Source organism: Triticum aestivum, chromosome 5D, assembly GCF_018294505.1.
Source record: "Triticum aestivum cultivar Chinese Spring chromosome 5D, IWGSC CS RefSeq v2.1, whole genome shotgun sequence".
Taxonomy (NCBI): Eukaryota; Viridiplantae; Streptophyta; class Magnoliopsida; order Poales; family Poaceae; genus Triticum; species Triticum aestivum.
Window position 1 is genome coordinate 289,038,449 of NC_057808.1, and position 55,164 is coordinate 289,093,612.

The following is a 55,164-nucleotide window of genomic DNA, read 5'->3' on the forward strand; positions in this document are numbered from 1 at the left end:
GCCGGCCGCCTCGCCCCCTCTTCCTCCATCGCCGGCGGCAGCCCGAGCCGGCGAGCTCCTGTAGCTGTCGCCCGATCCAGATCTGGTAGCCGTTGACTTCTCCTCGCCCCTCTTTTTCTCAAAGTCTGGAATTTTTATCAGCAAGTGCCTCTGTTCGCGATGCGATAACTCTGTTCATGTAGCTCCGATTCGCGCGTGTAATATGTCAAATTGTTCGCCTCGTCATGCTCTTCATTTTGTTCAATTGCACCATGTTCATTAGGGGTCATCTTGATGCCCAAATCTCTGTTGGAAGAGGGCTAGTTGCTGTTATCTCTGGTTCTTAGCAGAACTTGGAGATTTGTCATTTTTGTATCATTTATTCTGTGCATTTTTTGAGCATGGACTCTACATGTGTTTTGAAGTATGCCATGCCATATTTCCAGTGGTGTAGTCCATGTATTTTTGTGATCTCTGTGGTGACTAGCACAAGCATGCAAAGTAGGCCCCGTAATATTTCTGATTTCAGGGACTTAGTGATTTCTCTAAGTCCTTGTCTGCTGTAATTTTGTTGCCATGTAAACTTGATGCTACAGAGAGATCCATGCATATTTTGGAGCTGTTCAGTAAGGATGTTTTATAACTATAGTTGTAGTTGATCCATTACTGCAATTGTTTGCAATTATAGAGTGCCATAGCATGACTCAATCTTGCTCTACTTTTGCTATAAAATATTTATGGCAGATTCTTGACATGATTTGCAATCTTGCCAAGCTTATTGTAGTTGATCCATACATGCTATGCAATTGTTCTTGCCATGGTTACCTTCATAAACATGCCATCTTGCTGTAGGTATACTTGTTTTGTCATGCATTGCTCTGTACTGAGTGCATCAAGCTCACAAATAGGCCTACATATTATTATTTCTGCCATGCTCAGTTTTCTGCTAAGTCTGAAACCTGATAACGAAACTTGCTATGTTTACATGCTTGCCATCATATCTTATGGTCCTTTTTGGCTTATGGTCAGTAAGGGACTTTTGTCATATGCATTTAGTAGAACACTTCCATGCCTTGCTTTGCTATTTTAAGTTCGTGTAGCATGTTGATTTCATGCTCCGAACCTTGCTACCTGATGCTGTTCTCTGCCATGTCCAGTTTTTCACTAAGTCTGTGACCCTGTAATCTTTTGCACTTTTGCCATGCTTGTTTGAGCTTGATATGTTGTGAACTAGCAGTAGCTCAGTGTTGATATTTTGTCAAGCATCTCCTGTAGATTACTGCCATGTGCTTTGTTGCTATGTTGGGATGCTGTAGCTTTGTTGTTTGTTGCATTTTGAGTGCTATCATGCTGTTAATCGCAGATTAGTGTCATTCTTGTTTTGCTTGACATTTGCAAACCGTGCATCCGATTCCGGTGATCTTTATATCGATTTCGACCGAAATCATCTCATCTTTCCAGTGGCATGCTTGGGTTGCCAAGTTACTGCCACGTTCATCATTTTTCTTCCGGAGCACGCATATGCATCGCATATCATATCTTGCATATCATACATGTTTTGCATCATGTTGCTTGTGCATTTCTCGTTGTTGATTGTGGTTCCGTTTGCTTGTGTTCTTGTCTTGGGTAGAGCCGGGAGACGAGTTCGTGAACGAGGAACCTGTCGAGTACGCTTACGAGGATCAAGCTTTCGACAACTCTGAGAATCTTGCAGGCAAGATGACCACCCCTCGAAATCACTTCTATCTTTGCTATGCTAGTTGTTCGCTCTATTGCCATGCTCCGCTACCTATCACTTGCTATATCATGTCTCCCATTTTAGCCATGTCAGCCTCTAACCACCCCTTCCTAGCAAACCGTTGTTTGGCTAAGTTACCGCTTTTGCTCAGCCCTTCTTATAGCGTTGCTAGTTGCAGGTGAAGTTGAAGTTTGTTCCATGTCGGAACATGGATATGTTGGGATATCACAATATCTCTTATTTAATTAATGCATCTATATATTTTGGTAAAGGGTGGAAGGCTCGGCTTTATGCCAGGTGTTTTGTTCCACTCTTGCCGCCCTAGTTACTGTTATACCGGGATTATGTTCCTTGAGTTTGCGTTCCTTACGCGGTCGGGTGATTTATGGGACCCCCTTGACAGTTCGCCTTGAATAAAACTCCTCCAGCAAGGCCCAACTTTGGTTTTACCATTTGCCGCCTAAACCTTTTCCCCCGGGTTTTCGCGAGCCCGACGGTCATCTTTATTTAAACCCCCCCGGGCCAGTGCTCCTCTGAGTATTGGTCCAAACTATCAGTCGCCGGTGGCCACCAGGGGCAACTCTGGCCTGGCCTATCGGAAGCTTGGACAATCCGGTGTGCCCTGAGAACGAGATATGTGCAGCTCCTATCGGGATTTGCCGGCACATTCGGGCGGCTTTGCTGGTCTTGTTTTACCATTGTCGAGATGTCTTGTAAACCGGGATTCCGAGACTGATCGGGTCTTTCCGGGAGAAGGTTTATCCTTCGTTGACCGTGAGAGCTTATGATGGGCTAAGTTGGGACACCCCTGCAGGGTATTATCTTTCGAAAGCCGTGCCCGCGGTTATGAGGCAGATGGGAATTTTTTAATGTCCGGTTGTAGATAACTTGTCACTTGACCCAATTAAAATACATCAACCGCGTGTGTAGCCGTGATGGTCTCTTCTCGGCGGAGTCCGGGAAGTGAACACGGTCTGTGTTATGCATGACGTAAGTAGGTGTTCAAGACCTCTTCTTGGTCATTTCTAGATGACGTCCGTTCCGTTGCTTCTCTTCTCGCTCTCATTTGCGCAAGTTAGCCACCATATATGCTTTTGCCGCTGCAGCTCCACCTCTTTGCACCATCCTTTCCTATAAGCTTAAATAGTCTTGATCTCGCGGGTGTGAGATTGCTGAGTCCCCGTGACTCACAGATTCTACCAAAACAGTTGCAGGTGCCGACGATGCCAGTGCAGACGATGGCGTCGATCTCAAGTGGGAGTTCGACGAGGAACGTGGTCGTTACTATGTGTCTTTTCCTGATGATCAGTAGTGGAGCCCAGTTTGGACGATCGGGGATCTAGCATTTGGGGTTATCTTATTTTCATCTGGATTTTGACCGTAGTCGGTCTAGATGCTTGTATTTTGGATGATGTATGATGATATTTATGTATTGTGTGAAGTGGCGATTGTAAGCCAACTCTTTATCCCATTCTTGTTCATTACATGGGATTGTGTGAAGATGACCCTTCTTGCGACAAAACTACTATGCGGTTATGCCTCTAAGTCGTGCCTCGACACGTGGGAGATATAGCCGCATCGTGGGCGTTACACATACTAATCATCGCACACGAGTACTCGCAGACGCATCGTGTGCGATACTCCTAGCCACCGCAAGCAACTAGTTTGCATTTTTCAAAGTTTTTTGTACACACACAATCACACACGAAGTAACTGTATTGACCGTCTGTGTTGTAATTTCTCATCGCAAACAGTTCATCCGAGTCGGCTGTTTGCCACGTATCACACACATCTTGTTTACACGACTCGTTTGTGTTCTTTTGGCTCATCACAAACAGTTCATCCATGTGAACTGTATGCTGCATATCACACACATCTTGTTAAGTTGAACCGTTTCTGTTGTGTTCCCTAATTAAAAATAGTTCGTCCGAGTTAACCGTAGGCCGTATATCGCACACACATTGATATGGCTGCCCGTTTCTGTTGTTCTACCTCATCGCAAACAGTTCGAATGGATTAACCGTGTGTCCTGCATCGCACACACATTGTTATGGCTGCCCATTTCTGTTGTTCTGCCTCATCGCAGATAGTTTGAATGGATTAACCGTATGCCCTTCATCGCACACGCAACTAAAACCTGAACCGTGTTTGATTCATACATCATCGCAAACGTTTTGCACCTTTTTTGACGGTTTTTACACCACCGTTTGGGATTATTGCATCGCACACAGTTTCGGCAAAGGGTCTCTAATCGTAGTGTCGCGTTAGCAGTCTCGTGCAGTAGTGTTCCACCGCTTCCGTTTGATGATTTGAGCATTTAGTGTCATATTGCTTTGCATGATCATATAGCTGGCATAGTAGTTGTGGCTCAGCCACCGTTCATCACTTTTCATACATGTTACGCTAGATCATTGCACATCCTGGTACATGCCAGAGGCATTCATATAGAGTCATACTTTGTCATAGGTATCGAGTTGTAATTTTTATTTCTTTTGAGTTATAAGTAAATAGAAGTGTGATGATCATCATTATTCATTTTTAGAGCAGTGCCCCAGTGAGGAAAGGATGATGGAGACTATGATTCCCCCACAAGTCGGGATGAGACTCCGGACAATGAGAGAAAAAGAAAAAAATAAAAAAATAAAAAAAGAAGAAAAAACGAAAAAAGAAAAAGAAAAAGATAAAAGATAAACAAAGAGAGAAGGGGCATTGTTAGTATCCTTTACCACACTTGTGCTTCAAAGTAGCACCATGTTTTTCATATGGAGAGTCTCCTATGTTGTCACTTTCATATACTAGTGGGAATTTTTCATTATAGGATTAGATGCACACCCACTTAGTTTTCATATTGAGCTTTCATACACTTATAGCTCTTAGTGCATCCGTTGCATGGCAATCCCTACTCCTCGCGTTGATATCAATTGATGGGCATCTCCATAGCCCATTGGTTAGCCGCGTCGATGTGATACTTTCTTACTTTTTGTCTTCTCTATATTTACCCGTATCATCATACTCTATTCCACCCGTAGTGCTATATCCATGGCTTGCGCTCATGTATTGCGTGAGAGTTGAAAAGGCTGAAGCGCGTTAAAAAGTATCAACCAATTGCTCGACATGTCATCGGGGTTGTGCATGATAAATACTTTGTATTAAGAAGATAGAGCATGACAAGACTATATGATTTTGTAGGGATAGCTTTCTTTAGCGTTGATATTTCGAAAGACATGATTGTTTATTCGGATGCCTGAGTATTGATATCTTTATGTCAAATTATAGACTATTGCTTTGAATCACTTATGTCTTAATATTCATGCCATGACTAGACATATGATCAAGTTTATGCTAGGTAGCATTCCACATCAAAAGTTATCTTTTTTATCATTTACCTGCTCGAGGACGAGCAGGAATTAAGCTTGGGGATGCTGATACGTCTCCGTCGTATCTATAATTTTTGATTGTTTCATGCCAGTATTATACAACTTTCACATATTTTTGGCAACTTTTATATATGATTTATTGGACTAACCTATTGATCCAGTGCCCAGTGCCAGTTCCTGTTTTTTTCATGCTTTTTGTCTTGCAGAAAATCCATATCAAACGAAGTCCAAATGCAATAAATTTTTACGGGGGATTATTTAGGCATATATGTGATTTTTTGGAGTTGGAATCACCGCAAACGGAGGCCCACACAACCCACAAGACACAGGGCGCACCCCAGGCCCCTGGTGCGTGGTGGTGGGTTGTGCCCTCCTTGAACGTCGGTCGGAGCTCTACTTCGGGCGCAAGGAAGCTTATATCCAGAAAAAATCGTGTTAAAATCTCAGCGCAATCGGAGTTACGGATCTCCCGGAATATAAGAAACGGTTTTCGGCCAGATCAGGGAAACGCGAAATAGAAGAGAACAGAGAGGGAGATCCAACCTCGGAGGGGCTCCCGCCCCTCCACCGCCATGGAGACCATGGACCAGAGGGGGAACTCTCCTCCCATCTGGGGGGAGGCTAAGGAAGAAGAAGAAGAAGAAGGAGGAGGGGGGCTCTCTCCCCCTCTCTCCCGGTGGCGCCAGAGTGCCGCCGAGGCAACGATTGAGACGGTGATCTACATCAACAATCTTGCTACCGTCAACACCAACTTTCTCCCCCTCTATGCAGCGGTGTAACACCTCTTCCCCCTGCTGTAATCTCTACTTAAACATGGTGCTCAACTCCATATATTATTTCCCAATGATCTATGGTTATCCTATGATGTTTGAGTAGATCCGTTTTGTCATGTGGGTTAATCGTGATCTTAGTTGGTATGATTGTATATTTTATTTATGGTGCTGTCCTATGGTGCCCTCCGTTCTCGCGCAAACGCGAGGGGCCCCCGCTGAAGGGTGTTGCAATATGTTCATGGTTCGCTTATGGTGGGTTGCGAGAGTGACAAAAGCTTAAACCCGAGTAAGTGGGGTATGACGTATGGGAGTAAAGAGGACTTGATACTTAATGCTATGGTTGGGTTTCACGACCTTAATGATCTTTAGTAGTTGCGGATGCTTGCTAGGGGTCCAATCATAAGTGCATATGATCCAAGTAGAGAAAGTATGTTAGCTCATGCCTCTCACTCATATAAAATTACAAGTATGATTACCGGTACTTGTTATCAATTGCCTAGGGACAAATAACTTTCTTGTTGACACAAACCCTTTTACTAAACACCTAACTCTTATTATCTTGCAAAGTACTTCTAGTTTTATTCTTGCAAAATAGTTCTAGCATCACTCCTACAAAATAGTTTCATACTTGTTCTAGGTAAAGCAAAGGTTAAAGTGTGCATAGAGTTGTATCGATGGTCGATAGAACTTGAGGGAATATTTGTTCTACCTTTAGCTCCTCGTTGGGTTCGACACTCTTATTTATCGAAGAAGGCTACAAACGATCCCCTATACTTGTGGGTTATCTGGACATATTATGTGACCCAAGATTTGATGAGACGGATCAGGCAAAAATTGTAACTATTATGTGGGCGATCTGGAACTCAAGGAACAACATTACACATGATAAGAATGGATATAACCCGACCCATTCTATCAAGATGATCAAGGATGATTTGGCAATTCTTGAAGTGCCACTGGAGCACACCAGGTTTGTGCCAGGTTTTGGATGGAAATCACCAGAGTATGATTGGGTGAAAATCAATACTGATGCTGGTATAGCTGGAGAAGTACGTAAGGGTGGAGCAGGAGGGATCGCCCGCTCTCCTATAGAGTTCATTGCAGCCTGGAGCAAGCAGTATCCGGGAGTAACTGATCGGTTGGTGGCAGAAGCTTTGGCTATCCGTGATGGTGTCATTTTTGCTCAGCTTCGAGGCTTCTCGCGAGTTCTGCTGGAAGTTGATTGCTTAGAACTGGTGGATGCGTGGAACTCGCGCTCTTTTGTGCGCTCTGTTATAGCGCCTTTTTTCCTTGAGATTGAAGGGCTAGCCTCATCTTTTATTTCTTTTGTTATTCAACATGTAACAAGAAATGACAACAACTCGGTCCACTTGTGTGCGAAACTTGCTTGCATACTCGAGGTGACTAGCTATTGGATGGACTCACCGCCTGGGTTTTTCATGACCAGCGTCATGGCTGATCGTGTAGGAGCTCTTGACAACTGAATAAAGCTCTCTTTCACTCGCAAAAAGAAAATGCCGGCTTAGTTTCTCGAATGTACTCATAGGGGCAGGATATGCGTGTGTGCGTTCATAGGGGGGTGAGTGTATGCCCGCATGTATGAGCGCTTATGTCTGTATTGTGTTAAAAAAACATAGTAAATACACTAGCTGGGCTAATCTAATTGAAAGAGTTTAGAATGAGGGGCCCACCCGGAAAATAGAGGGATGTTGGCGAGTTTAGAAGGATTATCATGTAAAAGGCCTGTAATGAGCCCGTGAGTGTAGTATTGTCGATAAATACATAACACTGGTCCATAGAAACGTGCACTCACACTTATTTCTATGAACACACCCGCACATCTTATGCCTATGAGTATTTTCGAGAGACTGAGACGGCACGTTATTTTGGAATTGACGAAGTCGCTGCATACGCTTTTGTGGTCAACGGGAACGTCATTTCTCTATTGAAAGCACATCATCGAAACATCTAAAACAGATTTAGAAAAATGTGAGCACTTGTATCAAATTCAGGACTTAAACTCCTAGTTTGGTTCTCACGTGTTCTTTCAATTAAAACCTGTGCAGGTCACAAACCTTGAGCGTATGTTGTGTGCAGGTGCAAACTCTCGAGGGGCTACGCTTTGGGTCGCAAACATAATACATGTGACGAAAAGTCACAGACTAATGACTAATCATAGCCTGTCGTTTTGTAGCCACGTCGGTCATGTTTGCCGAGCTAGCGAGGCTCTAAACATGATTGAATGTCGCTGATAGGCCTCGCGGTTTATGTGTTTGAATCCACAGTCCTTAAACTAAAAAAGTAAAAATAAAACCCCTTACAGATTATGTAGTGATGTATCAAAAAATAAAAAGTAAAAATGTTACGTATGTATATGGGCTAGAACCCGTGACATGCTTTTTTTTGCAAGTCGTGACCCAAAACTAAAACTAAATATGAAATAACACATAATCTATTTCTATTACCACCCCTCCACACTGGGTTTTTCATCCTCCACTAAAAATGAATCAACTCGCTCGACCATCACATACATCGCTTACCTCCCTGTCGGGGATATACCCCGCGGCGTAAACCGGCCGGAAGTATAACCCGGCCGGATTTGGCGGTTTATTGAGACCCCGCTGACACTTGGCGATTTACTGGCGACCCGCCCTGACCTGGCAGTTTACAAGTAACCCGCCTGGTCATTATGATTCACTGGTGACCCGACGGGCGGGTCAGACGGATGATAAGGCCCAAGGCCCAGAAGGCCGGTTCATGTTAATGATGGGCCGATTTATGAGGAAAGCACAAGGAATATTCTCCTACAAAAGAAGCAAGACTAGGACTCCACTTGTAATAGAGTAATCCTAATCCAACTAGGACTAGTCATGTAAACCGCCCCTTCAACATATATAAGGAGAGGCAGGGCTCCCCAAAGAGGGACATGCAAGAAGAAACAATCTTTAGGGCTAGACACAAAGAGCCCGTTGACCGGATGAGACCTAGCCTCAAACAGCATGTAGGGTTGTTACCGGATGATGTTTCCCGGGGCCCGAAGCTGTCGAAATCCTTCTCTTGTGTTACGTCTCTCGATTCCACTCAACCCCTCTCAAGCTACTACATAAATGTGTTGGCCTCACAACTAAGTCCTTTCACTAGGACATCTGCCGTGACAATTCCATGACAGTTGGCGTCCACCGTGGGGCCTGCGTACGGTGATGTTGAGTTCTTGAAGGGATCTATCCTAAGGATCAAGAAGCTCGCAATATGATCAGATAAAAAGAGCCGGCATGGAACAATCGTGCAGGAAGCCTGCTGTCAGCCGGGTTAATTAATCCTGCTCATTAAACTTTGGAAGGATGGATACAAGATTGAGATCAGGAGTTAGGGTTGCGTCTGTACACGGCCACAAGTCGCCGAGATCAATGCGGAGTTTTTCCGCAGCAAACGTATTGCGGTATACGTCAACTAGTCCGATTTAGCAACCGGGTCTGATTGCTGCCCTCTAGCGTGAAGACTAAAGCCTGCAGGCAAGTTGATTGACAGATATCTCTGTTTACTACACGGAAAAGCAAACTCCTCAAGGGCACAGATTCCTAGGCCAATCATTACCTTACAATGGATTTCACATAAGGCTTTTCAAGTGGCTGCTCACGTCAGTTTCCGGTTTTCAAATAATGTACCTGGTTTTTAAAGAGTCCAGAGATGATTTCCGACGGGGGCTTGATGCGTCAACCCGCTACCCGAAAAATTTCTGCTACTGTTCCCTGTGTTCGCTGCTATGGTTACCCTTTAAAACAAAGGCAACGACCCGGATACGGCTGCGACCCAGTTTTTCGCTCCAGTGATTTTCCTCCAAGCCGGCCTGCCTCCTGCTGTGGTTCTGTTGAGGCTCGCCTCGCCGGCGCCAGTCCGCCGCCCTTCCGAGTCATGAAAAAAAAGAAAAAAAAAGAGGTTAGGCCACGATCTGGAAGGCACGAGGTGGAAGTCAAACAAAGAATGGCTCGGACGAACTCGCATCGAGCCGCTGCCTCTGCGCCACGCCTAGCTACCAGACCGCGACCGCCTCCACCTCGCTTTGAGCCGCCGGCGCTGCAGGCGTATCTCGAGAGAGCTTCCCGCTGCTATTCCTTAACATGACGATGGGAGACTGTAAATTAATTGGCAAGTGCTTCTGTATGAGCAGGCACGCATCAATCAAACAAGTACTACTAGTCATATCAAGCAAAAGACTAGGATGGTCTACTATTTCTCAATGGCAAGAGTCACGTTCGATGGGCTTGCAAGATTTAGATGGAAGAAAAGCCAAAGAAGAGAAAAGGAGAGAGCCACGACCCGGAGGTTGAGACGGACATGGATTTAGCAAAACGCGCGACTCGAAAACGGAATTGGCTGTAGACTGTGGCCTCCGCCGCCGACCGGCGCGAGCCACCTCCGCCGTTTCCGTGGCCTCGCCAAACCGCCCTGTTGCAATTGTGGCCTTGGCCCGCTTCAGATCACCGCCTCGCCTCGCTGGGCCCTAAGCCGTGGCTCTGCCTCTGCCGCGACTGACCTCGAGTCGCCCGGTGTCGCTGCCTTCGCCGCTGTGGCCGTCCCCGAAGCCACCCAGCTTTATTCTGCCCGCCGTTGGAGCATCCCTGAGTCACCACCTGTTTCAGCCGCTGCTACGGCCTTGTGGTGAGTCACTGGCTCCCGCCGTGACACGCTTTGGCTCCGCCTCCACATAACTCTGCTGCCGGTTCACCTCTGCCTCGCGACAGCCGTCGAGCCGCCCGCGACTGTGCCGCGCGTCGAGACGCCCCGTCGCCATGGTTCTGCTCGCTGTCGCCTTCAAGTCTCCTGCGACGTGCCTGTGCCTCGTGCTGTTCAAACCGCAGTCTTTGAGCCGGGCCCTGCCTGCGAGAAGCCTCAAGCCGCGGCGTCTCCTTGAGTATAAGAGTGAAGATAGCTGTTATATTCTCTGGCCCCAGCCAGTAAAAACATCTATACCAAGCAAAGCCTTGTGCAGAGCCAGATTATTAAAGGATCAGCTCCCGAGATGTGCCTCCCCGCTCCCATCAATGCCAAAGAATTACTGGTAGTGTCCATGTCCGTGGAAGATTAGAGATTAGTAGTAGTACCGCTTGGTGTGTTGGTGTCACTTAGAGATCAATCGGCGTGGGCACATTCTGACGGGCAATGCACTACATGGAAATCATCTATCGTCCAAATATATCAGATGGTATCTGTCTAAATTATTTTTATTTGTACTTAATTCTTGTGAGAACAACTACTCTGCCCTACAGTGTTATCCGCAGGACAATATCCACTATAAAAGTGACGCCAAGATCCTGAGTACGGAGTGCGAGCCGGTGATAACTGCATTGGAGTCTGCACGTATTACGTTGCCCAACGGATATGTGTGCAAGTCGCCACCCCCGCAGTACGGTTTATGTCAATACGAGGTCAACTTACCCGTCTGCGCCTGCGGCCGGCTTTTGTGCCCGCGCCGGCTCACAAACGCTACGGCTGCGCTCGACTCTCTTGTCCACGCCGGCTTACAACGCCACGGACGACTCGCCCGTCCGCTTTCGCTGTCGGTTCACGCGTCCACACCGGCTTACAATAAGGAGGATAACTACTAGCCTGACGTATCAGGTGGAATCCATCCATTATATTTTTATATTATATATTGTTTTCTTTAAAAAAAGAGCAATTACTTTGGGTTGCGCTATTTTTTGATGCAGGACAATTGTTCATCGCAAATGCTATGACCGTGTCATGGATGTATAGCTCACACCACCATTATAATGTGCTAGCATCTGACCACACCATCAAGCTCGATGAATATATCTGCAAGCCGCCATTCTGCAGACCAGTTTACATCAACATGATGTGGTTAACTCGCCCGTCCGCGCCGGCTTACAATCCCGCGGCCGACTCATCTGTCCGAGCCGCCTCTGATGCTGCGGTTGTCTTTGTCGTCCGTCTCTCGCGGCCTGGTCTACATCAACACACCGGGCCGCACCTGTCTGTATGAGCTGTTTAATTGAGTATGAGCAAGTCACTGCTTGGGTAGCCCGGTTTTTCTTTCAACAAATTGGAGGCAAATTATCATATACTATCAACCGCCGTCGGCACTGGATGGCTCAATGGACAGGCACACAAGTCGCCGCCACTACAGTTTGGTTAAACTTCAAGGAGCCAGTTGGAAGGAACCATTGGCCGAGTTGCTGACACAGCTCATATGGGAACATTTATAACCCGCCGCAGTCACCTCAACATTCTGTGGATTCACATCGTGCTATCAACACCAATGATATACAACTTATGCCGGTTTATATCACGGTCAAATATGCAGAATCTCAAGCCAACTCCTCGAGTCACCTTGAGACTCGGGGGCTACGATGACATGACTCAGCAAATATTGCCGGTTTTTAGTGAATTCAAGAACCCTAGGACGATGGAGGGAAAGATAACCCGGTTCCGGAGGCTACTGTTATATTGATGAAAATTTAAAGGTCGTCAGAAAATTTCCGGCTTAGAAAGTGTATGACAGTTACAAAATCCCGGCTCAATGAAGAAGTTCCGGGTCATCAGAAAGGATTCTGATTTACGATCCGGTTCAAGGGAAATCTGTTCTCCCACGAAGCTCTGAAGCTCTCAAATCCGGTTTAAGAATTTCCGGTTCAAAAAAGAATTAACTTCTCGCAAGTTCGAGTTTAAAGGCCGTCAGAAAATTTCTGGCTGAAAATGAAGATTCCGGTTTAAAATCCGGTTCAAGAGAAAGATGTCTCCCACAAAGCTTTGAAGCTCTCAATATCCGGTCTAACATCCAGTTCAAGAAGAATTTATCTCTTGCAAAAAGTTAAAGGTTGCCGAAGAGGACCTGCTGCCATGATGCGCGGTTCAAACATGGGTATCCTCCCTTATTTGCTTATCATATTATTGATCACGTGGGGGTATCTATTTATAAAGCGGAGTTATGATTACCCTTTAATCCGGCTTATAAAGCCATATCTAAAAATCACTTGGGGGCTTGGTCGTGTCGGAACCATAGCTCGCCAGAAAACTACTTCGGGGCCAAAGAGAGTGTTGCAACAGAACAACTCAAACATAGGCACCCACTAAGCACAGCTCAAATTGTTACTTGGGGATTCTTTGCTGTCGCAATGAACAAAGAATCTACACTTGTAATAGGCTATCAAGCCACGGCTTGGAAGCCTGGTGTATACACCTAAAACCCTGGGTTATCCTGCCTTTTTAAGTAAGTCACTCCGCCCAGGTAAACCTGGTATGACCTGTCGAACTTTGACAAGTTACTCTGATAAGACCCTGAACTTGTCAAGTTAAAACAACGATTGGTTAAGGATTGAGGACCATCTTAAAAGGTTTTGTAAAATGGTTTAACTCAGTGGGCTGACAGCCCAAGAAAAGCCTCGAATTTGGGGCCTGGCAGCCCGTGAAAAGCCTCGACTACAAGTTTTCATCTGCTTTTATTTGCTAAGTTTTTTCTCCTTTGATGAGATTTATAATGTTTTTGATAAACCGGCATTCATTAACCCGGCTCGGCTTTCAACTACAAGTTGTCAGTACATGATTAGTTATAATCCGGCGATTATTAACCCGGTCTGGTTTCGACTATAAGTCGCCAGTATTATATATGGTTAATCCGGTGTTTATCACAATCTGGTACGGTTTTATCATAGACCGACACAATATGGAAGGAGTTATCAGTACTCATGATTAGGGTTATCACCCTTACTACAAAAAGTTGGTAAACCAACGATGTGATTCAATGTCACAGGTATGATATATTTCATATTTGATTATTATTATTAAGTGCAGCCTTGTAACCCGGGTTATATGTTGGGCATTATGACCCATCCGGCGGTAAACCGCCAGAACACTTTAAACTTGTTGTATGCAGAAAGAGGTTGAATAAAGCATGATTATAAATCACCGGCGTTTATTAACCCGACCTGGTTTTCGACTATAAGTCGCCAGTATGATGATAAATTATTCAGTGTTTATTAACCCGGACTAGCTTGGGATTATAAGTCGCCAGTATATATTTGGATTGCGCCATTGGAATCATGCGCTCATAAATCATTGGATTATATTATTCAAATCTTCAAATAGCCAACATGGCTGGATTTTATTATGGTTATCAGCAACCAGTATTATGATTAAGGTTTTCAAAGTCGCTTTAGCGCAATCGCTATTATATTATCAATGGATATAATTTATTCTACAATTGAAGGAATAGTCCCGAGTCGCTGCAGGCTTATGACCGGCACTTGGGGGCTACATTATTCAAGTTGAGATTATATCAAATATACAAGTCTCATGTCGCTGCAAGCATGCACCATGACACTTGGGGGCTAATGCAGAGTCATTTTTATTGGCCTTATTGAAGACCCGACTCATCGTATCTTAATGAGCCGGCCCTTGGGGGCTACCAATTGCTCCTATGAATGATTCAAGGTACATAAGTCTTAATTCATTATATTCAAGGGCCCACTGCTCAGTTGGTAAAGCACAAAGCTCTTAACCTTGTGGACGTGGGTTCAAGCCCCATGGTGGAGTTACATCATATGATGTTATTTTCAATGAAGCATGATGATATTTATAAATTCCCTGCTCATTATTGCATAATGACCCGGCCCTTGGGGGCTACACTCGTTGAAGTTTTTTGAGCATCAGGCAATTACAAGTCCCAGGTTGCTGCAAGCATAACAACTCGGCACTTGGGGGCTACATAATATGGAATATTCAGTTGTGACTAGTGACTGAGATGAACAATCCGGATTTCTTCAAGGTTGCAACATTTATATTGAAACAAGTCTTAAGCTATCACTATGTTCTCCTCTTAAGACTTGGGGGCTACAGGTAATATGCATATAAAGGAGGAACATCTTCAAATTCTCAGTTCTGAGCAAACCAGATTGACCCGGTGTCTGCAACAATTATGACCCGGCGTCGGTAACAGTTATGACTCGGTGCCATCCATATTTACAAACCGGCAATTTTGGTAATATTAAACTGGCAAGTTTTACATCTTCAAACCGGCTGAATATCAGATGAGTATTTCAAGACCCATATTTCTTAAGCCGGCGCTTTGGAAGCCGACTCAAGTGGATTATTCTTCACAATATTTCTCTGTGAGAAACCAATATCAGCAAATTGAGTATGAAGCTGGCTTATTGACCTGGATTTTCTAGAAGAAGGAAATGACAAGGAATTAAGGATGATCAGGTGCCGGTTTACAAGAATTCTTAACCCGGAGCATAATCTGTCAAATTTGTTCTTGTGTTTGTTTTACAGGATCAGTTTAACATGGATAAACCCAAATTAAACTAGGGGCTATTGTCGGGGATATACCCCGCGGCGTAAACCGGCCGGAAGTATAACCCGGCCGGATTTGGCGGTTTATTGAGACCCCGCTGACACTTGGCGATTCACTGGCGACCCGCCCTGACCTGGCGGTTTACAAGTAACCCGCCTGGTCATTATGATTCACTGGTGCCCCGGCGGGCGGGTCAGACGGATGACAAGGCCCAAGGCCCAGAAGGCCGGTTCATGTTAATGGTGGGCCGATTTATGAGGAAAGCACAAGGAATATTCTCCTACAAAAGGAAGCAAGACTAGGACTCCACTTGTAATAGAATAATCCTAATCCAACTAGGACTAGTCATGTAAACCGCCCCTTCAACATATATAAGGAGGGGCAGGGCTCCCCAAAGAGGGACAGGAAAGAAGAAACAATCTCTAGGGCTAGACACAAAGAGCCGGTTGACCGGCGACTCCCTCATGATCATAATGAGACCTAGCCTCAAACAGCATGTAGGGTTGTTACCGGATGATGTTTCCCGGGGCCCGAAGCTGTCGAAATCCTTGTCTTGTGTTGCGTCTCTCGATTCCACTCAACCCCTCTCAAGCTACTACATAGATGTGTTGGCCTCACGACTAAGTCCTTTCACTAGGACATCTGCCGTGATGATTCCACGACACTCCCCATCACATACATGCCCCCTCTTGTCCCATCTCTCCTCATCCATCATTTATTTTATCCCTGCATGAACCACAATAGGAAACCAGTGAAAAAGGAAATGCAAAGAAAAAATTCGCCCATTGAAATCTAAGCACATCCTCTCCCGCAATCCCATTGAACAAAGAAAATGCAAAGAGATCATATCGGATGTTGTTTTGTTCACGCCACCTCAAGTTCTTAGTTTGAGTTGATCAATATCATTCCATAAATTTTTGTGTATGTAAGAACCTGTCCTTACGTGCATTTCAGGGCCTCAATCAAGTATGTACACTAAACAGTGCATGCTAACCAAACTATCTGTTCACTCCCACAACTCCTTTGTGTTCTACTCGTACATATCATCTGCGCATAGACCTAGCTCGGATGCCACTGTCGGGGAACGTTGCATGAAAATAAAAAAATTCTACGCACACGCAATATCTATCCATGAAGATGCATAGCAACGTAGGGGAGTGTGTGTCTACGTACCCTCGTAGACCGTAAGCGGAAACGTTTGTTAACGCGGTTGATGTAGTCGAACTTCTTCGCGATCCAACCGATCAAGTACCGAACGTACGACACCTCCGCGTTCAGCACACGTTCAGCTCGGTGTCGTCCTCGCCTTCTTGATCCAGCAAGAAGGGCGAAGTAGTAGATGAGTTCCGGCAGCACGATGGCATGGTGACGGTGGTGGTGATGCTATCTTCGCAGGGCTTCGCCTAAGCACTCCGAAAATATGACCAAGGGACGAAACTGTGGAGAGGGACGCCGCACACGGCTAAGAGATTGTTGTGGGTTTGTGTGGCGCCCCCTCCCTCATATATATAGATGGTGGGAGAGGGGAGGCAGCCAAGAGGCACCCCAAGGGTGGCCGAATCCCCCTTGGGCTCCTACCCTGGCCGCCCCCCTTCCTTGTTGGAGCACGGGAGGAAGGCAGGGGGAGGTGGCATCCCCCTTTCCTTTCTCCCATGAGGTGGGAAAGGCAGGAGGGGCCAACCCTCCCCCTTTCCTTCCCCTAGGGCCGGCAGCCAGGTAGAGGGCGCGCCAGCCCCCTTGTGCGCTGGTGTGTGCCTCCCCTTGGCCCATTAGGCCCACAAGCCTCCCGGAGCCTCCCGGAACACCTTCCGGTGATCCGATGGTTACCCAGTACAACCCGAAACCTTTCCGGTGTCCAAATAGCATCGCCCTATATGCCAATCTTTACCTTCAGACCATTTCGGAGCTCCTCGTCATGTTTGTGATCTCATCCGGGACTCCGAACAACATTCGGTCACCAAATCACATAACTCATATAACACTATATCGTCAACGAACGTTTAAGCGTGCGGACCCTACGGGTTTGAAAACTATGTAGACATGACCAAGACACCTCTCCGGTCAATAACCAATAGCAGAACCTGGATGCCCATATTGGTTCCTACATATTGTACGAAAATCTTTATCGGTCGAACCTTATGACAAGATACGTAATTTCCTTTGTCTATCGGTATGTTACTTGCCCGAGATTCGATCGTCGGTATCTTCATACCTGTTCAATCTCGTTACCAGCAATTCTCTTTACTCGTTCCGTAATACATCATCTCGTAACTAACTCCTTAGTTACTTTGCTTGCAAGCTTCTTGTGATGTGCATTACCGAGTGGGCCCAGAGATACCTCTCCGATACACGGAGTGACAAATCCTAATCTTGATCCATGCCAACTCAACAAACACCTTCGGAGATACTTGTAGAGCATCTTTATAATCACTCAGTTGCGTTGTGACGTTTGATAGCACACAAGATATTCCTCCGGTATCCGGGAATTGCATGATCTCATAGTCGAAGAAATATGTATTTGACATTAAGAAAGCAATAGCAATAAACTGAACGATCATATTCTAAGCTAACAAATGGGTCTTCTCCATCACACCATTCTCCTAATGATGTGATCCCGTTATCAAGTGACAACACATGTCTATGCTTAAGAAACCTTAACCATCTTTGAACAACGAGCTAGTCTAGTAGAGGCTTACTAGGGACACGGTATTTTGTTTATGTATCCACACATGTATTTAAGTTTTCGATCAATACAATTCTAGCATGAATAATAAACCTTTATCATGAATAAGGAAATATAATAATAATAACTTTATTATTACCTCTAGGGCATATTTCCATCAGTCTCTCACTTGCATTAGAGTCAATAATCTAGATTACATTGTAATGAATCTAACATCCATGGAGTCTTGGTGCTGATCATGTTTTGCTCGCGGAAGAGGCTTAGTCAACGGGTTTGCTACATTCAGATCCGTATGTATTTTGCAAATTTCAATGTCCCCATCCTTGACCTTTTCACGAATAGAGTTGAAGCGTATCTTGATGTGTTTGGTTCTCTTGTGAAACCTAGATTCCTTCGCTAAGGCAATTGCTCCAGTGTTGTCACAAAAGATTTTTATTGGACCCGATGCACTGGGTATTACACCCAGATCGGATATGAACTCCTTCATCCAGATTCCTCATTCGCTGCTTCCGAAGGTACTCCGCTTCACACGTAGATGCCGTCATGACGTTCTGGTTGGAATTGCACCAACTAACAGCTCTACCATTCAATACAAACATGTATCCGGTTTGTGACTTGGAGTCATCCGGATCAGTGTCGAAGGTAGCATCGATGCAACTATTTACGACGAGCTCTTCGTCACCTCCATAAACGAGAAACATTCGTTGGTCCTTTTCAGGTACTTCAGGATGTTTTTGACCGTGCTGTCTAGTGATCCACTCCTGGATTACTTTGGTACCTCCCTGCCAAACTTATTGTAATTTTTATTATTTCTATTTTCTAGTGTTCATTGTACTATCATGATTGAAGATAAATAGATTGGAAACTTTTTCAAAAGAAAATTACTTCTCAATTTCCATCTAAAAATAGAGTAGTTCTCATTTGTTTCCAAACGTCTCACACCCCATCTCCCAAAACAGAATCTGACACACCGGCCGTCTCCTCTCCTTCTTTGGGCGAGAATGGAGTCTCCTCTGATCGTCAAGTCGGAGTCGGAGTTGGAGTGGAGCACCCCGAAGACGCCGCGGTCGAGTAGGCCCAGTGCAGAGAAGACCACTACCCCCATGCCAGACCCAGTTATTCAGTAACTTCACCTGTAGCGTTTCAGACAAATACCGCTTCAGATAACGAACGGCTAGGATGAGTCCTGAGCTCTAGTGGAATGTCCACCGTTAGATGTTAGTTACTGTTACACTGTTCCATTTCATGCGTTGCCGTTAACGGTAAGCTATCGCTTATAACCAGCCGGGCTGTGGCTGGGAAGGCACTATGTTGAATCTCCAATTGCTTTCATTGGGCTAGAACCCTAAACATAATACAGTTCCTCTTACAGCTCATACCCCCTTGATCTGAAATTCTCGCCCAAATTACTATGGTCGATCTTTAGATCCTTCCCGGGTCTGACAAATTGGTATTCAGAGCAAGGTTGTTCCTCGGCCACAAAAATTTCGTCCAGAGAAAGCGTAATCCCACCCAATTCCCTCCCCTTAAGTAGATCGGGACCAATTTGCACCGCGGCAGCGCAGGTGGTCGCGATCTGTACCAGGGTGGCGTTGGCGGCGGCGATCTGTACCAGGGCGGTGCAGGCGGCGGCGATTTGTTCGGCTGCAAACCAGTAGCGCGGAAAGGTTGCTGGAGAACAATTCTCCTATGGTAAAATTCCTTGTCTATCGCTGGTTCGTGCAGCTCAGGAGGAGAGGATCGAGAAGGTGGCAGGATCTGAGCTAAGAGTCGGGTTACCGAATTATTTTGGCTGTAAAATTCCTCCTCTCTACCTCAGATCAAGGCGATGGGGCGCACCAAGACGATCGATGACGCAGATCTGCAAGAGGTTCTCTCTCTGCGTGATGATTTCGGTGTTCTGCAGAAAGACAGTTCTCTGATGCACTCAGAAGTGGTGAAACTCCAGACCGATGTTCAGTCCATGAGCAAGAAACAAGGGGATATAGCTCTGCAAGTTGGCAACGTGGAGCAAGCTGTCATTGATCTGAGCAAACAACTATCGGCTATCAGCACAGTTTTGAAGAACATGGTGCTACCAAATGCTCCCCAACAAGCAGAGGCACAACTTCCCAGTTCCAGTCAAGTGGTTAAATCACCTACTTTAGATCAAAAACAACCTGCAGACACAAATGACAGACTTGAGCAACTGAGGAAACAATTAGCTGCTGAAAAAGAGAAATCAAGGCAAATGGAAGAGTTGCACCTTCAGAACTTACCACCAATTAGAACATCCAGACCTACAGTCCCACCAGGGTTTGCAAATCAAGGAAGACAAGAAACTGCTAGTGCTTTGGGAACACCTGTAACTGCAAGGCAAGAAGGCCATACCCCAGCTTTCAACAAATTTCACCAGCAAAACAGAGAGAGGCAGCTCTGGCAAGGCTATTACAAGACATATGAGCAGGACATGCAGGCACAGTTTATGAAATCCATCACTAAAGGACCAAAGCTGGATTTTCCTAAGTTCAGTGGTGAGGACCCAGTGGGTTGGATACGACAGTGTAACAAATACTTTCAGATGTCTGGAGCACCAGAAGAATATAAAGTATCCTTAGCACAGATGTATATACAAGATGAAGCAGACACATGGCTAAGAAGATCTGGGCTACTCAAAAAGAAATTGTCCTGGAAGGAGTTTGGGGCAGAAGTAGTAAAAAGGTTCTCACAGCAAGGATCATATGATCTAACTGATAAGTTCAACACACTAAAACAAGGCAGTAGCACAGTTTCTGTGTACACTAAAACATTTGAGGATTTGATGGCAGAAGTGCAAGAGGAAAATCCAGAATTGAGTGAACTATGGTTTGTGAGGTGCTATGTAAATGGACTCAGAGAAGGGATTAAATTCCAAATTAGACCACACAAACCACAGACACTGACTGATGCTTACTGCTTAGCAAGAGATGTAGAACCTTGTCATCCTCCAGTGCTGCCTGTAGCCAAGAAATAGAACATTTCTTATTCCAACTACTATCAGAAACAACAGTATAGTGTGCCTAGTAAACCAAGTTCAACTTCTTCACAACAACCAGTTACTGTAGCCAAACAACCTGAAACAGCAACTGTCAGTAATCAGAAATTCAAGAAACCTGGAGAGTGTTGGAGATGTGGGGACAAATGGGTCCCTGGACACAAATGCAAATTAATTCCAAATGTGCACATGATGCAACAGGAAACAATGGAACAACATGACAATAATGAGGAACAGACAACACCTAAACAAGAGGAAATGATGGAGGAAGAAGAGCAAGTTATGTTCATTTCTGCTCATGCATTGGGACAACAGCTAGCTGTTCCAACTCCCACAGTTATAGTTCATGTTAATGGTAAAAGAGCTGTAGCCCTCTTAGACTCAGGAAGTACAACTTCTTTCATGAGCCAAGATTTTGCTGTCAAATGTGGCTGCCAAGTGCTACCTGTTAAACCAAGAACTATTGATGTAGCTGGAGGAGGCAAGCTTATATCTTCAACTGTAGCACCTGCTTGTGAGTTTCAACTTGCAAAACTCAAGTTAACTCACAACTTCAGAGTTTTACCATTACCCAGTCATGATATTATCTTGGGATATGATTGGTTTTCTCTGGTTAGTCCTGTAGCATTTGATGTGCCAAAGAACAAATTCAGTTTCACTATCCAGGGCAAGCAAACTGTCACTACAGCTATATTCAATCACACTGAAACTGCAGAAGAAGTTCTAGCTAAAACAACAACAAAGCTATTGGAAAAAGGGGTAGAAGGATTTCTCCTCCAAATGCACAACATTGTGCTGGCAGCTCCTGAGGGATTTAAAACACCACCACAAGTGCAGAAGCTTCTGCTGGAGTATGCTGATTTGTTTGAAGAACCTTCCAACTTACCTCCTCATAGAGAGAGTGACCATACCATTCCTTTAAAGCCTGGAACAGACCCACGTCATACTAGACCATACAGAGTCCCTCAACATCAGAAACAGGAAATGGAAGAACAAATCAAGAAATTATTAGTAGCACACTTTATAAGGCACAGCCAGAGTCCATATGCAGCTCCTGTAATTCTGGTAAAGAAAAAGGATGGATCTATGAGATTGTGCACTGACTTCAGGAAGTTAAATGCTGCTACTATCAAGAACAAATTTCCAATACCAGTGATTGAAGATCTATTGGATGAGTTACATGGAGCAAAGTACTTTTCCAAAATTGATTTGAGAGCTGGTTACCATCAAATTAGGATGCACCCTGATGATGTGCATAAAACAGCTTTCAGAACTTTTCTAGGGCATTTTGAGTACCTGGTCATGCCTTTTGGACTGTCAAATGCTCTAGGAACATTTCAAGCAGTAATGAATAAGATCTTTGGACCATATCTCAGAAGATTTGTCCTAGTTTTCTTTGATGATATATTAATCTACATCAAAACACTTGAAGAGCATAGGGAGCACATACAGACAGTGTTGCAAGTGTTGAGAGAGAACAAGCTGTGTGCTAAACAATCTAAATGTGTGTTTGCTGTCCAAGAGGTGGAATAGCTGGGTCATGTGATTTCAGCAGAGGGAGTAGCAACTGACCATAAGAAAATTAAGGCTATTGCTGAGTGGCCCACACCAGATAATGTGACAAAACTAAGAAGCTTTCTGGGTTTGGCAGGTTACTATAGAAGATTCATAAAAGGGTATGGAGTTATTTGCAGACCACTACATGATCTTCTTAAAAAAAGGGCAGTTCTCATGGACAACTGTTCATGACACAACATTTGCACAGCTTCAACAGGCCTTAATTACTGCCCAGTTTTAGCACTCCCAAATTTCTCTCAGCCTTTTGTTTTAGAAACTGATGCTTCTGGCAAGGGCATTGGAGCAGTTTTAATGCAACAGGGCAGGCCAATAGCATATTATAGCTCCGCACTTTGCCCCAGAAATGCTGCATTGTCAACTTATGAAAAAGAAGCTTTGGCTATACTAGAAGCATTGAAAAGATGGAGACACTATCTCTTAGGCAGAGAACTGATAATCAAGACTGACCAACAATCACTCAAGTTCATCACTGATCAGAAAATAATTGAAGGTGTGCAACACAAACTAATGATGAAGTTGTTGGAATTCAATTTCCAAATTCAATACAAGAAAGGAGTTTTCAACAAGGTAGCTGATGCTCTTTCAAGAGTTCTACCTAGTTGCATGGCAATATCCACTGTCACACCTGTTTGGGCAGAGGAGTTAGTTCAGAGTTATCAACAGGATCCTGAAACCAAAGCATTACTGGAGAAACTATTACTCACTCCTGATCATACTTTGGAAGATCATCAACTGATTGCAGGAGTCATCAGGTACAAAGGAAGAATTGTTGTGGGCAATATTCCTGCATTCAGAACAAGGTTGCTAGAAGCTTTGCATAGTTCCCCTATAGGAGGACATTCAGGAACAAGGGCAACTTACCACAGAGTGAAATCAATTTTCTACTGGCAAGGACTTAAATCATCAGTAGAGAAATTCATTGCTGCATGTCCCATTTGCCAGAGAGCAAAACATGAAAACTGCCTGCAACCTGGACTACTTGATCCAATACCTATAGCTGACATGGCATGGCAACACATTTCTATGGATTTTATAGAAGGCCTTCCCAATTCACAGGGCAAGGAGGTAATCCTGGTAGTGGTTTAAGTATGCTCATTTTATGCCCCTGTCACATCCATACTCAGTTCTCACTGTAGCACAAGCATTTGTAGACAATGTCTTAAAGTTGCATGGCCCACCCAAGTTAATCATATCTGACAGAGACAGGATCTTTACCAGCAAGCTATGGAGAGACATATTTTCATCTTGGAAGAGTGAACTGAGATATAGCACTGCATACCATCCCCAGACTGATGGCCAAACGAAAAGAGTAAATCAGTGTTTGGAAACTTATCTCAGATGCATGACAAGCACAGAACCCAAGAGATGGTGCTCATGGCTACCATTAGCTGAGTTTTGGTATAATACTACATACCACACTGCTATCAAGATGTCCCCCTTCCAAGCTTTGTATGGTTTCCCACCACCCATGATTTCTGAACTTGCTATACCTGTCCCTGAGGAGGAGGAGGCACAGAATTTCCTAGCTGCTAAACAACAGATACTGGAGCACTTAAAATCCAATTTGCTCCAGGCCCAGAACAGAATCAAAAGATATGCTGATCTCAAACGAGTGGAAAGGGTATTTGAAGTGGTTGATATGGTCTACCTTAAGATGGCACCTTATAGACTAGCAGCATTTGGATTCAGAGGTGCTTTGAAACTACAAAACAAGTACTATGGTCCATTTCTAATTGTGCAGAAGATAGGCAATTCGGCTTACAAACTGCAATTTCCAGCGCATGTGCAAATACACCCAGTTTTCCATGTGAGTCAGCTCAAGAAGCATATTGGTCCCAATTCCATACCCAGCCCAAACCTATCGATGGTCAATCAAGATGGCACAATCAAGACTGGTCCAGCTGAGGTACTGCAAGTTCGGCAAGTGCCTAGACACAACTTGCCAGTCGTCCAATGGCTGATACAGTGGGAAAATTTGTTAGAGACAGAAGCTACTTGGGAGGATGCCGACTTCATCAAGTACTCATTCCCAGAATTCTTCAAGAAGACGACTCAAGCATGGCGCGAAGCAGCTCAAGCGCCATGAGGACACGTCGAACCTTACGAGGGGGCAATGTCAGACCCAGTCATTCAGTAACTTCACCTGTAGCGTTTCAGACAAATACCGCTTCAGAGAACGAACGGCTAGGATGAGTCCTGAGCTCTAGTGGACTGTCCACCGTTAGATGTTAGTTACTGTTACACTGTTCCGTTTCATGCGTTGCCGTTAACGGTAGGTCGGAGTCGGAGTCGGAGCGGAGCGCCCCGAAGACGCCGCGGTCGAGCAGGCCCAGCGCGGAGAAGACCACTACCCCCACCTCGTCCTCCGCCGCCTCCAGTGCCGGCGACGCAGATGCCCTCGCCGCCGCCGCCGACCACCACACAAAAGAAGAGGTGGCGGAGGCGGAGCCGCGTCTCGCCAGCAGGTTCGCCCACCTTGCCCCCCGCTGGTTGAGGCTCATGAATATCCCGCGGCCAGCAACGATTCCGACGCCGGCATTGGCCGCGGCGCGCACACCGTCGCGGACGCTGAACCCGCTCAACGCCCACACCTTCGCCGCGGCCGCTGCCCAATTCGCGGGCGAAGTGGCAGGCACCGAGGTGGACGCCGAGGCAAAGGATCTCGCAGCAGCAGCTGTCCCGTTCGCCGCGGGCACGCGCGGCAGCGCCGACGATCTTGTGCGAGCCGCGGATGCCTTGTCGAAAGCCGCGACGGGCACACCGTTCGCGGTTCAGTCGATGGATCTTCTGGTGTGCACAAGCTGTTTGGTTGTGATTCCAGAAGAGACCGAAACTGAGTGCCTCGTCCGCACCACCCATGAGTTCGTGACCGCAGCGCAAGGATCGTCAATGGAGGATGGTGCAAGGCTGTTCGCCCGAGCCGTTGATGCGTTTGCCGCAGGCAAGTTTCGTTCGGTGAAAGTAGCAGATACAGAATTGTGCAGGATGGGCCGAATGTTGGAACACATGGCAAGGATGGCACCAGATACTGAGAAGAAGCTGGCGGAGTCGCGGAGATAGCCATTGCGATCGTGGGAGAGTCCAGTATCCTGCTGCTGGAAGTGGATGACGCACCACCAAGCCGACCATCCTCCACGGCCAAGAGGGTCGATCTCGTCTCTTGCCTCCGTTGCCTTCAAGCTTGCTTCTCAAAAACTCCCACTACACCAGGCGTCAAGCCTCGTAAGCTATCTCAAAAAGCAACAACAGCTCCCACTGCAGTGCCAGTTCTCCCTCTGCATCGACATCAGGTTAAACGTCAGGTATGATTGTGGAAGATGCATCCCCATTCTATATTGAACCATGTTGAATCTTGGAGTACTCTGAATCTTGCAATGCAATGTGAATAACTTTCATGCTCCATAGGGCTACAGGGATGTGGCCTCTTCCAGATCAGTTCGGCGTTGTTTTTTTGTGTGTGTGTTTGGCTGATCTTTCATGCCTGTGTCTGTTTGGTGCAGCATATTTGTATTGCCTGAACTTATTTATGTTCTTGCTCCTTGCGCTGTTGAACCCTTGCTGTATGACCTGTTGGCATGTGTTGCCTTTTGTCTGAAGAAGTAACTTTCACCATTTTCTTTCAGGCGAAGATAGTTGATCAGAGGACATTTATCTTTGGTTTAACGTTGAGCACCACTATTGCACTGTTCACCACCATGAAGGTGGAGAGTGTCATGTCCGCCGAAGTCGCAGCTTGGGTAGGAGGAGGCAGCACAATTGCTTGGTTGTGTGTTAATGGGGGATCCATGATGAATTTGTATGGCCAAAGCATCTTTGAGCAGCGAGCAGCTCAACACTTGAGTCGTCTTGGAATGATGGGTTTAGCGCTCCTCTTCTGTTTATCCATGTACGCATGGTTCTTCCCTCACCTCCTGGGCCTATTCTGGACACTTGTGGGACTGGCTACTGCACTTCATGCTGCCCTGCGGCTTCTAGTACGTTGCCTTATTTTTCAACCAGTCCAATTTATATTTGTATATACAGATATACTTCGTTAAGCTTGCATTCATAGTTTTTTTTTTTTGAGGAATGCATTCATATGTATGCTTAGCTACAACCTGACAAGCTAACGTGTGCTGCTATTAATAACTGCAGAGCTGCTTCCGGCATGATGATGATAGCACCGTCAGATTGAGCGACGAGGACCTGTGCATGTGCCCGCGGTGCAAACCCTCATGCACCTGCTGCAGCAACCGTGGATCCAGGGCTCATGCTGTTGAGTCCTTGTGAGTGCCAAGACAGTCGACAATATAGCTACAGGTGCTCGTTCAAAAATACGGACCGACTCGATTGCTTCTGTCCATCCCAATTACACTGACATGATGTAAGGCTTCTTAGTTGGCAATGTTTGGTTTTCCTGCATGGGTTGGCAAGAAATATTCAAATAACTAACTCAGTTGCTTCTGTTCAGTCCAAATTCGACCGACATGATGGTTATGCGGTGGTGTTTTGAACAACATGGGTGAGGAATGTCTTTCTGTTTCGTAAGAATCGGCAAGAACCTAAGAAGAAGTGTGCAAGGACTAACTTGGTTGCTCTTGTTCAGTCCAAAATGACTGATTGACATGATGTAGGCTTCTTCTCTAGTTGGAGAATGTCAGTTTTCTTATCAGAATAGGGGAAAACTATTCAAGGACTAGCTTGGTTGCATTGGTTGACATGATGTAAGTAATATACAAGATGGTGTTTCGAGTAACCTAGTTGGAGAATGCCTGATTGCCTTGTAAAGGTCAGAGGAGATCCAATGACTGACTCGGTTGGTTTGTTCAGTACCGGTTGAATACTGCACGAGATGATTGAAGCGAAAGGAAGGTTCTGGTTTGTTCTATGTTTGCTATTTTAATTAATTTGAGGTCCAGTTATATGCACATTTCTAGCTGCCTATACATTATACACAGACTGCAGTCATATGTCATTTGTGATACTGAACAGCTGTAGATGGTTGTGCATTCTAAACAAAATAACTTTCTTTCTTTCTTTTGAAAAAACAACTTATATATAACCAAAGCATGATACAAAAAAGGAGTGTTGTAAGTATCAATAGTACTGTAACATATAAAGCTGAACAGATCACCTGTGTTTGTATTTATTACAGAAGTAACACCACATGCTAGCTAGCTAATGTTCCTGTTTATTTTTCATGCCCTTTCAAAATGATGGCAAAAACACTAAAAGATAACCTGTATCATCATCTCTTGTCTTATTTCAGGACAGCTATTTGGCATATGACTATTCATTGTGGTCAGACTACACATTTGTATCTGTGTCTATCCTGTAACTGTCCTCACCATTTTGAATGTGCTAGTAAAGTATGAAAAGATCTCACTCTTTCGCGTGTCACCTTTTTTTTGTTCGTTCTTTCGAAACTGTGTCCTGTGTCTCCTTTGCACTCTGTCCGCCTCTATCTACAGAAAAACAAACGGTTGCTTTGCTGATTCCTGTGTGTACTACAATGCTGTCTGTCTGTCATCCATCGCCGGGACCTGAACATAGATACCAACCCAAAGTCCAGAGTGGTAGTTCGTGTTTCTTTTCTTTGCCTGCCTCTTCATATGGCGTTTCCAGTAGGCGCCGACGATGCGAAAGGGCTCTCCGGGAGGAGTTCGATCTGGTTACTGCGATAATAAAACGGAGTCATAGGATGAACAAGGACGAACTGGCTCGATAAACACCAGGGTAATGGCAATGCAAATAAGTATACTCACATGTACACACACTTGAGAAACTAGTGAGTAGTAGTACGTACCTCTCTTGGTCATCGTAGTTGTTGTTTGCCTGTATGGGAGGGGCCTGGCTCTGGCTGGTTGAGACGATATCATCAAGTTGATCAGCCGTGGAGAGGGGATCCATGGTCCGTCCCACTTCCTTGGAACCTGAAGACGAAACATGATCAGAAAGATAAGAAACAGAGAGAGAAGACTTGGGAGTTGGCAGCAGCCACCGACCTGCGGATTGGGATTGGGACTGGGAGTGGGAGTTGAAGGGCGCGACGTCCCCGATGCTGCAATCGAAGTAGGCGGCGCACTGCGGCTCAACTACTCGGAGCCCGGCCAGGTGCCTCCTCTCGAGTTCGAGCAGCTGCTGCCTGTCGCGCGCCAGTTGCCTCCTCTCCAGCCTTGGAGAATCATACTGGTCTGCTCCCACAGATTAGTTCATCTGGTACTGTTAGCTAACAAATTTTGATCCGGCCGGTGTTAAAACTGCATTGTTGTTTGTAGTACTATTAGTAGTACCTGGATAGAACTCTGGATCGGTCTCGATCCAGCGTGGAGGATAGCAATGCGTCGTCGACTTGTTGTTGGTCCTGTCCACACCGCACAGAGATGAGTTACTAAGTTGTAGTACTACTTATATATGCATGAATGTTTCATTTGATGTGTAAAAAAAAAGATAGACAGGATGAAGAGTATGTAGGATTGTAGGTATGTTACCTCTCATTGATGCATTTAGTTTTCTCTCTGTAGGCTTTGGCGAGGACTCGTGATCCGCAGATGAAATGCGGGTTGCGCCGCATGAGAAGGGCCGTCACAGTCTCCGGGTTCTGGAAGCTCACGAACCCGAACATTCGCTGGTCTTGGCATGGGATCCGAACGTCACGCACCGGCCCGTACTGCCTGCCCGCCGCACATATCAACAAACAAACTTAACGCATAAGCATTTTTCCTAGCATATCGATCGATAGGAGAACGAAGGAACGATTACCCGAAATAATTGGCAACGTCGTCCTCGGTGAAGTTACTGTCGGAAGGAAACGTGAGGTATATCTGATGCGAGCTCGCCGGGATCTCCCCTCCTCTGTCGCTCCGGCAATCCGAGTACTTGGCGGCGTCCTCGGCGAGAACCACCGAGTGCTGCCCGTGCGGCCTACGTGCAACATTTCCAAGTTCCAACAACATAATGAATAATGATCATGCGCGTACGTACGTACGTCTACGTCCAGAGTCCACTCACCTTTCGATGACCCTGATCTTGTTGAGGCGGGAGAGCAGCTTGGTGAGGCTGAAGCCGGCCTTGCCGTGCCGCTGGCTCTCGGTCAGGTACCCGTCGGCCTGGAGCCCCTTGCCGTACTTCTCGCCGTAGAGCGTGGGCAGCGACGCGATGGACACCGGCTGCCCGCGCCGCGAGTGGAGCAGCTCCGTGATCTCTATCTCCAGGCTCTCCAACGACCCCGGCGTGGCGCCCCCGTGGATGTGGTGGTCGACGGCGAACCCGTCCGTGTACACCTGGTGGTGCGAGTAGTGGCAGTTCTGGCCGTTCTTGCAGATGCCCTTGAAGAAGTAGTGGCAGGGCCGTCTCGAGGACACCCCGTTCGACCGCCGGCCGTTCGCTGGAGGAAAGCCCACGGCGGCGTAGTACCCGCCGCCGCCGCCCAGGGCGCCGTCGCCGAGCGCGCCGTGCCGGCCGCCACGCAGCCCGTAGTGGGGCTCGGCCGCAGCGGCGTCGACGAACGAGTACTCCTTCTCCGCCGGCGGCGGGGAGTCCGGCGGCCAGTACTGGACGGCGGGGGAGAAATGGCGGAGGCCAGCGGGGTGGGAGCAGACCTGCTGGTAGCCGACGCCGTTGGGCTGGTGGTAGTGGTGGACGGGGGAGGCGGAGAAGCGGGCGTAGATGGCGGCGAGCGTGCCCTTGGCCTCGTAGATGGTGTTGCGCAGCGCGGCGTCGGTGGCGTAGGCGAGGTGCACCAGCTCATCCTCGTCGGGCTCCCGCAGCAGGATGCAGCCGACGATCTTGCTCACGTTGTCCGGCTCCACCTCCTGCACCCGGGAGAAGATGATCTTGGCTAGCTCCGCGGGCTCCATTGCCGCCGCCTGGACATGGATCGGATCGGAGCGCCCTACGTAACCAACCATGAGCCCCTAGAAAAAACCAACAAGTAATCACCACGGATCACTCGACAATGGCTGAACCCTCGTACCTCCGATACCGACCGATCAAAACGTGCAAGAGATTGATTGCGCACCGATCGACTCCAGGGAAGGAAGGCCGGGGTGGTTAAGGGCGTGAGGAGGAGAAGGAGGAGGCCGGCGTCGGCGGGAGGACTGGTGCTGCTGGAGCAGCTCTAGGGTACAAGGAAGGGTGGCGTGCGATTGGATCGGAGAGAGTTTATAGCCGCGGCGCGCGCGTTCGCTGAGGAGAGGATGGCGGAGAGGGAAAATCGGTGTGAAATGGTTGGGTTTTGACTGGGGATGGAGCTAGAGTGCGGCAGATCTGATTCCTGCTATATCAACCATGCATGGGTGCCGGGTCCAACCGGAATAAACGGCCCGATAAATCCACGCAGAAATATTCATTCCGGCCGTGTGAAATATGCTGGATGAGGGCAACGCAACCACCCCGTGGCCTGCCACCCGCGAAACGTTTTTTTCCCCCACCCAACCCAAACACAACGCTCCTTCTCGCTCCTGGACTCTGGCGGCGGCGGGGTTTAGAGATCGACGACGATGATCTTGGAGACTTCGTTTCCCCTTCTGCTCTCTCATCTGGTGGCGATAGGGCGATAGGGCGCGACCGGCGGCGGCGAGGCACGGACGGAAGCTCTGCCGTGTGGCGTGTACGTACGCGTTGATGTAGGACATGGAACTTCTTCTCGCGGTTGAGGACGGCACAAGGACGAGCAGGTGGCCGCAAACTTGGCCGTGACGTGAGCGACCATGATCGACCTTCCCTAGCTTGCACAACCAGCGCACCCACGCGTGCGTATGGTCACTCCAACCGGTGCCCGCGGCCGGGGAGGATCTTTGGGGAAGGGGAAATTGTTGAAATATGAGATGGGCCTAGAGCCCATATGACAATTTCAGATTTAATCTCTAAGGACCCATATAGGTGGGATGACAAGGTGGTGAAAAGTTTAGTCCCACCCCAGAAGTGGAAGGAGAGTTGGAGTGGTTTATAAGGGATTCTCTCCCTCGTGCTATTGGAACTTCAGAAGAAAAGAAGCCCTCGCGCACTCCTCCTCCTCGGCACGCCGCGCCGCGCCGCGCCGCGATTGAGCCGAGCCGAGCTCACTCCTATGCGCTTCTTTTTACCGGTCAGGAACGGAGAGTCTTTGACAGGTAGGGCCACGACCTGAGATGTCACGCGCGGCCGCACATATATATGTGGGGCGCTGCCAACCCTAGCCGCCGCGAAAACAGAACGCATCTCCATCTCCGCCTCCACGCCCACGTTGTTCCTCTGCTGCTGCTGCCGCCGGCGACTCCGTCCCGTTCACCGCGTACACGGTTGACGGGAGAGCAGGCCTCCGAAACCCCGCCTCTCCGGATCCTGTACGGCAGAGGGGCGATTAGGTTTTAGGGTAGCGACCGCTGAGAAGGCCGAAGCCGACAAGAAGGCCACTGAGGATGCCGCGGCTGCTGCCACCGCCACCGCTGCCGCGTGGCCGATTGGAGGGTATACATCGTTTATCCCTCTCGTGTTTCTTTCTGTTGTAGCAGTACTAGCAATATGCGTAGATGTTTCTACTATGTGCGTAGTACATGCTCTGTTAGATCATAATCAGTGTGTTATCAATGCTGTCCATGTCATGCTCATGATTTATTCATGAATTAATTTAATAAAAAAACTGCCTATTTACTCATCAATCCAAAAACCTAATATGTGTAGGAGTTTTTCGAATTCTGGTTTTGCTGCTGCACTGAAACCGTCCCCGTTTACGGGGACGTACTTTAAGCGTTGGCAGACTAAAACCACCTTATGGCTCACGGCCATGAACGTGTTCTGGGTCGCCGGTATGACTCCCACAGGAACGATCGCTCCTGAACAGGAGAAGGCGTTCAAGGAGGCCACTGTCGTGTTCCTCGGGGCAGTTCTGAGCGTGATTGGAGATAAGCTGGTTGACGCATATTTGCATGTGCAGTCTGCCAAAGACTTGTGGGAGGCGCTCGAATCTATGTTCGGGGCGGCCGATGCAGGGAGCGAGATGTATATTATAGAGCAGTTCCACGATTACAAGATGGTTGAAAACCGTCCTGTGTTTGAGCAGGCTCATGAGATAATATGCATTGTTAAGGAGCTTGAGCTTCTTAAGTGCGAGTTACCGGGCAAGTTTGTCGCGGGCTGCATAATCGCTAAGCTCCCCAATTCCTGGAGGAACTTTGCCACCACTCTGAAACATCAGGGCGTGAATTCTCTGTGGAGGATGTCACTGGCCATCTGAGTGTTGAGCAGAATTCAAGGGCAAAGGACTCGCATCGAAAAGGGGTCGAAGGAACTTCTGTGGCCAATATGGTGCATCAGAAGAACTCCAATTCCCACAAGCCCAAGGGAAAGAACGGTGTCCAACAGAGTGCCGACTTTAAGAAGAAGGGTAAGAAGACCTTCAAGAAGAACAAGAAGGATGAGGGCTGCTTTACTTGTGGTTCGGTTGAACATTGGGCCAACAAGTGCCCAAACAAGTACAAGAAGTCAGGGCAGGTTCTAAGTGCCATTCGTGTGTGCAATCTAAGCAACCTCGCAAGCCTCAGAAGGCAGCAGAGGAGAGACACTTGGCGCCACTGGAACTCATACATTCTGATCTTTGTGAGATGAATGGTGTGTTGACTAAAGGTGGAAAGAAATATTTCATGACTTTGATAGATGATTCCACTAGATATTGCTATGTGTATCTGTTAAATACTAAAGATGAGGCTCTACACTACTTCAAAATCTATAAGGCAGAAGTTGAGAATCAACTTGAAAAGAAAATTAAACGAGTCCGATCAGATCCTGGTGGAGAGTTCTTCTCGAAAGAGTTTGATGCCTTTTTGTGCGGAACACGACATTATTCATGAGAGGACGCTTCCCTACTCACCCCGGTCAAACGGGGTTGCCGAGCGGAAAAACGTACTCTAACTGATTTGGTTAACGCCATGTTAGATACATCGGGTTTATCCAAGGCATGGTGGGGCGAGGCTATAATGACATCATGTCATGTCCTGAATAAAGTTCCGACAAAGGATAACGAGATCACTCCTTATGAGAAGTGGACCAAGAGAAGGACAACACTCTCGTACTTACGTACTTGGGGCTGCTTGGCGAAAGTTAATGTGCCGATCCCCAAAAAGTGTAAGCTTGGACCAAAGACCGTGGACTGTGTTAATTTGGGCTACGCTATGAATAGTGTTGGCTATAGATTTCTAGTAGTGAAATCTGAGGTACTTGACATGAAGGTCGGTACAATTATGGAGTCTAAGGATGCTATATTCTTTGAGGACATTTGCCCCATGAGAGATGTACAAAGCACTTCTAGACAGGAATCTGAGGAGACTCCTGAACCTGCCATTCCGATGGAATATTATAAACAAACACATGATGAAAATCCTGAGGAGGATAATGAGGAAACCCTTGGTAGGGGCAAGAGACAAAGGACTGTAAAGACCTTTGGTGATGATTTCTTCATATACCTCATGGAGGATAATCCCACTTCTATTTTAGAAGCGTATGCATCTCCAGAAGTTGACTACTGGAAGGATGCGGTCCGTAGAGAGATGGATTCCATCATGGCTAACGGGACTTGGGAGCTTACTGAACATCCTTATGGTTGCAAACCATTGGGATGCAAGTGGGTGTTCAAGAAGAAGCTTAGGCCCGACGGTACGATAGAAAAGTACAAGGCTAGGCCTGTGGCCAAGGGCTACACCCAGAAAGAAGAAGAAGATTTCTTCGACACTTATTCACCTGTGGCTAAACTGACCACCATTCGTGTATTACTCTCGTTGGCGGCCTCGCATGGTCTTCTCATTCATAAGATGGATGTTAAGACGGCTTTCCTGAACGGAGAGCTAAAGGAGGTAATCTATATGCAACAGCCTGATGGCTTTGTGATAGATGGTCAGGAATGAAAGGTGTGTAAGTTGGTGAAATCTTTGTATGGCCTGAGACAAGCGCCTAACCAATGGCATGACAAGTTTAATGAAACGTTGACATCTATTGGCTTTGTTGATAATGAGGCCGACAAATGTGTATACTATCGCTATGGTGGGGGCGAAGGAGTTATACTGTGTTTGTATGTTGATGACATACTGATATTTGGGACTAATCTCAAGTTGATCGAGGAGGTTAAGACTTTCCTATCTCAGAACTTTGAGATGAAGGACCTTGGAGTGGCTGATGTTATCTTGAACATCAAGCTATTGAGAGATGATGAGGGTGGGATTACACTTCTGCAATCCCATTATGTCGAGAAGGTGTTAAGTCGCTTTGGATATTCGGACTGCAAACCATCTCAAACACCATATGATTCTAGTGTGCTGATTCGAAAGTCTAAAGGCACAGCTATAGATCAATTGAGATGCTCTCAGATTGTTGGTTCACTCCAGCATCTAGCGAGCGCAACGAGGCCTGACATCGCATTTGCTATTAGCAAACTGAGCCGATTTGTTTCCAAACCGGGTGATGTACATTGGCGTGCTCTTGAGAGAGTTATGCGCTATCTGAAAGGTACTATGAACTATGGACTTCACTATACCAGATACCCGTTGGTACTTGAAGGGTATAGTGATGCGAATTGGATCTCTGATGCTGATGAGATAAAGGCCACAACTGGGTATATGTTTACTCTTGGAGGTGGTGCTGTTTCCTGGAAGTCTTGCAGGCAAACGATCTTAACAAGATCGACAATGGAAGTAGAATTAACAACATTAGACACATCGGGTGGCGAAGCAGAATGGCTTCGAAATCTGTTGATGGACTTGCCAATGGTTGAGAAGCCGGTTCCGGCCATCCTTATGAACTGCGACAATCAAACAGTTATTGTCAAAGTGAAGAGTTCAAAGGACAACATGAAGTCCAACAAACACATAAGAATGAGATTGAAACCTGTCGGAAAATTGAGAAACTCCGGAGTGATAGCGTTGGATTATATCCAAACAGCTAAGAATCTAGCAGATCCCTTCACTAAAGGGTTATCACGTGTTGTGATAGATAGCGCATCAAGGGAGATGGGTATGAGACCCACATGAGTTGCCATGGTAGTAACCAAACCTATGTGATCGGAGATCCCGTGAAGTAGGACCTGGGAAAACAAAGCCAGCGGTGAACTGAGGAGAGTAACTTTACTAACCCACTCCGTTGGAGATGCAATACTCTCGGAAACTGTATGGAAGGATGACTACTGTCTTAATGTGTTCCAAGGCTTATATGTATAAGCAAGATGCTATCCTACAGAGCGATCTTTGGAGGAACACACCTATATGAGCCCGACTGCTGGTCACAGTCTATGAGATTGGGGTGATCTCTAGCAAGCTCATGAACAGGCCAGGAGTGTGACTAATATGCTCCACCCGAGGGGTCGGCCTTCGGCAGCCTCGTATCAGTGAGACTTGTGGTGAAACTTCTTGATGCCAAACTGACAATTCAAGGCATAGTCCATTGTTCAGTTGTGAAGGAGTGTAACTACTTGGTCTAGGTGGAGCTCAACCTTAATCGGTCTCCACTGAGATGCTGGTATATCAAAACAGCGTTTGGAACAAAGGACAAGTGGGCCCCTGAGATCTGGTGGGGGTTGTTGAAATATGAGATGGGCCTAGAGCCCATATGACAATTTCAGATTTAATCTCTAAGGGCCCATGTAGGTGGCATGACAAGGTGGTGGGAAGTTTAGTCCCACCCCGGAAGTGGAAGGAGAGTTGGAGTGGTTTATAAGGGATTCTCTCCCTCATGCTATTGGAGCTTGAGAAGAAAAGAAGCCCTCGCGCACTCCTCCTCCGCTCGCCTCGCCACGCCACGCCTCGTCACGACGCGCCGCGGGTTGCGGGATTGAGCCGAGCTCACTCCTAAGCACTTTGTTTTGCCGGTCAGGAACGGAGAGTCTTTGACAGGTAGGGCCACGATTTGAGACGTCGGATCATGGGCTATCGACTTGGACGTGGGTTCAGCCCACGTCTCTCCACGCGCGGCTGCACATATATATGTGGGGCGCTGCCAACCCTAGCCACCGCGAAAACAGAACGCATCTCCATCCCCGCCTCCACGCCCACGTTGTTCCTCTGCTGCTGCTGCCGCCGGCGACTCCGTCCCGTTCACCGCGTACACGGTTGACGCGAGAGCAGGCCTCCGAAACCCCGCCTCTCCGGATCCTGTACGGGAGAGGGGCGATTAGGTTTCTGGGTAGCGACTACGCGACTGCTCGCTTCTGTTCATCTACGTCCGCATCACCTTCGTCATCACCAAGTCGACCGACGCCGACCGTGCCGCCGCTGAGAAGGCCGAGGCCGACAAGAAGGGCGATTAGGTTTTTGGGTAGCGACTATGCGACTGCTCGCTTCTGTTCATCTACGTCCGCATCACCTTCGTCATCACCATGTCGACCGACGCCGACCGTGCCGCCGCTGAGAAGGCCGAGGCCGACAAGAAGGCCGCTGAGGATGCCGCGGCTGCTGCCACCGCCACCGCGGCCGCGTGACCGATTGGAGGGTATACATTGTTTATCCCTCTCGTGTTTCTTTCTGTTGTAGCAGTACTAGCAATATGCGTAGATGTTTCTACTATGTGCGTAGTACATGCTCTGTTAGATCGTAATTAGTGTGTTATCAATGCTGTCCATGTCATGCTCATGATTTATTCACGGATTAATTTAATCGAAAAACTGCCTATTTACTCATCAATCCAAAAACCTAATATGTGTACGAGTTTTTCGAATTTTGTTTTGCTGCTGCACTGAAACCGTCCCCGTTTATGGGGACGTACTTTAAGCGTTGGCAGACTAAAACCACCTTATGGCTCACGGCCATGAACGTGTTCTGGGTCGCCAGTGTGACTCCCACAGGAACGATCGCTCCTGAACAGGAGAAGGCGTTCAAGGAGGCCACTATCGTGTTCCTCGGGGCAGTTCTGAGCGTGATTGGAGATAAGTTGGTTGACGCATATTTGCATGTGCGGTCTGCCAAAGACTTGTGGGAGGCGCTCGAATCTATGTTCGGGGCGGTCAATGCAGGGAGCGAGATGTATATTATAGAGCAGTTCCACGATTACAAGATGGTTGAAAACCGTCCTGTGTTTGAGCAGGCTCATGAGATAATATGCATTGTTAAGGAGCTTGAGCTTCTTAAGTGCGAGTTACCGGGAAAGTTTGTCGCGGGCTACGTAATCACTAAGCTCCCCAATTCCTGGAGGAACTTTGCCACCACTCTGAAACATCAGAGGCGTGAATTCTCTGTGGAGGATGTCATTGGCCATCTGAGTGTTGAGCAGAATTCAAGGGCGAAGGACTCGCACCGAAAAGGGGTCGAAGGAACTTCTGTGGCCAATATGGTGCATCAGAAGAACTCCAATTCCTACAAGCCCAAGGGAAAGAACGGTGTACAACAGAGTGCCGACTTTAAGAAGAAGGGTAAGAAGACCTTCAAGAAGAACAAGAAGGATGAGGGCTGCTTTACTTGTGGTTCGGTTGAACATTGGGCCAACAAGTGCCCAAACAAGTACAAGAAGTCAGGGCAGGACTCCAAGTCTGTCAATATGCTTGTGAGCAACAATGAGAGTGGTGCATCTGGGTACGGTAATTTATTTACTGTATTTTCAGTTTGGCCGTCCACCGATTGGTCGGTCGACACAGGTGCAGGTGTTCATGTGTGTGCTGACATTTCATTGATTTCTTCTTACCAGGCCACAGGTCATGGGTCCGTACTGATGGGGAATGGCGCGAGTGCTTCTGTTCTTGGTGTTGGCACGGTCGATCTGAAGTTTACTTCGGGAAGGATCGTGCAGCTGAAGAACGTGCAGCATGTCCCCGCCATCAAGAAGAACCTCGTTAGTGGCTCCCTTCTATGTAGAGAAGGGTTTAAGTTGGTGTTCGAGTCTAATAAATTAGTTTTTACGAAATATGGATTATTTGTTGGAAAGGGTTATGAATGCGGAGGCATGTTCCGCCTTTCTCTTGCAGATCTATGTAATAAAGTCGTGAACAATATTCATCTGAGTGTTAATGAATCTGAAGTCTGGCATTCACGTCTTTGTCACATTAGTTTCGGCGTTATGACGCGGCTAGCAAAATCGAATTTAATCCCGAGTTTCACTTTAGCCAAAGGTTCTAAGTGCCATTCGTGTGTGCAATCTAAGCAACCTCGCAAGGCTCACAAGGCAGCAGAGGAGAGACACTTGGCGCCATTGGAACTCATACATTCTGATCTTTGTGAGATGAATGGTGTGTTGACTAAAGGTGGAAAGAAATATTTCATGACTTTGATAGATGATTCCACTAGATATTGCTATGTGTATCTGTTAAATACTAAAGATGAGGCTCTACACTGCTTCAAAATCTATAAGGCAGAAGTTGAGAATCAACTTGAAAAGAAAATTAAACGAGTCCGGTCAGATCGTGGTGGAGAGTACTTCTCGAAAGAGTTTGATGCCTTTTGTGCGGAACACGGCATTATTCACGAGAGGACGCGTCCCTACTCTCCCCAGTCAAACGGGGTTGCCGAGCGGAAAAACCGTACTCTAACTGATTTGGTTAACGCCATGTTAGATACATCGGGTTTATCCAAGGCATGGTGGGGGAGGCTATAATGACATCATGTCATGTCCTGAATAAAGTTCCGACAAAGGATAACGAGATCACTCCTTATGAGAAGTGGACCAAGAGAAGGACAACACTCTCGTAGTTACGTACTTGGGGCTGCTTGGCGAAAGTTAATGTGCCGATCCCCAAAAAGCGTAAGCTTGGACCAAAGACCGTGGACTGTGTTAATTTGGGCTACGCTATGAATAGTGTTGGCTATATATTTCTAGTAGTGAAATCTGAGGTACCTGACATGAAGGTCGGTACAATTATGGAGTCTAAGGATGCTACATTCTTTGAGGACATTTTCCCCATGAGAGATGTACAAAGCACTTCTAGACAGGAATCTGAGGAGACTCCTGAACCTGCCATTTCGATGGAATATTATAAACAAACACATGATGAAAATCCTGAGGAGGATAATGAGGAAACCCTTGGTAGGGGCAAGAGACAAAGGACTGTAAAGACCTTTGGTGATGATTTCTTCATATACCTCATGGAGGATAATCCCACTTCTATTTCAGAAGCGTATGCATCTCCAGAAGCCGACTACTGGAAGGATGCGGTCCGTAGCGAGATGGATTCCATCATGGCTAACGGGACTTGGGAGCTTACTGAACGTCCTTATGGTTGCAAACCATTGGGATGCAAGTGGGTGTTCAAGAAGAAGCTTAGGCCCGACGATACAATAGAAAAGTACAAGGCTAGGCCTGTGGCCAAGGGCTACGCCCAGAAAGAAGAAGAAGATTTCTTTGACACTTATTCACCTGTGGCCAGACTGACCACCATTCGAGTATTACTCTCGTTGGCGGCCTCACATGGTCTTCTCATTCATCAGATGGATGTTAAGACGGCTTTCCTGAACGGAGAGCTAAAGGAGGAGATCTATATGCAACAGCCTGATGGCTTTGTGATAAATGGTCAGGAAGGAAAGGTGTGTAAGTTGGTGAAATCTTTGTATGGCCTGAGACAAGCGCCTAAGCAATGGCATGACAAGTTTAATGAAACATTGACATCTGTTGGCTTTGTTGTTAATGAGGCCGAAAAATGTGTATACTATCGCTATGGTGGGGGCGAAGGAGTTATACTGTGTTTGTATGTTGATGACATACTGATATTTGGGACTAATCTCAAGTTGATCGAGGAGGTTAAGACTTTCCTATCTCAGAACTTTGAGATGAAGGACCTTGGAGTGGCTGATGTTATCTTGAACATCAAGCTATTGAGAGATGATGAGGGTGGGATTACACTTCTGCAATCCCATTATGTCGAGAAGGTGTTAAGTCGCTTTGGATATTCGGACTGCAAACCATCTCAAACACCATATGATTCTAGTGTGCTGATTCGAAAGTCTAAAGGCACATCTATAGATCAATTGTGATACTCTCAGATTGTTGGTTCACTCCAGTATCTAGCGAGTGCAACGAGGCCTAATATCGCATTTGCTATTAGCAAACCGAGCCGATTTGTTTCCAAACCGGGTGATGTACATTGGCGTGCTCTTGAGAGAGTTATGCGCTATCTGAAAGGTACTATGAACTATGGACTTCACTATACCGGATACCTGTTGGTACTTGAAGGGTATAGTGATGTGAATTGGATCTCTGATGCTGATGAGATGAAGGCCACAACTAGGTATATGTTTACTCTTGGAGGTGGTGCTGTTTCCTGGAAGACTTGCAAGCAAACGATCTTAACAAGATCGACAATGGAAGCAGAATTAACAGCATTAGACACATCGGGTGGCGAAGCAGAATGGCTTCGAGATCTGTTGATGGACTTGCCAGTGGTTGAGAAGCCGGTTCCGGCCATCCTTATGAACTGCGACAATCAAACAGTTATTATCAAAGTGAAGAGTTCAAAGGACAACATGAAGTCCAAGAAACACATAAGAATGAGATTGAAAGCTGTCAGAAAATTGAGAAACTCCGGAGTGATAGCGTTGGATTATATCCAAACAGCTAAGAATCTGGCAGATCCCTTCACTAAAGGGTTATCACATGTTGTGATAGATAGCGCATCAAGGGAGATGGGTATGAGACCCACATGAGTTGCCATGGTAGTAACCCAACCTATGTGATCGGAGATCCTGTGAAGTAGGACCTGGGAAAACAAGCCAGCGGCGAACTGAGGAGAGTAACTTTACTAACCCACTCCGTTGGAGATGCAATACTCTCGGAAACTGTATGGAAGGATGACTACTGTCTTAATGTGTTCCAAGGCTTATATGTATAAGCAAGATGCTATCCTACAGAGCGATCTTTGAAGGAACACACCTATATGAGCCCGACTGCTGGTCACAGTCTATGAGATTGGGGTGATCTCTAGCAAGCTCATGAACAGGCCAGGAGTGTGACTAATATGCTCCACTCGAGGGGTCGGCCTTCGGCAGCCTCGTATCAGTGAGACTTGTGGTGAAACTTCTTGACGCCAAACTGACAATTCAAGGCATAGTCCATTGTTTAGTTGTGAAGGAGTGTAACTACTTGGTCTAGCTGGAGCTCAACCTTAATCGGTCTCCACTGAGATGCTGGTATATCAAAACAGCGTTTGGAACAAAGGACAAGTGGCCCCCTGAGATCTGGTGGGGGATTGTTGAAATATGAGATGGGCCTAGAGCCCATATGACAATTTCAGATTTAATCTTTAAGGGCCCATGTAGGTGGCATGACAAGGTGGTGGGAAGTTTAGTCCCACCCTGGAAGTGGAAGGAGAGTTGGAGTGGTTTATAAGGGATTCTCTCCCTCATGCTATTGGAGCTTGAGAAGAAAAGAAGCCCTCGCGCACTCCTCCTCCTCCGCTCGCCTCGCCACGCCACGCCTCGTCACGATGCGCCGCGCCGCGCCGCGGGTTGCGGGATTGAGCCGAGCCGAGCTCACTCCTATGCGCTTGTTTTTGCCGGTCAGGAACGGAGAGTCTTTGATAGGTAGGGCCACGATTTGAGACGTCGGATAATGGGCTATCGACTTGGACGTGGGTTCAGCCCACGTTTCTCCACGCGCGGCCACACATATATATGTTGGGCGCTGCCAACCCTAGCTGCCGCGAAAACAGAACGCATCTCCATCTCCGCCTCCACGCCCACGTTTTTCCTCTCCTGCTGCTGCCGCCGGCGACTCCGTCCCGTTCACCGCGTACACGGTTGACGGGAGAGCAGGCCTCCGAAACCCCGCCTCTCCGGATCCTGTACGGGAGAGGGGCGATTAGGTTTTTGGGTAGCGATTACGCGACTTCTCGCTTCTGTTCATCTACGTCCGCATCACCTTCGTCATCACCAAGTCGACCAACGCCGACCGAGCCGCCGCTGAGAAGGCCGAGGCCGACAAGAAGGGGCGATTAGGTTTTTGGGTAGCGACTACGCGACTGCTCGCTTCTGTTCATCTACGTCTGTATCAACTTCGTCATCACCATGTCGGCCGACGCCGACCGTGCCGCCGCTGAGAAGGCCAAGGCCGACAAGAAGGCCGCTGAGGATGCCGCGGCTGCTGCCACCGCCACCGCTGCCGCGTGACCGATTGGAGGGTATACATTGTTTATCCCTCTCGTGTTTCTTTCTGTTGTAGCAGTACTAGCAATATGCGTAGATGTTTCTACTATGTGCGTAGTACATGCTCTGTTAGATCGTAATCAGTGTGTTATCAATGCTGTCCATGTCATGCTCATGATTTATTCATAGATTAATTTAACCGAAAAACTGCCTATTTACTCATCAATCACAAAACCTAATATGTGTAGGAGTTTTTCGAATTTTGTTTTGCTGCTGCACTGAAACCGTCCCCGTTTACGGGGACGTACTTTAAGCGTTGGCAGACTAAAACCACCTTATGGCTCACGGCCATGAACGTGTTCTGGGTCGCCGGTGTAACTCCCACAGGAACGATCGCTCCTGAACAGGAGAAGGCGTTCAAGGAGGCCACTGTCGTGTTCCCGGGGCAGTTCTGAGCGTGATTGGAGATAAGTTGGTTGACGCATATTTGCATGTGCGGTCTGCCTAACACTTGTGGGAGGCGCTCGAATCTAAGTTCGGGGCGGCCGATGCAGGGAGCGAGATGTGTATTATAGAGCAGTTCCACGATTACAAGATGGTTGAAAACCGTCCTGTGTTGGAGCAGGCTCATGAGATAATATGCATTGTTAAGGAGCTTGAGCTTCTTAAGTGCGAGTTACCGGGCAAGTTTGTCGCGGGCTGCATAATCGCTAAGCTCCCCAATTCCTGGAGGAACATTGCCACCACTTTGAAACATCAGAGGCATGAATTCTCTGTGGAGGATATCATTGGCCATCTGAGTGTTGAGCAGAATTCAAGGGCAAAGGACTCGCACCGAAAAGGGGTCGAAGGAACTTCTGTGGCCAATATGGTGCATCAGAAGAACTCCAATTCCCACAAGCCCAAGGGAAAGAACGGTGTACAACAGAGTGCCGACTTTAAGAAGAAGGGTAAGAAGACCTTCAAGAAGAACAAGAAATATGAGGGCTGCTTTACTTGTGGTTCAGTTGAACATTGGGCCAACAAGTGCCCAAACAAGTACAAGAAGTCAGGGCAGGACTCCAAGTCTGTCAATATGCTTCTGAGCAACAATGAGAGTGCTGCATCTGGGTACGGTAATTTATTTGCTGTATTTTCATTTTGGCCATCCACCGATTGGTGGGTCGAAACAGGTGCAGGTGTTCATGTGTGTGCTGACATTTCATTGTTTTCTTCTTACTAGGCCACAGGTCACGGGTCCGTACTGATGGGGAATGGCGCGAGTGCTTCTGTTCTTGGTGTTGGCACGGTCGATCTGAAGTTTACTTCGGGAAGGATCGTGCAGCTGAAGAACGTGCAGCATGTCCCCGCCATCAAGAAGAACCTCGTTAGTGACTCCCTTCTATGTAGAGAAGGGTTTAAGTTGGTATTCGAGTCTAATAAATTAGTTGTTACGAAATATGGACTATTTGTTGGAAAGGGTTATGAATGCGGAGGCATGTTCCGCCTTTCTCTTGCAGATCTATGTAATAAAGTCGTGAACAAAATTCATTTGAGTGTTAATGAATCTGAAGTCTGGCATTCACGTCTTTGTAACGTTAGTTTCGGCGTTATGACACGGCTAGCAAAATCGAATTTAATCCCGAGTTTCACTTTAGCCAAAGGTTCTAAGTGCCATTCGTGTGTGCAATCTAAGCAACCTCGCAAGCCTCACAAGGCAGCATAGGAGAGACACTTGGCGCCATTGGAACTCATACATTCTGATCTTTGTGAGATGAATGGTGTGTTGACTAAAGGTGGAAAGAAATATTTCATGACTTTGATAGATGATTCCACTAGATATTGCTATGTGTATCTGTTAAATACTAAAGATGAGGCTCTACACTACTTCAAAATATATAAGGCAGAAGTTGAGAATCAACTTGAAAAGAAAATTAAATGAGTCCGGTCAGATCTTGGTGGAGAGTACTTCTCGAAAGAGTTTGATACCTTTTGAGCGGAACACGACATTATTCACGAGAGGACGCCTCCCTACTCACCCTAGTCAAACAGGGTTGCCAAGTGGAAAATCCGTACTCTAACTGATTTGGTTAACGCCATGTTAGATACATCGGGTTTATCCAAGGCATGGTGGGGGAGGCTATAATGACATCATGTCATGTCCTGAATAAAGTTCCGACAAAGGATAACGAGATCACTCCTTATGAGAAGTGGACCAAGAGAAGGACAACACTCTCGTACTTACGTACTTGGGGCTGCTTGGCGAAAGTTAATGTGCCGATCCCCAAAAAGCGTAAGCTTGGACCAAAGACCGTGGACTGTGTTAATTTGGGCTACGCTATGAATAGTGTTGGCTATAGATTTCTAGTAGTGAAATCTGAGGTACCTGACATGAAGGTCGGTACAATTATGGAGTCTAAGGATGCTACATTCTTTGAGGACATTTTCCCCATGAGAGATGTACAAAGCACTTCTAGACAGGAATCTGAGGAGACTCCTGAACCTGCCATTTCGATGGAATATTATAAACAAACACATGATGAAAATCCTGAGGAGGATAATGAGGAAACCCTTGGTAGGGGCAAGAGACAAAGGACTGTAAAGACCTTTGGTGATGATTTCTTCATATACCTCATGGAGGATAATCCCACTTCTATTTCAGAAGCGTATGCATCTCCAGAAGCCGACTACTGGAAGGATGCGGTCCGTAGCGAGATGGATTCCATCATGGCTAACGGGACTTGGGAGCTTACTGAACGTCCTTATGGTTGCAAACCATTGGGATGCAAGTGGGTGTTCAAGAAGAAGCTTAGGCCCGACGATACAATAGAAAAGTACAAGGCTAGGCCTGTGGCCAAGGGCTACGCCCAGAAAGAAGAAGAAGATTTCTTTGACACTTATTCACCTGTGGCCAGACTGACCACCATTCAAGTATTACTCTCGTTGGCGGCCTCACATGGTCTTCTCATTCATCAGATGGATGTTAAGACGGCTTTCCTGAACGGAGAGCTAAAGGAGGAGATCTATATGCAACAGCCTGATGGCTTTGTGATAAATGGTCAGGAAGGAAAGGTGTGTAAGTTGGTGAAATCTTTGTATGGCCTGAGACAAGCGCCTAAGCAATGGCATGACAAGTTTAATGAAACATTGACATCTATTGGCTTTGTTGTTAATGAGGCCGAAAAATGTGTATACTATCGCTATGGTGGGGGCGAAGGAGTTATACTGTGTTTGTATGTTGATGACATACTGATATTTGGGACTAATCTCAAGTTGATCGAGGAGGTTAAGACTTTCCTATCTCAGAACTTTGAGATGAAGGACCTTGGAGTGGCTGATGTTATCTTGAACATCAAGCTATTGAGAGATGATGAGGGTGGGATTACACTTCTGCAATCCCATTATGTCGAGAAGGTGTTAAGTTGCTTTGGATATTCGAACTGCAAACCATCTCAAACACCATATGATTCTAGTTTGCTGATTCGATAGTCTAAAGGCACAGCTATAGATCAATTGAGATACTCTCAGATTGTTGGTTCACTCCAGTATCTAGCGAGCGCAACGAGGCCTGACATCGCATTTGCTATTAGCAAACTGAGCCGATTTTTTTCCAAACCGGGTGATGTACATTGGCATGCTCTTGAGAGAGTTATGCGCTATCTGAAAGGTACTATGAACTATGGACTTCACTATACCGGATACCCATTGGTACTTGAAGGGTATAGTTATGCGAATTGGATCTCTGATGCTGATGAGATGAAGGCCACAACTGGGTATATGTTTACTCTTGGAGGTGGTGCTGTTTCCTGGAAGTCTTGCAAGCAAACGATCTTAACAAGATCGACAATGGAAGCAGAATTAACAGCATTAGACACATCGGGTGGCGAAGCAGAATGGCTTCGAGATCTGATGATGGACTTGCCAGTGGTTGAGAAGCCGGTTCCGGCCATCCTTATGAACTGCGACAATCAAACAGTTATTGTCAAAGTGAAGAGTTCAAAGGACAACATGAAGTCCAACAAACACATAAGAATGAGATTGAAAGCTGTCAGAAAATTGAGAAACTCCGGAGTGATAGCGTTGGATTATATCCAAACAGCTAAGAATCTGGCAGATCCCTTCACTAAAGGGTTATCACATGTTGTGATAGATAGCACATCAAGGGAGATGGGTATGAGACCCACATGAGTTGCCATGGTAGTAACCCAACCTATGTGATCGGAGATCCCGTGAAGTAGGACCTGGGAAAAAAGCCAGCGGTGAACTGAGGAGAGTAACTTTACTAACCCACTCCGTTGGAGATGCAATACTCTCGGAAACTGTATGGAAGGATGACTACTGTCTTAATGTGTTCCAAGGCTTATATGTATAAGCAAGATGCTATCCTACAGAGCGATCTTTGGAGGAACACACCTATATGAGCCCGACTGCTGGTCACAGTCTATGAGATTGGGGTGATCTCTAGCAAGCTCAAGAACAGGCCAGGAGTGTGACTAATATGCTCCACCCGAGGGGTCGGCCTTCGGCAGCCTCGTATCAGTGAGACTTGTGGTGAAACTTCTTGACGCCAAACTGACAATTCAAGGCATAGTCCATTGTTCAGTTGTGAAGGAGTGTAACTACTTGGTCTAGGTGGAGCTCAACCTTAATCGGTCTCCACTGAGATGCTGGTATATCAAAACAGCGTTTGGAACAAAGGACAAGTGGGCCCCTGAGATCTGGTGGGGGATTGTTGAAATATGAGATGGGCCTAGAGCCCATATGACAATTTCAGATTTAATCTCTAAGGGCCCATGTAGGTGGCATGACAAGGTGGTGGGAAGTTTAGTCCCACCCCGGAAGTGGAAGGAGAGTTGGAGTGGTTTATAAGGGATTCTCTCCCTCATGCTATTGGAGCTTGAGAAGAAAAGAAGCCCTCGCGCACTCCTCCTCCTCCGCTCGCCACGACGCGCCGCGCCGCGCCGCGCCGCGGGTTGCGGGATTGAGCCGAGCCGAGCTCACTCCTATGCGCTTCTTTTTTTCTGGTCAGGAACGGAGAGTCTTTGACAGGTAGGGCCACGATCTGAGACGTCGGATCATGGCCTATCTTGGACGTGGGTTCAACCCACGTCTCTCCACGCGCGGCCGCACATATAAATGTGGGGCGCTGCCAACCCTAGCCGCCGCGAAAACAGAACGCATCTCCATCTCCGCCTCCACGCCCACGTTGTTACTCTGCTGCTGCTGCCGCCGGCGACTCCGTCCCGTTCACCGCGTACACGGTTGACGGGAGAGCAGGCCTCCGAAACCCCGCCTCTCCGGATCCTGTACGGGAGAGGGGTGATTAGGTTTTTGGGTAGCGATTACGCGACTGCTCGCTTCTGTTCATCTACGTCTGAGGATGCCGCGGCTGCTGCCACCGCCACCGCCGCCGCGTGGCCGATTGAAGGGTATACATCGTTTATCCCTCTCGTGTTTCTTTCTGTTGTAGCAGTATTAGCAATATGCGTAGATGTTTCTACTATGTGCGTAGTACATGCTCTGTTAGATCATAATCAGTGTGTTGTCAATGCTGTCCATGTCATGCTCATGATTTATTCATGGATTAATTTAATCCAAAATCTGCCTATTTACTCATCAGAAATGATACTACCAATGTTAACCATAACAATGGTGTTAGCCCTAATCAATATTAGTGGTATCATGAATTGATCTCCGTTTACATCTCTAATTAGACCATGTTTAACTTAATAACTAATGTCATGGTTTAATTTCTTACGGATGAGTGCTAATAGATCATGATTAAATTAATGGGTGTGTCTAAGACACATCTAGATGTGACATAACTATGTCACAGCTAAGTTGACTTCATCACCTGTTTTGTGGTTCAAATACTTGTTTTCTTGTTTGTTTGTTTGTTTCGTTTTTTGAGGTTGTCCGTCTCGATCGACCAGTGGCCACGTGGGTAGACAAGCACAGGGTTCGCGCACGTATGCTGCATCGTCTGCTCGTCCCAGTCACCCACAAACCTAATAAAGTTGCATTTAGTTTAGTACCACTGTCAGGCGCATGCTTAAGCGGCAGTGTATACTAGCAAGGTCGGCATACGTACGTGCTTCCAAATTAATTAAGTAGGTAGCATAATGCATGGATTTGTAGGTAGGTCCATTGCACGGTGTTGCAGGGTTGCCGCGTCTTGTTTTCAGAGTATCAATACACATTGGGCTGGTCAGATTGTAGCTTCATGTTGACTGATTGACATATGGTCATGTTTGGCATTCAGAACCAGCTGAACATTTTTATAAAATATGATGAATATTTTTAATTACATGGTGAACTTTTTATATACGTGAACATTTTTCAAAAATACGGAGAACATTTTTTTCATAACGTGGTGAACAATTTCAAACAAGGTGAATTTTATAAAAAGACACACACCTGGGGACGCTTGACAAAAAGAAACACACACACCTCCCCTAGTTGCGAGGCGGTTATCGACATGCAACTGAGCGCGCGCGCACACACACACACACACACACACACATCCTTAGTTGTGAGTCGATGGGCGGCTTGCAACAGGGGGCCATGACAAAACACACACACACGCACCCCCAGTTGCGAGACGATGGTCAACTTGCCCGGGTGTGACCATTTATGGTGTGTGCTACGCTGAGTTGATGTTTTTCGAATCACCCAGTGCTATGGAGATCCCTGATGTGCCTCAGAATGAGACCACGGGGTAGTGAAAGTGACTAAGGGTGACTTGTTGGATGCACAGATCATGCATAGGCTGAATGAGCTAGCTCCAGGTAACCATCAGTGGGAACTCATTAGGCTTGAGGATAATATGTACAAGGTTGACCTTCCCTCGACTGAGGACCTGGAGCGGTTTCTGAGTTTTGGGTTCACTAGTAGAAAAAGGGTCAAATGTCAAGCACATTAGTGCCGGTTTGCTTTTGACCGGCACTAATGTGTGCATTAGTGCCGGTTCCAACGGCTAGCCGGCCGCTTTCATTAGTATCGGTTCGTGGCCGACCTTTAGCACCGGTTCGTGCCACGGACCGGTACTAAAGTGAGTGGTGGCAGGATGTTGTCAGTCCGGGGCCCCTCCAGCACCTTTAGTACCGGTTCGTGGCACGAACCGGTGCTAAAGGTCGTCCTACATAAACCCTTCGTCCACCCGAGCTCGCTCTGTTCTTCCCCTTTCCCCTCTCCTCTCTGTTCTTCCCCTCTTCCTCTCGAGCTTATCATACATTTTACCCAAAATTTGTCAAGATTTGAAGGCCCCCATCCATTCAAATGGTCACAAAGGTTAGCAACTTTGTCCTTTCATCTCTCATTGCTAGATTAGCTCTTGCAATGCTTTGTATAGTGATTAATTTATGAGTTTAGTAATTTGGGAGGAAATATATGTGCTAGTATTTGATTTACATGCAATTTGAGGTCAAAAATAACACTTAGTTTGCATATGTAGGTGTGGTTTACTTAGTGCCTTCTAAATCTCCGTCGTAACCACAGTCGATCGCCCGCAACGTTCCATCGCCGGCACCACCTTGTGGTGAGCCTCTTGTTCATGAATGTTTTACATTACCAAATTGATGTGTGATTTGGATATATAGTTACTCGTATAATTATCTTACCCGTACGTTGTTTGTTATACATAGTGCCATGGTTTTGATATCCGTCCCCGTCGGCCCTCGTCCTTGTTATGATTCGGATGTGGTATATTCTCTTTTAAAACTTGTTGTTGCATTTTGTGTTTATGACAAATTATGCCCATCAAGTTGACATAGATATTTTTGTCTAGGAGGTTTGTGAACCGGAAATTCCAACCGACCCTATTGTCGAGAGGTTAAATTTAGTTAAAAGAGAAAACGGGTATTTGAAAAAAAATTGAAAAGAATTGAGGGGGAGAAGATGGAATTAGAGTTGCATGTTGCCGATGTCGTCGATGATCACAAGATCAAGATGGAGAAAATGCGCTTGAAGATTAGAAAGATTAGAAAATATGCCATTGATAGTGAGGCTTGGTATCATTATGCTGTTGGATCAATTGTTACCTTAGTTGCGGTCTTGATCGCATTTGTTGTTGCATTTAAATGCTTTAGTTAGAGAGTTATTTGTTTGTTGCATTTAAGTCTTGTATGAACTTTTATGTATGAACTTGTATTAATTTGGTCTTTTCGGTGTTGTGTAATGAAGATGAGCCGACAATGGATGTACGATGACCGATGCTCTCCCGAGTTCATTAATGGCGTGCAAACTTTTCTGCTTGCGGCTGAGGCAAACACACGGGCAGATGGTTTTATGCCTTGTCCATGTTTAGTATGTAAGAATGATCACAATTACTCTACGTCATGAACCATTCACGTCCACCTGTTTAAGTCCGATTTCATGCCCCACTATAATGTTTGGACCAAGCACGGAGAAAGAGGGGTTATGATGGAAGACAATGAAGAAGAAGAGGACGACGACAGCTATCCTGGCCATGGGTTCCCTGAATACGATGATACAACAATGGGGGAAGAAGCTGAGCCGGCAATGCGGGAAGAAGCTGAAGAAGAGGCATCAGATGAGCCCACTGATGATCTAGGTCGGGCCATTGCCGATGCAAAGAGAAACTGCGCAAGTGATTTGGAGAAGAAGAAGTTGCAGCGCATGTTAGAGGATCACAAGAAATTGTTGTACCCGAATTGCGAAGCTGACAAGAAAAAGTTGGGCACCACACTGGAATTGCTGCAATGGAAGGCAGAGAATGGTGTATCTGACAAGGGATTTGGAAAGTTGCTGGTAATGATAAAGAATATGCTTCCAAAGGACAACGAATTGCCCGGGAGTACGTACGAAGCAAAGAAGGTGGTCTGTCCTCTAGGGTTAGAGGTGCAGAAGATACATGCATGCCCTAATGACTGCATCCTCTACCGCGGTGAGTATGAGGATTTGAACGCTTGCCCGGTATGCGGTGCATTGCGCTATAAGATCAGGCGCGATGACCCTGGTGATGTCGAGGGCGAGCGCCCCAGGAAGAAGATTCCTGCCAAGGTGATGTGGTATGCTCCTATAATACCACGGTTGAAACGTTTGTTCCAAAACAAAGAGCATGCCAAGGCGATGCGATGGCACAGAGAAGACCTTAAGAAAGACGTTGAGTTGAGAGTACCCGCTGATGGGTCGCAGTGGAGAAAAATCGAGAGAAAGTACGGGAAGGAGTTTGCAGATGACACAAGGAACGTATGGTTTGGACTAAGCGCAGATGGCATTAATCCTTTTGGGGACCAGAGCAGCAACCATAGCACCTGGCCTGTGACTCTATGTTTGTATAACCTTCCTCCTTGGTTGTGCATGAAGCGGAAGTTCATTATGATGCCAGTGCTCATCCAAGGCCCTAAGCAACCCGGCAACGACATTGATGTGTACCTAAGGCCATTAGTTGAAGAACTCTTACAGCTGTGGAATGGAACAGTTGTACGTGCGTGGGATGAGCACATGGGGGAAGAATTTGACCTAAAGGCCTTGCTGTTCGTGACCATCAATGATTGGTCTGCTCTCAGTAACCTTTCAGGACAGACAAACAAGGGATACTGCGCATGCACGCACTGTTTGGATGATACCGACAGTATATATTTGGACAATTGTAGGAAGAATGTGTACCTGGGACTTCGTCGATTTCTTCCGAGCAGGCATCCCGTAAGAAAGAAAGGCAAGCATTTCAAAGGTGAGGCGGATCACCGGACGAAGCCTCGCCACCGTACTGGTGCTGATGTACATGATATGGTCAAGGATTTGAAGGCAGTCTTTGGAAAGGGTCCTGGCGGACAACCTGTTCCGATTGACGCTGACGGACGCGCACCCATGTGGAAGAAGAAATCTATATTTTGGGACCTGCCCTATTGGAAAGACCTAGAGGTCCGCTCTGCAATCGACGTGATGCACGTGACGAAGAATCTTTGCGTGACCCTGCTTGGCTTCTTGGGCGTGTATGGGAAGACAAAAGATACACCTGAGGCACAGGAGACCAGCAACGTATACATCAGGGTCATGCCAGCTATGCTCTTACCAAAGAAGAGAAGGAAATCTTCTTTGAATGCCTGCTCAGTATTAAGGTACCGTCTGGCTTCTCGTCGAATATAAAGGGAATAATAAACATGGCAGAGAAAAAGTTCCAGAACCTAAAGTCTCATGACTGCCACGTGATTATGACGCAACTGCTTCCGGTTGCATTGAGGGGGCTTCTACCGGATAACGTTCGATTAGCCATTGTGAAGCTATGTGCATTCCTCAATGCAATCTCGCAGAAGGTAATCGATCCAGAAATCATACCAAGGTTAGAGAATGATTTGGTGCAATGTCTTGTCAGTTTCGAGTTGGTGTTCCCACCATCCTTCTTCAAAATCATGACACACGTCCTAGTTCACCTATGCGAAGAGATTAACGTTTTGGGTCCTGTATTTCTACACAATATGTTCCCCTTTGAGAGGTTCATGGGAGTCTTAAAGAAATATGTTCATAACCGTGCTAGGCCAGAAGGAAGCATCTCCAAGGGCCATGAAAATGAGGAGGTCATTGAGTTTTGTATTGACTTTATTCCTGACCTTAAGCCGATTGGTGTTCCTGAATCGCGGAATAAGGGCAGACTGGATGGAAAAGGCACGCTAGGAGGGAATCAAAAAATATGTATGGACGGACATTCTCTCACTGAAGCACACTACACAGTTCTACAGAATTCCGCCTTGGTGGCTCCGTATATGGACGAACACAAGAATTTTCTACGCTCCAAACACCCGAAGCGGTCTGATGACTGGATTACACGTGAACAAACCAGGAGTTTCGCTGGCTGGTTGCAGACACGTACCATGCATGACGCCTCTATTGAAGATGACCTGTACTCGCTGTTCCAGTTACCATCTTCGAATATAATGACTTTCAATGGGTACGAGATAAATGGTAATACATTTTACACGATCGCCCAAGATAAGAAGAGCACCAACCAAAACAGTGGTGTCCGCTTTGATGAAACAACCAAGACGGGAAAGGAAACATATTATGGTTACATAGAGGAGATATGGGGACTTGACTATGGACGTGGTTTGAAGGTCCCTTTGTTTCGGTGCAAATGGGTCAATATGACACGAGGCGGGGTAACGGAAGACCCGCAGTATGTAATGACAACAGCGGATCTCAACAATCTTGCGTATGCAGACGAACCATTCGTCCTAGCTAATGATGTGGCACAGGTTTTCTATGTGAAGGATATGTCTACCAAGCCGAGAAAAAGAAAAGATAAGGAAGCGAATGCATCATACGATGAGCCAAAGCGCCACATAGTTCTTTCTGGGAAGAGAAACATCGTGGGAGTGGATGACAAGACAGACATGTCAGAAGATTATGAAAAGTTTGATGAAATTGCTCCATTCAGAGTGAATATTGACCCGAGCATCCAGTTAAATGATGAAGATTTTCCATGGCTACGGCACAAAGGGACACACGCGAAGAAAAAGTTTCACACCCAAAGATCTGGGATGTGATCGGCTTCACTATCATCACTTTCTTCTGTGTTTCACACCCAGGAGGGAATCTCTGTAATAGTTAGGGTAGTTATGTGTTTTGACATTTAAAACGCGAAGAAATTTTGTGTGCAAATAAATTCTTTCATGCATTTACTGATTTTTTCAGCTAAATGACCCTGAAATTGAAAAGCATTTCAAATGAACTCAGAAAAGGTTAAAAGTTGGCATGGTATCATAATTTCACCCAGATAGCATGTGCAAAAAACTAGAGAGGGTTACCGCAAAAACTGGATGCACTTCGTGTAAAAAATGGACAATCTCTTTCGAAGTATCAGGGTTTCGAATGAAAACTCATCCGTTACAAAAGGCATTTCATTTTTTAAATAACCTAAGCATTACAAAATTGAATATAATGATAAAACACACTAATATTAAACATAAGAAAAAAGAATCACTGAAAAATCTATTTTCAAAGTTAAGTTATTCACAAACTAGTGATTCACACAAATTTCAAATAATTCAAAATGTAAACTATTCAAATTTGTAAACTACCGGCACTAATGTACCTAAAGCAAAAATATTCACAAAGAAACTCTAAATACAGCAAAAAACAACTCAAAAATAAATAAAACAAAAAAATAAAGCAAAAAAAATAAGAAAAAAAGCCCGCCTACTGCGCCACAGCGGCCTGCATACGACTAGAAACCCAACCTATTGTTGGGCCAGGATGCAGGCCCGCAAAGGCCCAGTAGGCCCACAGGGCAGCACAGAACATTTAGGCCCAGTAGGCCTGCTTTGGAGAGGAGTCCGAGAGAGCTACCGCAATGGGGCTTATAAACCAGTGCGGACGCCCCGCGGCTAGCGAGGTGGGACTAAACATGACGCACCGCACCTGCGCCAGCGCACCCCCTTTAGTACCGGGTGGTGGCTCAAACCGGTACTAAAGGGGGGGTCTTTAGTACCGGTTGGAGTCACCACCCGGTACTAAAGGGTGTGCGCTTCCCGCCGTTTGGCCTGGCCAAAACAGACCTTTAGTACCGGTTGGTGGCTTCAACTGGTACTGAAGGTTGTTCTATATAAGAAAACACTTCAAAAAAAATCAGTTTCTCATCTCTCCCTCTGCTTCTTTCTCCTCTGCCCCGTCGCCGCCACCCCTCGCCGCCGCCCCTCGTCGCCGCCCCCGTCGCCGTCCGTCGCCGTCCCCGTCGCCGTCCCCATCCCCGTCCCGTCCCCGTCGTCCCCGTCGCC

At 46.6% G+C, this 55,164-nt stretch overlaps 2 protein-coding genes across 5 annotated transcripts; one reads left to right on the forward strand and one right to left on the reverse strand.

The window, feature by feature from the left end:
- Positions 1 to 23,880: 23,880 nt before the first annotated feature.
- Positions 23,881 to 26,412, forward strand: LOC123120512 (uncharacterized). The gene is made up of 3 exons (XM_044540524.1): positions 23,881 to 24,164; positions 24,728 to 25,753; positions 26,075 to 26,412. The coding sequence occupies exons 1-2, from the start codon at positions 23,881 to 23,883 to the stop codon at positions 25,509 to 25,511; spliced, it is 1,068 nt and encodes a 355-aa protein (XP_044396459.1). The 3' UTR covers positions 25,512 to 25,753; positions 26,075 to 26,412.
- Positions 26,413 to 27,546: 1,134 nt separating this feature from the next.
- Positions 27,547 to 30,663, reverse strand: LOC123124692 (zinc finger CCCH domain-containing protein 54). Of its 4 annotated transcripts, none has more exons than XM_044545270.1 (8): positions 30,406 to 30,663; positions 29,442 to 30,298; positions 29,193 to 29,354; positions 28,922 to 29,104; positions 28,724 to 28,794; positions 28,436 to 28,624; positions 28,237 to 28,363; positions 27,547 to 28,105 (listed from the first exon to the last, which is right to left on the reverse strand). In XM_044545270.1, exons 2-8 carry the CDS (start codon positions 30,287 to 30,289, stop codon positions 28,039 to 28,041), a joined length of 1,647 nt encoding a protein of 548 aa, XP_044401205.1. In that variant the 5' UTR covers positions 30,290 to 30,298; positions 30,406 to 30,663; the 3' UTR covers positions 27,547 to 28,038. The 4 variants fall into 4 exon arrangements, with proteins under 4 accessions (XP_044401205.1, XP_044401202.1, XP_044401203.1 ...); XM_044545267.1 differs by having other exon boundaries at positions 29,442 to 30,346; positions 30,451 to 30,662; XM_044545268.1 differs by having other exon boundaries at positions 29,442 to 30,346; positions 30,419 to 30,662.
- Positions 30,664 to 55,164: the final 24,501 nt, after the last annotated feature.

Excerpts from the sequence above, each read along its gene's own strand:
- LOC123120512 (XM_044540524.1), top strand. The coding sequence starts at position 23,881 with ATGTCCCCCTTCCAAGCTTTGTATGGTTTCCCACCACCCATGATTTCT. Across the intron at positions 24,165-24,727 it reads GCTTTGAAACTACAAAACAA|GTCGGAGTCGGAGTCGGAGC; the intron begins GTACTATGGTCC and ends CGTTAACGGTAG.
- LOC123124692 (XM_044545267.1), bottom strand. The coding sequence starts at position 30,340 with ATGGTTGGTTACGTAGGGCGCTCCGATCCGATCCATGTCCAGGCGGCG. Across the intron at positions 29,355-29,441 it reads AAGATCAGGGTCATCGAAAG|GCCGCACGGGCAGCACTCGG; the intron begins GTGAGTGGACTC and ends TGTTGCACGTAG. Across the intron at positions 28,106-28,236 it reads AACTACGATGACCAAGAGAG|TAACCAGATCGAACTCCTCC; the intron begins GTACGTACTACT and ends TTATTATCGCAG.